The following is a 72,089-nucleotide window of genomic DNA, read 5'->3' on the forward strand; positions in this document are numbered from 1 at the left end:
GAAATGACTATACTACGCAAAGCAATCTACAGATTCAATGCAATCCCTATTAAATTACAAATGGCATTTTTTACAGAAGTAGAACCAAAAAATCTTAAAATTTATATGTAGAGACAAAAGACCCTGAATAGCCAAAGAAATCTTGAGGGAAAAAAATGGAGCTGGAGAAATCAGACTCCCTAAATTTAGACTATACTACAAAGCTACAGTAATCAAGACAATATGTTACTCTGGCACAAAAACAGAAATATAGATCAATGGAACAGGATAGAAAGCCCAGAGATAATCCCATGCACCTATGGTCAACTAATCTATGACAAAGGAGGCAAGGATATACAATGGAGAAAAGACAGCCTCTTCAATAAGTGGTGCTGGGAAAACTGGACAGCTACATGTAAAAGGATGAAATTAGAACACTCCCTAACACCATAAACAAAAATAAACTCAAAATGGATCAAAGACCTAAATGTAAGACCGGACACTATAAAACTCTTAAAGGAAAACATAGGAAGAACACTCTTTGATATAAATCACAGTAAGATCTTTTTTGACCCACCTCCTAGAATAATGGAAATAAAAACAAAAATAAACAAATGGGACCTAACGAAACTTAAAAGCTTTTGCACAGCAAAGGAAACTATAAACAAGATGAAAAGACAATGGGAGAATGGGAGAAAATATTTGAAAATGAATCAACAAACAAAGGATTCATCTCCAAATATATAAACAGCTCATGCAGCTCAATATTAAAAAACAAACAACCCAATCAAAAAATGGGCAGAAGGTACAGATGAACCAGTTTGCAAGGCAGAAATAGAGACACAGATGTAGAGAACAAACGTATGGACACCAAGGGAGGAAGGGGGGGTAGGATGAATTGGAAGGTTGGGATTGACATGTATACATTGATTTGCATAAAATAGATAACTAATAAGAACCTGCTGTATAGCACAGGGAAATCCACTTTGCTGTACAGTAGAAACTAACACAACATTGTAAAACAACTCTATCCCAATTTTAAAAAAAAAAATGGGCAGAAGACCTAAATAGACATTTCTCAGAAGAAGACATGCAGATGGCCAAGAGGCACATGAAAAGCTGCTCAACATCACTAATTACTAGAGAAATGCAAATCAAAACTACAATGAGGTGTCATCTCACCCCAGTTAGAATGGGCATCATCAGAAAATCTGCAAACAACAAATGCTGGAGACGGTGTGGAGAAAAGGGAACCCTCTTGTACTGTTGCTGGGAATGTAAATTAATACAGCCACTATGGAGAACAGTATGGAGGTTCCTTAAAAAGGTAAACATAGAATTACCATATGGCCCAGCAATCCCACTACTGGGCATATACCCAGAGAAAACCGTAATTCAAAATGACACATGCACCCCAGTGTTCCTTGCAGCACTATTTACAATAGCCAGGTCGTAGAAGCAACCTAAATATCCATCGACAGATGAATGGATAAAGAAGATGTGGTACATATATACAATGGAATATTAGTCATAAAAAGGAACGAAATTGGGTCATTTGTAGAGACATGGGTGGACCTAGAGACTGTCATACAGAGTGAAGTAAGTCAGAAAGAGAAAAGCAAATATCACATATTAACGCATATATGTGGAATCTAGAAAAATGGTACAATTGAACCAGTTTGCAAGGCAGAAATAGAGACACAGATGTAGAGAGCAAATGTATGAACGCCAAGGGGGGAAAGCGTGGGGGGGGGGGATGAACTGGGAGATCGGGATTGACATGTATACACTAATATGTATAAAATAGATAACTAATAAGAACCTTCTGTATAAAAAAAAATAAATAAAAAATTTTTTTAATAAAATAAAAAACTTCTGTTGGTTCCCTGTTGATTAAATGATAAAACCCAAACCGAACTTGGCAACAGGGCCCTTCACATGTCCTAGCTGACTTTCTTCTTGAGTTGTACACTCTCACACTGGCTAGGTTGAACTCTCAGACCTTAGTGCCCTTGCACATATTATTCATTGTCTTTATTTCTATGTCCTTCCCCCATCCTCATCTTCACTTGCCCAACTCCATCTCTCCTCCTGAGTTTGAGGGGTTGCTTCCTTGAGAAAGCCATCAGTGACAAACTCCCTACCCAGATAGCTGCCCATCCTCTCTACTCTTACAGCTTTCTTCAGATCTCTGAAATAGCACCTAAATATCTGTCAGTTCCCTCAGATCAGGAACAAGGACCACTTCTGGCTTCCTCTTAACCCCTGTGCAACAGGCATTGGATGACTAAGCAAACATGAAGCTTTCCATACTGCAAATCACTTTCCACTCTGTTCCTAAGAGCATCAGGGCAACTTCCCATATTTTAACTACAAGAGGCCCATCGCCCTCACTCAGGAGGCCTAAGAAATAGGTAATAAGAGTTCTGTAAGCCCATTCCTATAGAATTCCTATAGGAATTTCTATAGAATGAATGGTGTCCTCAGAAAGTATACTCTGGGACACTCCTGGGAGCCACTTGTCAAAAACATTCCTCTTGGATATCTCAAAACAAAATGTTGGGGGGAGGGGACAATAAAAAATATTTCCCTTTCTATTTTATGCAGTGATCCGTGGCCTGTTAGGAACCGGGCCACATAGCAGGCGCTGAGTGGTGGGTGAGCAAGTGAAGCTTCATCTACCGCTCCCATCTCTCCCATTACTGCTTAAATTACCGCCTGAACTATCCCCACCCCCCCTTCCATGGAAAAATTGTCTTCCACGAAACTGGTCCCTGGTGCCAAAAAGGTTGGGGACCGCTGATTTAATGCATCATCACAGAGCATAAAGAGAAGGTGAGAGAAAAACAGAGAGAGCAGGAGAGAGGAAGAGCAGTGCAAGGAAGAGAGAATGAGCTATTCAATGTCAGACTCTGCTGTCTGTCTGCCTATACCTCCTACTACTGCCTTTTCCTTGAGAAATCATCCCAGCCAATGCCTTGCCCCTTTCCCATTGATCCTTCTATCTGGGATTTTCCACTGCTGACCAAAAATAAAAAGGAAAATTTGGGTTGTACCAAAAATCCAAATTGTGTGATTTTACTAGGATATTTACTCTATCTAGATAAATGTCTATCTTATTAATATAAGTGCCTATATTACATTAAGTAGTATTTATTTTGTTCTGGCAAATAAGAATAATGCAGGGTTTCTCTTGTCTCTGTAACCAGCAACATCCAACAAGTCAATTTGGTTTTTCCTCAGATTCTTTGAGAAATACTCTCACAATAAGATGGCTTATCTTTCTAATGTTTTAAATGTAGATTGTCTGAAGCTGCTTTTCCTTTCTTCAGCTGTTTACTCTAATGTTTGGCATCTGTGGATTTTAGTCCCAGAGTTAGATCAGCCTGGAGAGTTTCTAATTTCTTGATCTCTCAGTTCTGGCCTGATTCCTGCCCCCTGGGAAATATAATGCTGCTTCTGGAATCTTTCTAAATCACACAAGAACTGTTGTATAACAACATATCAGTGATCAGAGTTTATGACTCAGAGCTTTTGAAAGTCTAAATTCTAGTATCTGTTCTTACACTGTCTCCTGGTCAGGGTTTAGGCCTCCCAGTTTTTCCCCACTTCACCTTATAGAAACTAGATCCAAGAATTGATGAGACAAACCACATTTGCAAAGATAATGTTAGATTATGATAAGGGCATAATTTAGAGAAGACAAGAATAGACATAAGAGGAGAGAAAGGTTAATGAATATTTGGCAGTCATTTATAAACTAACCCAATATTGAGTATCTACTATATGCCAAGTAATTTCACATATATTCTCCCATTTAATCATTAAAGTAACCCTGTGGCATAGGCATTAGTTGTCTCATTAAAAGAGAAAACTGAAGCTCAGAGGGGTTAGATGCCTTGCCCAAGGGTCCCACTGCTACTGAGTGTCACAGGATTTGAACTTATGTCCTTTGACTCCTGGTACAGAATTATTTTCACTGCACCACTCTGTTGAAAAGACTAGTACCTTCCACAGTTGGCAATTTGTCATCCTTTACCTGTGATTCACTTTTTAATGTAAGCTTTACTAAAATAAATTCATTTTTATTCTAGTACAACCTCAAAAGGTTACCTTGTCTAGAAAAGTGAAACTGAGAGGTTGTCCCTATTCTAAGAATAGTCTAAGCAAGAACTGGGAAAGGTGGAATTTGTAGAGAGTTGATACCATTCCCTGGATCCTTTACAAACAAGAATAAACCCCTATCTAATGCAGACTACTCAATGCTGCCTCCTTTTAGACTAAGTGGGGCTCTTTTACTGAGGAAGCTGCTAATATGGCATCAGGCTATTAATGGGAAAACCATTTACTTTAGATTAAGAACAGTGTAAAGTAGAGCGGGGGCCCTCTATGACTGGCTATTAGGGATGTTAATTAAATATTTATAATGTCTAAATTAGCATAGTGAAAGCTCAATTCATCAATTTGTTCTGGTCTGTAAGGGGGAAAAAAATAACTCCAAATGCCCCTGAAGAAAGATGCTATGTGAGTCAATAGGAAGATGACTGAACAATTTATTATGATTGTGGTAAACTTTTTATTTTGATTTTATTTAAAGGTACTTGTTGCAGCACCTTACCTTAAAGACCATTTACCACAGTCAATATACTGGAGGGCCATGTATTATTCATTGTTATCCAATGAAAAATTTGCTAAGGTGCTTCAATGCTGAATGTCTGATTGATTAATTGATTTCTTGATAGTTACTTCCAAAAAGTAAAGACTAGGTTTAATATTGAGAAGTGGGGCTGGAAGCCAGAAGCCCCAGTTCCTTCCTCTATTACTAACTAGCCTGCTGAAGGACCTAGTTTTCCAAGCCTTGAAATGATATCTTGCTAATAGAGTTGTTTTCAGGCTTCATGGTTAATAATTGAGAGGAATAGTTGGAACTTCTGCTGAAAACTGCTAAGTATGTGGCTGCTTCTCCTGTCTAGTGTAGGGAAGCCAGGAATATTAACACCTAAATGCCCACAGCCTGTGAATGCTTAATGAATGTATTTTACGAATTCCTTTTAAAATTATTTTAACCTCATTTCATTATCAGAAAGTCCCAACCGTCCAATGTATTTTCAACTGTAGATGAGGCTGGCTGCAGTGGAGACTTCGTCACCAATACTTAAAGGAAGTTGTCTGTAGCTGGCTTAAGACTACAGGTTGTCTGTAGTGGCTCATCACCACTCACACATGTTTGGGTAAATACACTTAATTATGGGTGGAGTTTGGAATTTTTTACAAATCCATTCTCCCCACACTGGCCCAGTAGTTCCCTGATCATATTTAATGAATGTACTTCTCCCCCAAAGCTAAAACTTAAAAAATAAAACTATTAAGATCGTACAGGTTTTTTTTGGCTATAATGAACTGTTTTCCTTCTACCTTGTAGGTTTTCTTCTCCAATGAAGAAGTGACCCGAAATACAATCTGACCCCTCTTTATATGGGTGCATCTAAGCGCCCTCTTTCTTTCCTCCATCAGACAAGCTGGCCTTCCCTAGAGGGCGGGCTGGCGTGAAAGGGTTAAAGGTTCTCTGGTCAAAATGACCCAACAGAAGGAGCCCGGCCCAGAGCTGAAATCTAAGTGCTAATGACCGCTGCCCTTCACCCTGCTGCTGTCCACCGGCCGAACCTGAGGCCGGGTGGGGGCCGGGGACTGGGAGAGGGCACAATGTTCTGCATTTAACATTTGAACTTCTCCTATCCAAGGCAGCAGGCCGTTTTGTCCTGAGGTCGCTGACCCTGGCTCCCCCATCAGCTGCCCTGAAACCTTAATTGAATGACAGATGGTCATCTTCTGGGGCGCCAGAAGCTGCGGGCTGCCAGCCGCGCGGGGGCTGCGGCCCCAGGCCCCAGCGGTCCTGCCCCGGCCCTGCCAGCAAGGGGCGGGCCGGCAGAGGCAGCAGGCGGCCCGCTGGCGCGGCGGGGACGGTGGGCTTAGGCCAAACGCGCGGCTCCGCACCCGCTGAGTAACCAAGGGTCTAAGTGGCCGCGCAGGCGATAAACCTCTGGATCCTATAGCGCCCTTCCCTGCCTCCCAGGCAAACCGCCCGACACAGGGCAGGCCCAAGTTAGGCCTTGGGCCTTGGAAAGCGGCCGAAAAGGGTCAAAACTTCTCGCCGTCTGTGCCGGAAGGCCCATATTCCAGCAACCGGGGGCCCAGAGCGTCGAGGTCTGGGATCCGTGCGGCCTGAGACCGATAGGGCAGCGTCCAAGCCCAAGATGCCCACCCACAGGCTTGCCCATCCGCCTGGGCCGGCGATCGGGCCCGGAAAAGGCCGGATTCCACGCCGTATGCCCTGCCGTACGCGTCCTGCCCTGAGCCACCACGAGCGCCTTCGGGCGAGCGCCATTCCCTGCCTGAGGCCACGCGAGCCCTGCTGATGTTCGCACGCTGGGGTCCCGGAACTACCCCATTGCGAGGAGCTTTCAGGGCTCTAGGGTAAAAGATGGGCGCCCCAAAAGGCGCCCGGAGGCACCAAGGTCCAGCATTGCTATCTCAGCCGCCCGCCCGCGCTCTAGTGTCCTATTTCTTTAAAATAAAAGCTGCGAGCCCTACAATTACTGGGATTACAGTGAGCGGGTATTGATCCGCAGCCGGCATTGTAGGATCAAGCAGGCGGGCGGAGGCAGACGTCGCCGCCCCCACCCCTCGCCGCCGCCTAGTCCTGCAAAGCGCTAGAAAACCGTTTCCAAATGTTTGATTTCAAACGCACCATCAACACCTGCTGCAAAAGAACGACCACCCCCCTCCTCCTCTTTGCCCCCACCTCCTCCCCTCCGCCCGTGGGCCTCCCAGGCCCGAGCCAACTACACAGCCACCTTAAGCCCTTTTTCCCCTTCTTTCTTTCTTTCTTTTTCTTTCTTTCTTTCTTTTCTTCCTTCTTTCCTTCCTTCCTTCCTTCCTTCTTTTTTTCTTTCTTTCTTTCTTTTTCTTTCTTTCTGTCTTTCTTCCTCCTTCCTTCCTTCATTCCTTCCTTCCTTTCTCTCTTTTTTCTTTCTTTCTTTCTTCTCTCTTTCTGTCTTCTTTCTTTCTCTCTTTTTTTAAATTACTGAGGGAAATATACACATAAGCAAAAAAAAAAAAAAGAAGCCTCCCCGGCAGGCGCGAGCGGGCGTATTGAGGAGGCCGGCGAAGGCGGTAATGCAATCCTAATGCATAGATAGCTGACATCAACTTCCGTCAGGCAGCTCCTGGAGATCGAACCTTTCGATTGTAACTGGGACAATTTGCATAGTGATTCCCTTTCAGTGCTTTCCCGGGTCCGTAACAAGCCCAGGCAGCTATTCAAATGCAAGATGCAACCCCAAATGCAAGACTGGCCCGACCAAAAAGAGCCATACGGAGCCCGGGAGAAGCGAGACCGTTGCTCTGGATCTCATCCTTCTCTCTTCTTCTTTCTTCTCTCTTTCTCTTCTCGGGTTCCTGATTTAGCTGGGAGCTGTTTATTTATGGCTGCAAATGTGTGCGTGCGAGAGAAAGGGGGAATTGATCTTTGCCTGGACTTAAAGATGGAGCCGAAGACGCTGGAGGGAATTTGGGTTTGTGCGCCTAGCTCAGACCCCGGGCGCCGAAGGGGGCCGTTTGGCACGAAGCCCGAGGTCTCTCATTTCCGCACTCCTCACCTCGCGACCTTGCAGCAATCTGTGGGCCCTGGAGCTGCCTGGTTGACCCACCTGCCCGGGGCCGAGCTGCCGAGAAAGGCTTCATGGAGGGAGCCATCCCGTCCCTGTCTTTAAAATGAGAGCAATAAAAGGTATCACCGGCGACGTGTGCGGATCACTTTTTCTTACTGTGCGTTGGCTGAGGGCGGGGGGAGGGGGGTGGCTGATAGGATACGTGGGAGGGGGAAATTAGGGGACTAGAAATTGGGCTCCCCCGCTTCGTTTCCCGGTTTCTTTCTCATTTGAAATTACGCAGATTGACTCTCGCTTCCCTTCCTCCTAGGGGTCAAATCCTTAAACGCGAACCTGATCACTTGTCACAGAAGCAACTTGCCATGAAATCCGCTAATGCGCAGCGACTCGCCCACCAGGGTAAGCCAGTCTCACAGGCGCGTGCGGGGGTGGGGGTGGGGGGTAGGACGGGGCAGGGGCTCCAGGGTCCCGGCGTCGCTGGTCCTGCTGAGCCTGTAGCCACGCAAACAGGGTGGGAGCCGAGGGAGGAGGGCAGAAGCCGCGTCACGGCCAGCGAGCCGAACGAGGGCGCCCCCCTCCCAGCCTGCCCTCATGGCCTCGGCCGCTAACAAGTCCTCCTGGCAAATTTAAAGCAGCAAATGAGGGCGGGGAGGAGGCCTCCCAAACAGGGTGTAAATAATCCGGGCGTGCCCAGCGTGGTGGCGGGTATGCGAGCGCGCGTCTGCGGTTTGTGCGCGGTTCTCCCGCGAAGCCGCGTGAAGCGGCAGAACCGCACCTGCTGTCGTGCGCGTCGTAGAAGTGCAGCTAGCCAGATTCACTGACCCGAGGAAATCCCCAAATTAGAACTTGTCTACACTTCCCTAGGCCGGTTGCCGCTTTCTAAATCTCCCAGGTTGCTTGGCTGTCTCTCCAAATCCAGCCCAAACCTGCTAAGGATGATCACAGGCCACTGTCCTTGCAGCACTGACCGTTATCTCGATGGCAGAAACAGCTTCTCTGGTCAGACAGCTTAAAGCAGCAGCTAAATTCGTGTCTTTTTTTTTTTTTTTTCCTTTAATGACGAAAAGAAGCACAGATTTCCTAATGTTCTTTGTTTATATCGGCTCGGGTGCTGCAAGCTGTCTGACCATGAGCTTTTTCGTTGTGCCTGTTTCATGCAGAGCAGTCGGGATGTTTTTTAGTCTTGTATCTTAAAATATATAGAGAGAGAGAGAATGCTTTCCCGATCGTCTTGCAATAGGTTTCTTAAGAACCAGACATGTAGGGAAGCTTTGGGGATTGGATGGTGAGAAAAGCAGACTGGAATGTACAAATAAACCCAATGCAAATTGAAAACAAATTGAACAGAGGAAATGATTACGAGAGAAGATGAGGGAATTAACTGGTCTGGCAAGAGCAATTTTAAGGTCTGAATTTTTCAGATTTAATGGCCACACATAACAAATTGAAAGGAATTAAATCTATTCTTTTACCTGTGTATTTTTTATTCACAACCAAAGAACACAGGCACTCCTGGGTTTCTTGGTCAAGTGCACATTCTGAGGCATTTCAAAGGACAAGTCAGCTTTGGGGTGCTTTCCTACTTTTTCCATAAACTACAACCAGTTTAATTCTGATGGAAAACAATTTAAGATTTACTTCCGGTTGTAGAAAGGAAGAAAAAATTTTAAATCCTGACAGTTAAACTATTACCAGATTCTAAGGGGTTAATTTGATGTAAATAACCTACTTGCCTGTGAGCACAGAATCTGGAAGTTAGAGGCTCTGGTGGCAAAAAGACTCTGTCTGGTGGTGACAGAGCTTTGTGCGTCTGAGGGGGTCTGGAGAGGCTCTGAACCTAGCTTTGGGTTTGTTGCATCCCTCTCACTCTCTTAAAACAGTAACTCAAGATGTAAGTAAAAGTGTTTTCATTTTTTATTGATCCCACTAACATCTTTCATTATCCAGCATGTAGCCACAGCAAATTATTGCTCATTTGATACCGAGAATTCTATTGACCATCGCTTTCGTTGGAGAGAGAATTCTAACTACTCTGGCTTCTCTGTAGTCAGAGCTGAGGCTGAGGACATTCCTCGGCTAAAACCCAAGTAAATTGAGCCCTCAGCCTCCAGGAATTGATGGAGATGTGTTCATTACATTGAGCCACATGAACATGCATAGAGATCTGCTTTTTACTCTGCCTGCCTTGCCCCCACTCATGCAAAAGGTCGGCCCCTTTGGAACAGATCTGCCTTCTTAGGAGGCTGGGCATTCGTTTCCCTCTCCTGGACCCCTTCTGGCAACTTCTTTCTAGCTCTGGCCAGGGTTAAGGCAAGGGAAATGACACAATGAAAGCCTGCTCTTGTGATCAATCCTGTGCTCAAAACCACCCCAATGTGGACACCTGCGGAAATCATTACCCCCACCCCCCCACCAAAAAACTCCTAAAATATCCAGATGAGTGACTTTATAGTCTCGATATAATTTTCTAAATTAAGCTGCCATCCCCTTCAAGACCCCATGTCATCAAAGAGGGCTAAGTACGGGAGGAGGGAGCTCTGAGTTCAGCGTCCGTTCTCTCTTTAGTTGGCAATGGGCGTCCAGCCCCGAATGATAGCCCGGGCAACTCACGTACTTGGCCAGTGCCTGAACGAGGATGTGCCCTCTCCCACCCCGGCCTGGTGAAGGCCTGACCTTTGAGCCTAGGGCTAGCAGCTCCAGGGCACTCAAGGCTGAACAGGGACGAAGGTAGGAAAAAGAGGCTGGAGACATGGTCCGGGAGAGGAAACGAGAGGCCAGGTTTCTTCCCCGAGAAGTTAGTGGCTAAATCTGCCTTCACGCCGAATGGAACCCGAAGCTGCCCTACAGCAGGGGCCACTCGACGTCTCAACCCTCGGGCTGCCTTCCGCCTCCCCAGGATGGCTTCCTCGGACCTGCGTGTCTGGACCCATGCGCCTTCGCGGCCTCCCTTTGGGCGTCTCCATGAAAAAAGACTTGAGGGTGCGCTGACCTGACACTACCGGGGGGAAGAGGGAGACGTCGAGCCCGGCAGCAGGTGGGGCTCAACCACCGCTAGCGCACCGTCGGCGCCCAGCCAGGCCTGTCACATTTCCCAGTAATACATAATCCACGGCTGCTACCCCATAAGCCCTCGACCCCAAGAGAAGGCAAGGACGACCTTGGAGAAGCCATGCCCGTGGGGACTCGGTGGAGGAGATGGTTCGGTTGGGTTTCATTTCCACAACCACCAGGAGATAAGTCCCCTCGGTTCCAGAACAAAATGAGAACCAATTACCGACTTTAACAAATGAGTCGGCGTGTGCAACCCACCAAACAGCTCCAACTCCAAAGGTGAAGGCACAATTGGGGCTCTAAGGGATCCGTCTTGGCAGTTATTTTCCTAACGGTGCTAAGTGTGCGTGAAACTGTTTGCACTCTCTCGAGGGCCGCGCTCCATGAACCCTCGCGCGTTTGGGAGCTACTTTGTTCTAGAACAAGGTAGTAACGGGGTGGCAGCATGCTCTGCGCACGCTGGACTCTCACCCAAGAGCAGCGGCCTAGAGATGAGAGTAGATTCTAACTCGGCTTGTGGGGATGGGGGGATAGGGGAGGGGTATTTACGCTGAGATTCACACAGTGGATTTTTAGTTGCTGTTGTTTTTTTTTCTTTTTGTTTTTAACGTAGATAGATAACCCTGGCGTTGGTGTAACCAGCGCGCGCGCGCAATGCAGTCGTGTTCCTCGAATGCGCGCCCCGCCGGCCACACTTGGAGAATCCAGCCCACAGTGGTTTCGGAAACCCCATTTTCCTGATTGCATCCCAGGCTCTGGAACCCCGCGAGCCTTCCGGGGGAGGGAGCCCCATCCGGGCCAAGTAGTGGATCTCACACACACACACACACACACACACACACACACACACACACACACACACGGAGGCAGTGCTTCGTAGGATCGAAGATCCAGGGTGGCTAGATGGGGGTCTGGGAGGCTACGACTGAGGGAGGCCCTGGCGCTGCCAGAGTTGTGCAACCACTAAAGCAGCGCAATCCTGATAATTATTTTGGGAAGAAAGACCTGGGACCTAGGTTTGAGCTAAAGAGGGTAGGGGCAAGTGACAAATGACCGAGCATTTCTTTGGAATGAGGGGGAACTGAGAACTACCCAGCTGGCCCGGAGTTGCCGCAATCTGGACATTAGGAAATATATTCTCCTCGCACACACAGCAGCACACATCTCTGATGGCAAGATCACCCCTGCCCAGGGAGCCTCTGGCTCGGCCACTGCACCTCCCAACTGCTTTTTCAGCCTCCTTCAGGTTTTACCAGGCAAATGAAACAAGAAGAACTCGATAGTAAATTATTTTATTCAGACTTCTGTCTTTTTATGAAAATAAAAGGCAACACTTTGTCATTTTTAATCATATAAGCAGACAATAAACCTAATTTCGATATTGATTTTTTCCAGAATCAAGTGATTTTGTGCAGTGTCTGTTGTATTTCCTTTCCGAGGAAGGGCCATTTGCTGGTAGATTGTGTGGCTCTAAGACTTCACTACATATAGTTGATTGTGGACTTTGAAGCCAGGTAGCTGAGAGAGGGCTCTTCCTGGGTGGCAGGAAGTTTGGTTTTTGTCTAATTATCTAGATAATGGTTTCAACTTGGCCTCGCCTGGTGCCCCAGGACAGATTTAAGGCTCAACTGGTGCTTTTTGGAGTTATGGCCTCAGAAATTCACTTTAATTTTTTTCAAAATCAAAATCAAATAAACAAAAATAAAAACAACAACCCCAAAAATCTTGATAATGTCAAGGGCCCAGACAACACCATGAGGAGCATTAGCAAGGGGAGTGCACTCTCCCAGCAGCCCCAAGTTCAGGAAATGGGCATGACCCCGAGCTGGCCAATCTTGGACTGCTGCAAAGGCCCAGCGGAGAAGTGTCAGGGGATGCCAGTTACTGCCAAAGGGCTCAGAGGCATGGATGATTCCTCCAAATTCTGATGCTCTCTTTCTTTTTCAAAAACAATATTATATTTGATGTTGATGCCAAATGGAGTTGGCACCTCTCTTGTGAAAGTCTCGAGGTGCAGAGAGATCGGCCAGGCCTCCACCTAGCTCTAGAAGGAAGAGAAGGAGGGAGGGAATGAGAGGAGAAAGCTGCAGAGAAGAAAAGAGTGAGGTGGAGAGAGGAAGGAAAGAAGAAATCAAGAAAAGAGGTGGAGAGGAAAGAAAAACGGAAGGAAGAGGGGGAAGATAGAAATAAAAGGGAAAAGGAGAAGTGAAAAGGACGGTGAAGGAGAGGAAGAAAGGAAAAGAAAAAGGAAAAATAGATTTTAAAAGACCTAATAAAAAATAAAAGTACCCCATCCTTAAGAGGGAAACTGTTTGCTCTGTGGACTACCTGGGACTTTTCCCGCAGCTTCGGGTGGTTTCTCCTCCCCACTGGAACACAGAACAAATGACAGTCCCGAGCATAAATTCAAAGACCCTCAACTCCTACTCCAATCCAAAAGGCTGGACTCAGGGCACACGGACTGCTGGGACCCACCTACTAACCCAGCGTCCGCCGATGCCCCCCATACCCCCCGCGGTGAATGGCAAAGGTCACCCTCTCCCCCCTACCCCCCGACCCCTGCCGCTGCTTCCAAGGGCCTAGGACCCTGGCTCGGGGGAGGGGACCTGGCGGTTCTTTGCCTGGCAGAGGGGGATGGAACCTAGGGCCTTCGAGTGACCCTAGGGCTCTGACCTTTTCCGCCGTCCTCCAGGGTCAGTAGTTAACCTTTCGCTCCCCGCCCCCGCCACTCAGTGGCCCTCGGCTAGGGAGAGTGGGTCAATATTTGGGACCAGCATAGGAGCGGGCGGCGCCCAGGCCGAATTGCAAGAGGATGGGGCCCAAACCAGCGTGCTCATTCTGCTCCCCACGCCCAGAAAACCCAGCTTCATGGATCCCTCGGTTGCCCGGCGCTGGATGCCAAGGCCCAGTTAAACCCCGTACCTGGTAAAGAACCCGCTGAGGCACGTAGAAGAGAGTGGACTTCTTTCCCATTTTTCCTGCCCTGTTTAGAGCAGTTTCTCTTCTTTCAAAGCGTCACGCACCCCTCAGACACCAGCCACCCGTTTGCATTTTGGGGATACGAAGAGCTTTGGTCAGGTGGGAGGCAGTGCAGAGTCAGACTTGTGCCCCCCTCAAGCCCGAAGCATTTAACTCCTCTGTGGGAATAGGTGCCAAGAGAACCAGTGAAGAAATCGAGCCAAAGTCCGTGCTGCCGGGCCCAGCTGATTGCCTCACCATCCCTGCCGGGACAGCAGGAACCAGCCTAGCGCCTGCCCCGATCCACTAACTTCCGAAAGCGCCTGCGACCGGCGCCCCAGAGGGCTCTCCCGGCGGGGACCGGGGGAAGGTGGGCGGCAAACCGGAGGCTGCAGAGGCTGGCGGAGCACCCCCCGCCCCCAGCTCCCCGCGGCTTGGGGTTTTCGCGGTCTCCCCAGCTGGAGCCGGGGCCGCCAGGAGCCGAGAGCGTTAGGTTCAAATGCATCAAGGCTCTGAAGTCATTCATCCGGTTTCATAAATAATTTTCTTATTACACTTAAGCCCGATTCCTGCCCCCTTCCCGTTTTTACTGCGGGGTTTCAGCGGCTAAAAAGTTTCTAAGTCGCGTGGGCCGTTGTTTTCCTTTTTCCATCATTAACATCTTTAATATAAGCTATCAATAACCCTGTCGTTCGGAGCCGAGTTTCACGGTATTGATCCACGCGGCTATTCATCTCTGCCATGCAAGACACGGAATAATTTTCGCATTACAGTAGCTTGGATTTGCTTTTAATTCATATTTAAAGCTGCAACCGGCTCGGTGGAGCGCTCTGCGAAAGACTAGAGGCGCCTAATTAATAATAAGTTAGAAACGAAGGAAGGCACCGGCGAATAAATAATTAATACAGACATCTATGTCTCTTTGAATATTGCTCCTTTAAAAATTTAGACTTACCAGGACCATACTGTAAGTCTGCAATTTATATTGCAGGGATGATTTAAGAAAGCTATTTTTTTTCCTTGAAATACAATACTAAATTATTTACAGTGTTTTTGCAAACCTAAGTTCCTTCATTAGCCAGCCCCTCCGGTTTGTTCCTTCCAGGTGGAAAACACTAATTTTAAAAAATAATCATAATAAGAATCATAATAAACTCCCAGGAACCACTGTCTGCAATTAGCGAAGGGTGGCAAGGGTGGGGGCTGATTGGCTGGAAGAGAGGAGTATGGGGTCTTCAGCCCTCCAAGGGGCTGAGAGCTGCCCCGTGGTGGTGGGCGGGGGCGGGGGGTTGTTAGGAAGAGAAAACAACAAAATCCAAAATCATTGGGCAGTGACTTTGGGCATTCGATGGTTGCAGAAGAAACAAAGTTTTAGGTAAACTCAGAGTCCTCAAGGGGACTCCAAGCGGGAGGAGGCTATGATTGGGAGGGTCCCAAGTCCTTCCCCCTACACCCCATGGAGGAAAAAAATAGAATTTTTAGAGAAAAGCTATTCAAAGCCAGGTCTGGATTCCAGGCTATCCAGGAGCTGCCAGTGGGCTAGAAGAGATAACAAAATTCAAGTGGGTCAGAGTGACTGAAGATCTGACGATCGGACGAGGTTTTGTGTGAGAGAGACTAGGATTTGTTTGCCATATTGTTAGCAATATTGATTTTTTTTGTTACTTGGATTAATGTATGTTAAACAGGGAAATGCAGGCATTAGTCAAGTACATTGTAATCATCTATTGTTAAGACCGACCTTTCTCAGGTGAGTGCTGGAGGCTCAGGACTATGAGGCACTTCCAGGGGCTGAAGACCATCCAGGCCCAGGTAAGGGCATCCGGGATCCCCCAGGGTCTGGCAGAGTAGGGAGAAGACAACCTCAACTCCAGCTCGCTCTCCCTCTCCCCTCCTTTTACAATTACATGTTTATTTAACCAACCCACTACCCCGGTATGTCGGGCTCAATCTGTTGCTGGGTTAAATGATGATTAGAGAAATTGAGAGGTGGAGGCATTCTTGACACCCAAAGTTCCTCACTTCTCCCCCACGCATCTTCCCCCACAGCCTCCTAGCCCCGCCTCCAGGTCTATTGGCCCTGGTGACCATCCCATCAACCCCCTTGGGTCTCGACCAAGAGTCCCCAGGGCTGGGGACTCGCACATGCCAGTCAGTGGCCTGAGGCTTGGAGGGGAGCACAGCCCCTGCGCCTACACAAGTACATCAAGTACATGCATAACATGCATCTACAACCTTAGACCTGAAAAAAAGATAAGAGGTGGGGAGGGAGACGCCTGGAGACCCTCCCGGCCTGACTCAGTACCTTGGGTGCTGGCCCGGCCCTGAGAAGCGTGCTCAGAGACAACGCCCCTCCCCCCATATCGGTCCCCAGGGTCGTCTTCCCTCACCCAATCCCAGCCCCCGCCCTCCACCCCCGCAGGCCTTGCCGCCTCACCCTGCCATTGGGGGAGAGGGGTTCTAAGGTCACACACTCTGCTTTTCTTCCCAACCCCCCTCCCGCGCCCTGGGTCACCGCATTTATGGGGCAAGATACCTTCACGCACGAAGGTCCTGCCGCATCAAGGTGAAGGTCTTTTCCGAGCTCCACCGACCCTGAAGGGCTTGCACAGAATCCCTTGGGCCTTGGACGGTTCAGAAGGGGGCAAGAGGGTGAGCTTCAGGGTTAAAGGGCGGGGATGCGGGTAGGGGAGAGACTTCTGGGCGCCTGACGACTCCATAATCCTTCGCCGGAATGGCGCTCGGGCAGGCGCTCGCCCAGAGCCGGAGGGTCCCACAGCCAGAGGCTGCATCTCGTGCCAGCCACGAGGGTGAAGGGATGAGGAGGCCGAGACATGCAAGGCGGACAGGGCCGGATGGGCAAGAAAAGAAGGAAACGTGTGGAAAGTGTGAAGGGGAAAGGAGAGACGAAGGTTGGGAGGGAAAAAGGAGGCTCGGTCTGGAGAAAACACAAGGCCCGGCGCAGCCCGGGAGGGAGGCACAAACAAGGGATGGGGAGCCCAGAACAACGGCGTTTCATTTTTAAATCTTCTAGGTGTCTGCGGGTCAAATAAAGACAAGGGCCGTAACGATTATTCTGTTAAATCTATGGTACTTGACTTCGCAAACACTAATTGATTAGACACCAAAATGATTTGTTTAAAGAGTTTTCCTTCCCAAGGGCAGCTGCTTTCGGGCCCGGGTCGGCGTTATCCTGCGAGGCTGCGGAAGAGATCGGCCAACGCGCCGCGCGCCAGGCCGCGGAGGCCGCAGTCGGCCCGGGGCTGTCGGCGCGTGTCCACGCCCCTTCAGCCTCAGGCTCCCGGCTGGCCCGCACCCCGCTACCTCCGCCCTTCCTGTCCTCCGGGTCCGGAGCTTGCTCCACCTGGGGACCTTCTTGAGCCCACTGTGCCTTCTGCCCGCCCCCTTTGCTCTGAGTTGTCCACACTTTGGGTCGCTTTGATCTGCTCCAGAGAAAGGGCCCCCCTCTCCCTTGCCTCTGGCCTCCCCAGCCTCCAGCCCTGGCATTCTCTACCTCGGCGGCGCGCGGCTAACCCAGAGTAGAGCCCCAGAAGGGAGGCACTGGAAGAGCATTAATCACCTCCCCAAATCTGGTCAATTCTTTGCCCCTACCCTACCCCGCAGCCCGGATAGGTCTCCTTTGTAATATACTTCAACAGTACAAAGATAAGACCAAGAAAGAAAATCCACTGAAGGGTTGGCCAGAGAAGGTCACCTGCCCCGGCATCTAGCTGGCTGCGTCCGCAGCGGGGTCCTGAAGCCAGCGTGTCCCACCTGGGAGCCTTGGACCCCACCCGAAGCCCCACGGCAACAGGACACCCCTTATCCCTTCAGCGCTCTCAGCTGGAGACCTTGAAAAGCCCTCGCCGAAGTGGGCAACCGTTGGAACGAATCTAAGTCCAAGAGAAGCCGCCTCTAGCTTATCGGATGCCCCAAGAATGGAAGTAACCGGAGATGCTCCCAGAGGGGTCTGAGGTCCTAGAAGCGCTGCCCCGACCGCCCTGTGCACCTCCTATAACCTGGAGTCCTCTGGGGTTGGCACCAGCTGTCAAAGAGCTCTTCACCAGAGCGTCTTCTCTGGGATGTGGAGGGTGTGGTTAGGAGATGGAACAAAGGAGAGTGCAAAACACAGAATAAAAAAATATATTGTTATGAGCAAAAACCGTAATTTACATTAAAAAGGAACAAAGGAAACCGAACAGATGAATAAAAAGTATATGAAGGTCAAAGGTTGATGAAGAGGGTTAGAATAATTGATTACTGCTTCCTTTGGCCCCCATAAAGTGGAGAGAAGCCATTGACTAATTTTTTTTAACTGTTGTCAATAAGGAATCATCAGGCCACCCTCTTCTGAATTTTTTGGCGTTCCATTGTAAGCCAATAGCAATTTTCTGGGGGGAAAAACAAAAATCTGCAGAGGTGGGAAGAAGACAGGAGAACCTGGCCAGAAGCACCCAGGACCAAATCCTTCACCCACAGTTATCAAGTGCCCTACTGTGCCAGACACCAAAAAAATGGTTCCTCACGGAGAGTTTAATTCTAGACTTGCTACAGGCATCAGAAATGCTGGTGAGCGGACTTCCCTGGTGGCGCAGTGGTTAAGAATCCGCCTACCAATGCAGGGGACACAGGTTTGAGCCCTGGCCCAGGAAGATCCCACATGCCGCGGAGCAACTAAGCCCGTGCGCCACAGCTACTGAGCCTGTACTCTGAAGCCTGCGAGCCACAACTACTGAGCCCACATGCCACAACTACTGAAGCCTGTGCGCCTAGAGCCCCTGCTCCGCAAGAAGAGAAGCTACTGCAATGAGAAGCCTGCGCACAGCAACGAAGAGTAGCCCCCGCTCGCTGCAACTAGAGAATGTCCATGCGCAGCAACAAAGACCCAATGCAGCCAAAAATTAATTAATTAATTAATTTTTAAAAAAAGAGAGAGCTTTAAAAAAAAGAAAGAAATGCTGGTGAGTTACATTCTGAGGCCCTGGCCAAGGTGTCAGACTCTCCGTGGAGCCCTGGGTGAGGGAATCTTCCCTGACACCCAGGTTTGCTGTTTGTGCGGTCAACAAATGGGAAGTTAGCATTTGATGGCTCAGAGGGGCTAGAACCAGTTTTTTGGAATGGTCCTGAAAACTGGGACTGGGCCATATGTTACATCTCTGTTACTCACAAAAAGCACTAAAGCAGTAACTCTGAAACTCACGGAAGGTTCTCAAAGAACCTTGTGTGGCCAGCATTTGGAGGAAAGACCTTATTCTCATTCTCTTTTCTAAGCCTAGTGGGGTCACCTGGCAAGCTCTAGCCCACCCAGCATAGGAAGGATTGCACCTGTCTCACCACCACCAGCAGCACCCCAACATCTACAAAATAAGTAGTCTAAAATATTTGTTTCCACATTGAAAACATTGCCAGCCACAAGCATCCAGCCCATAGTCTTATTTCCCTTTTTCTTAAATATATACATGTATGAAATGGGGTGGTGACTGACATTATTTTTTTCTTTAAGTTCCCTGCAGCTACTCAAAATCTAACCAGCTGACAATGAGCCCTCCCCTCAGGCTTCTTGGCTGTGATAAAGAACTGTACAGTATCCTGTAATCACATACACTAGACCCACTGAGTAATTTCAAGAGACCCCTCCCTGGCCTCTTTAATCCTCCATAGTGCACCTGATGTTATGCTGGGCAGTGGAAGAGGGAAGGGAAGAGAGGGACAAAATGACAAAAAGCTATCCTAGCCCTCCTGTCCTTCCCCCCCACCCCGCCACACACACACACACACACACACACATATGCACGCATACATGTGCATTCACCCTAACTAGGCCTAAGAGCATCCATCCCACCCATCATACATTCTTAGTATAGGAAAGTTTTCCAAGACATTGAATAAGAATAAAATGTTTCTGAGAAATTACTGCAATTCAGTCAACTACAAGAAAACAAAGGTTAAATGAAAGGAATGAACAGCCAAGAAAGATTAGGGAGATTTGCAAACTCCCCAAGCAAGTCCTGCACTCACGTTAGTCCACCATATACAATACTTATCCAGATTTTTACTTTGGCTACTCCTTTAGGGACCAGCACTGAACCAGACCCCCTTTTCATGGGGGGGTGGGGCTGGGGGGACGGAGGGAGTTAAGCTCACCTGATCCCAGCCCTCTTCAGGTAGACTCCAGGGGCTCAGTCGAGAGCCTCACATGAAGGAGCGTTTCCAGGATCAAGTCCCTAATTAGTTACACAAATAGAAAACCATGAACAATTTGTGCATTTGGTGGTATTTACTTCTTTCTTTTAACAAACTGCCTTTGGGAAAGAGAGTTGTCATAAGGGCAAATCGATCACTTCAGGGGGATTAAAATATGGGGGGGGGCAAACGGTTTAGCTCAAAGTCTGCCTTCTACGTTAACCCATTGTTTGGTCTCATATAAGAGCTACATGCTCTATGTTGTAAGAAATGAGAACAGAAACAATAAGGAGCCAAGAATTCAGCTTCCCACCAACATATTGTGATCCACTAGGCAGAAAATATGTTTTAAGTTTGCGTATATGTACTTATGACTAGAGAGATGTAGATACAAGAGTAACTTTAAATAGAGTAATTTTGTTTTCTGAGTTCCTTTTTGTCACTGTATTTTCCCCAAAGACCTTCTACACTCTGGAGGTTTTAAATTCCTAAATATTCATTGTGCAAGCTGATGCTAAGTCCACTGAGATGGACCCCCATCTCCAGGACCTCCATAGGCATTGTTTGGACAAAACAGGAATGTCCGTGGTGATGAAACCAACCAGGTTAACCGATCTCAGGACATGACCACTTTCAAGGAAGGCAAGTAGAGTAACCCACTGGCCTTGACCTACCTTGATCTTGATGTTGCCCAGGCGGTGGTAGGGACCTGGGCAGAGATTGGCCTGCTCATGCCTTAGCTGGTGAGAAGTTTCCCCCAAGGATAGACTGGCCCAAGCTTTTGCCTAAGGGACTCAGCCACCACTACTACTACCATTCCACCACCCTGACCTCTCCTAGAGTCTGGGAACATTCCCAGCAGAGACACCGGTGGTGGGCTCCGACCCGGTGCCCTAGGAAAGGAACATACAATCTGAGTTTGGCCACACTCACTTTGTTCCATATCCGAACCCATATACCCAGGTTCTGAGAAGCTGTCCCCCATTGTGACCACCACTCGCCCGGGGCTGAGGCTCGGCGCTGACCGGGTCATAACTGCCAAGGGCTGGACAATGGGCACATCTGTCCTTTCTCTGAGGGATGAAAGCACCTAAGCAGACACGCTCTGCCTTTTGTTACGGTTTTTTTCCCCCTTTCTTTTGTAAATGAAAGAAAGCCGCGGCATGTGGCGGCCGGGTATACGTCCCACACTGGGGGCCTCCCCACGCGTCCCCACCAGGCCCAAGGACCAGGTTCGATTCTGGATTGGACCGTGATTGTGGGAAGCGAACAACTACGCCCGAAGCTGAATTGATTTTCAAATCTGGAGGCTTCTCGCAGGGACGCCGGGAAGAGGGCGTCCCTACGGGCCAAGAAGAGACCGGCGCGCCTGGTCCACCCTGCCGGCGTCAGTCCTTCCCGCAAGCAGCGGCCTCTTGGTGTTTTACCAGGAGGGCCATGAAGAAACCGCAGGAACAGCCCGAGCCTCGGCGGCCCCACCAGAACCCACGAGTTAACACACACACACACACACGCGCGCGCACACACACACACACACACACACACACGCCGAGTCATTCACGAAGCGGCGCGCCGCCTTAATTATCAGCTGAGCCGGAGAAGGACCCAGGCGGAGGAGGACAGCGAGGTATGGCCGGGGCTGGGACTCTTGGCACTAAGCTCACCTCTTCGCAGAGCATGGAAGAGTCAGGGTGGGCAGAGAATTATCAGGGAGGACAGAGGTTGTCGGGTCAACAGCCACCAGGTTGACCAAGTCCTTTAAAATATTTGCTCCCCTCCCCCTCAAAAGGCCAAGCACCTGAAGATGGGGAGAGCGTGGACTCCCAGAGGCCCTCCCGGGAAACAAGCCAGGGTGGAAGGAGTGATGACACCAGCTGAGGCTCCCCGGGAAACCTGCACCGGGAGGCATCAACTGGAGAGAGGGACGATGGCTCTCCAGGCATACTGCGCCACCCGGGAGGCGAGCCCAGCAAGTGTGGCCGAGGGCTGGGAAGGGAGCCCACCCGAGCCAGGGAGCCGAGAGGGGCCCAAGTTTCCCAGGGTTGCGGTAGCAGCCCCAGATCGTGCTCTACGTTAGACACTCGCACGTGCGCACCGCTTCCCCGCAGCCCAGCGCCTTACGAGCGGCGCTGGGACCCCCACCTTCACTTGTACGGGGACGTCACCGGCCGCACGCGCGGGGACTGAGGGGGCGGGGCTGATCTGCGCGCCTGCGCGCTGCGCCCGGCGGGCGTGAGGGCGGGCCGCGGCGGCGGCGGCGGCGGAACAGCGGCCACAGAGTCTGCAACAGTAACCGAGCCATGGCTGGAGCTGGCCAGCGGCGCGGGCAGGCAGCAGCCGCGGAAGGCGCAAGGGGTGCGTCAGGGGAGCCGGGGGCCTCACAATTCTAGGAAGGAGAGGGACGTGAGGGGGCCGGGGGCGGGCGGGCTGGGGGCACCGCGCTCGCCCAACGGCGCGGATCCTTTCTGGAAATTAATATTTAAAAAAAAAAAAAAGCCGAGGACGCAGAGGGGAAGGTGGGGGCAAGAGGGAAGGCGAGACACACTGAGAGGGAGACAGAGCCCCACAGTGAGAGGAAGGAAGGAAGGAAGGCAGCAGTCGCCAGCAGCCGATGTGAAGACCGGACTGCGTGCGCCCTTCGCCGCCTCTGCCCGGCCTCATCGATGTTGTGTCCGCCGTCCGCTCGCCCAGATCACGATGAACGCGCAGCTGACCATGGAGGCGATCGGGGAGCTGCACGGCGTGAGCCATGAGCCGGTGCCTGCCCCTGCTGACTTGCTGGGCGGTAGCCCCCACGCGCGAAGCTCCGTGGCGCACCGCGGCAGCCACCTGCCCCCCGCGCACCCGCGCTCGATGGGCATGGCGTCCTTGCTGGACGGCGGCAGCGGCAGCGGCGATTACCACCACCACCACCGGGCCCCCGAGCACAGCCTGGCCGGCCCCCTGCACCCCACCATGACCATGGCCTGCGAGACTCCCCCAGGTATGAGCATGCCCACCACCTACACCACCTTAACCCCTCTGCAGCCGCTGCCGCCCATCTCCACCGTCTCGGACAAGTTCCCCCACCATCACCACCACCACCACCACCACCACCACCCGCACCACCACCAGCGCCTGGCAGGCAATGTGAGCGGTAGCTTCACGCTCATGCGGGACGAGCGCGGGCTGGCCTCCATGAATAACCTCTATACCCCCTATCACAAGGACGTGGCCGGCATGGGCCAGAGCCTCTCTCCCCTCTCCGGCTCCGGTCTGGGCGGCATCCACAACTCCCAGCAAGGGCTCCCCCACTATGCCCACCCGGGCGCCGCCATGCCCACCGACAAGATGCTCACCCCCAATGGCTTCGAAGCCCACCACCCGGCCATGCTCGGCCGTCACGGGGAGCAGCACCTCACGCCCACCTCGGCCGGCATGGTTCCCATCAACGGCCTTCCTCCACACCACCCACACGCCCACCTGAACGCCCAGGGCCACGGGCAACTCCTGGGCACGGCCCGGGAGCCCAACCCTTCGGTAACCGGTGCGCAGGTCAGCAATGGAAGTAATTCAGGGCAGATGGAAGAGATCAATACCAAAGAGGTGGCGCAGCGTATCACCACCGAGCTTAAGCGCTACAGCATACCACAGGCCATCTTCGCGCAGAGGGTGCTCTGTCGCTCCCAAGGGACCCTCTCGGACCTGCTGCGCAACCCCAAACCCTGGAGCAAACTCAAATCCGGCCGGGAGACCTTCCGGAGGATGTGGAAGTGGCTGCAGGAGCCAGAGTTCCAGCGCATGTCTGCGCTCCGCTTAGCAGGTGAGCGGGCCAAGGAGCTGGGCGCGCGGTGAGATAAGGTATTGGGGAAGCTGAAGGGACCCAAGGAGGCAGGGAAGGAGAGAGCTCTGTGCACGCTTCATCCCGTCCTCCTTTCACCGAGAGGGGGGTCCCTAGGCCTGGAAGAGCCAGAGCGTGGCTCCCGGGAGCAGACAGCCTCTTCCAGGACTCAGTGCATTGGGCTGTGGAAGGCTCCGGGAACTGAGCAGCGCGGCCTGGGTGATTGCAGAGGAGCATTTGTGCTGGGAGACAGCGCAGGAAGCTCGCACCACCGTAGGTGGAAAGAAATCCCAGCACCTGGCTGGATACGGTCTGTGCATCGCTTCTGGGTTTGGCACTCCAGGTTTGTGGGGCGAGAGAGGCGACGCGTGCGTGGAACTGCGCGCAGGTGCTGCCAGCCAGTATCCCTGGCACATACCCGGGCGCTGTGCTGGAGCGTGCGGGAGCTGCCCGCCAATGTTTAGCTGAACTCGCTGCGGTGACCCCGCTCCCGCGCTCACTTTAGTGGCGCGGGGTGGGGTGGGGGGCTGGAGGGTGGGGAGCGCACTCTGGGAGTTCCAGCAAAGGTTCCGAAGCCGCGCGGCGGTGGGTGTGGGGCGCAGACGCTCCGTTAAGGTTTAGGACGCACTCTGCGCTTGTGACCGGCTGTAGAGAGGGAGGCAGATCGTGCCAAGGTCCAGGTGAGGGCGGCCGAGCAACAAGGGAGCTTCTAGCCTAGCCCAGAGACCGATTTCGCTGCCGACTCGCTTAGGGCTTCGCATTTTGTTTTATTCCTCTGCATGAATTTTCGTCTGAATCCCATGCAGGGGGTGGGAGTGTGAGGGAAAAAAACAAGTCTTCGAGCAGAGGTCTCCGGGCCCAAACACCCCGAGGGCCTGGTGTTTCCGAGTTGAGCGGGAAGGTCTTGGCGGCGCTGCGTAGACACTGCGCCCAGTTCCCCCAGCCTCTCTAAGCCAAGGTAAGGGGAAGGCTCTGGCCGGCCCACCGGCGGAGGGGACAACTGACCCCAGCCTGAATCACACGGGGGATTTCAAGCAGATTCAGCGACCCCCTAGGGCGGAGGACAAGCGGAGAGGTACAGCCAAGGGCAGCTGAGGGTGGACTCGGTTTGATGAGACCCGGGCTGAGTTGATTGACTCCTGGGGTACATGCTGCCACACCCCCACCCAATCTCAGCCCGGCGACCTAGCCTGAGTCCTGGCGAAGAAAAAGGTAAAAGCCGGAATGAGGGTTTGTTAATTAACTGATCGTTCTCCATTAATTCGTCCCTGGAGAACGAGAGACCGTCAATCCGCGCAGAGCCGTGGGCACTGAGCCGTTTCACAGTCTAAAATCAAAGCAAGAGGCCAGGGCCCCCTCCCCCACATCGTGCGGGCCAATGAGAAGCTAGAGGGAAGCGGGTGCCGGCGTCCCCGCGAGCCTGCGACTCCAGCCGGATGCGACCCAAAGCAGTCCTGGGGTCTGGGTTCTTGTGGCCTCCCTGCTGGAGCTCCGCACCGTCTGAGCCTCTGCCCCGCCAGGTTTTCCAGTCCAACCCCGCGCTCGTTGGCTCCAAAGTCCCCACGAGGACTCTTGCAGCCTGAGCCCAGAAGCCAGGAGAGGCTGGGGTAAGGGGACGGCAGGGGGAAGAAAGAGGTTGACAGGGTACCCTCTGGGGCTCCTGCAATTCCACTCTCTAGCTTTGTGTGCAGCCACCAGATCGCCCCATCCCATGGGTAGACCGAGACCCGAGGGCAGCTGAAGTTCTGGAAGGGACGGCCGAAAACGCTATTCCTCTCCCAGACTGATATGCCTATGCCGGCGTCCAAGGTAGTGCCTTTTCACACGCACACGGCAGCCTCGAGCCCGGCTTCAGGACTTTTTACCGAGGCAGTGCACACATAGGCAGGTTAGCGGGGCTGGGGGAATGGAGGGAGGGGATGCAAATGGAGAGCCGTTCCCCCCCACCCCCAGGGAAGCTCGTTCCAAACACCCCACCTCCTGAAGGCGCTTGCTCAGGACTTAAATGACTCTCCTTCCCCACTGCCTCCTATTGTCCCCCGGAAAGACAGACTGATAAATTAGGTTCAGGGACGACCCCGGAGCCCTGGATACCCGCCTTAGCGCCCTGCCCTGTACGAGCGCCCTCTCACCTCCTCGCATGGGCAGCCCTAGTACTGCTACCTGCACACGGGAAGTGCGGTGGACGTACCCGCCCGGGCTCACGGGACCCAGGAAGTTATCGAAGGGGCCGCTGCCTGGCACCCAGCAGCGCGTAGAAAGTCCTGCCCAGCCTTTGGACGGAGGCGCGTGGCCTTTTCCTCGAGAAAAAAAAAAAAGAAAAGGAAAATCGGAGACCCTGGCGGGACGTGAGTTTGGCGCCAAACCCCCAGCGAACTCGTTATCCTAAGACCCGGATGCGGGGTTGTCTCTCCCATTTTCCTTTCTTTAACTTCATTAAAGGGGTGGGGCGGGCTGGGATGAGCGCGCGTGCGGAGCCAGCCGGGATCAATCCCATTACGCAGCAAGAGCCAAGACTTGTTTTTAAGTCACCGAAGAACGACAAGACCTCCCGTTAACATTTTAATTTGGTGGTGGGGGCGAGGGCGAGCGGAACGAGGCCGTTTCCTGAACCGTTCAAATGATCTCTGGTAGGCCCTGACTGCAGGTGACTAAAAACGGATTGCAGGGCATGTTGGACGCAGCTGTGAGACATTGCCCCCTCCTCCCCACTGCCAGCTCCCGTGCACGGAGGGAGGTGCCACTTGCAGCTCTTGCTCGCCGTTGCACTCAAAGACCCCTTAAACTCGTTTCTACCCCATGCGAGGCAAGGCCCATCGAGGTCGGCTCCTTCGCTGGGTAGCGGGAGAGTGGCTTCTTCATGCCCTCCTGGTACCCCGGGTTCCGTACAGCCTGGTGTGGAGGGTCAAAACCCTCCGCCCGCCCGCGGCAGCGTGTTTGGAGAGGCGCTTTCTCTTCACGAAATTACATCGGCTGGCGGACGACGGGAGACAGGAGGAAATTCTCACCAAATTAACTACCTTTAAAAAATCAATATATGTTCCCTCAATGTAACACTTGCTGCTTCCCCATTAAAGTGCAGCGCAACCAGGCTCACGCTGCGTCTCATCCCAGGTGGGGAAGGGGGGCTGGGCTGTGCCGGTGGGTGGGTGCCCCGCCTCTGACGTGGGCGCCTATTAAGACGCGGGGAGATTAGCTTCCAATTAAAGATTCCAGAAGGCTCCGGCCTCAGTAGGGGAGCTGCCGGCGCAGGAAGAGGCTGCCACTGCACACCCACCAACGGGTGCTGCAGAGACCCAGCAGGCGAGGCCCGGGGTCGGGCAGGGGTGGGTGGTGCGCCGCTTCGACCCTGCGGTACCTGGAGGCGAAGAAACCTCCCAACAGCGGCGCCAGGGAGCCAGACGGGTCTCCAGCACCCGGGACTGCTCCTGTTTCCTGGACGGGATTTGCCCCAGGACCACCCGGGGACCGGGGGGCGTGGGGGGGGGCAGTCTGACCAGGAGGTGGCCATGAGAAAGTCTCGCCCGGACCAACATGGGCCATGTTTGCCATAAGTGGCCTTGCTGCCTGGTTGATTGATAACTAACTGGCTCCCGCGCAAGTCCATTTGCTTTTTGTTAATATTTATACCAACGGGCGACGTTTCAACTGTCCCCTCCCTTCTCTGGGCCATGGGAGCCAAGCAGAAGGAGTTCGATGCTGGGCCCTGGGAACTCCACTTCTCCAGTCCTCGAAGACTCTGGGCCGGGAGAAAAGCCACAACTGGGCGTGTGGAATGCAGGAACTGGAAGGGTTCCTGGGCCCAAGAGTCGGAGGAGAAGGTGCCAAGTGGACTGGTTCCCCGCCACGCCCGGCGTCTCTGCGGGGCGGTTCTCGGGCAGTGCAGCTGCTCTCAGCCCGCTGCGGCCCGAACAAAGGGCCCGCGGGGCGCTGCCGACAGCGTCCGCCTAGCAGCCTGGGGGCCATGGGGGCTGGCTGCCCCGGACGAGAGCCACCTCCGAAGCTTTATGCTAGACTCCTCCCAGCGTGGCCTGGGGGCCAGCCAGTCGTCAGGCAGAGGCCGAGGAGTTCCAGAGTCCCCTCACCAACTCAGGCCTAAGGGTCGCCCGTGCTCCTGGAGAGTTGGCTAGGGACCCCCGCCCACACATACACACACACACACACACGCCAGCCGAACAGATCTGGCTGTTGGGGACAATCCCCAGAAGGCTATGCGTGGGCCTTTCTCACAGCCCATGTCTGACCCCTGGAGGGTGTGGAACAATAGTTCTCTCTTGCGGCCCCCACTGGGGAGCACAAACCTCAGGGAGGAGAGGAAGGGGCGCATGGAGTTAAGAAGTGTGCACGTGGTGAAGGTTGGAGCAGAGAGTTTGACTAGAGTGGAGGAGACCTGCTGCTGTGGCTTGAGGAGGCCTGATGGTTATTTTGTGGTGACCTGGTGTCAGAGCATCGAGCCCGGCTGCCTGAGACAATAAACCCTGCGGCCTGTCCCGAGGGTGGTTGGCTCTCCCGCCAGTGGGTGCAGCCCCAGGCCCTTTGGAAGCACCCAGTGGGCAATCGGGGTCAGTAGAGACCCAGTCCTGCCGTCGCTGTTTTGCAGCTGGCACTTGGGACAGTCTGTGCCAACAATAGCACCGTTGTATTGTAGCAGCAAAGCAACTCAAAGCCCAGGCTGCATCTTTCTTTATCTTCAAGCGCTCAGCGCACCACAGGAAGCTAAGCTCGTGCCCTCACTGATGCCCTCCTTGTGGACTCATCTTCCCCAGTAGCTGCGCATGCCCCCTGCGGGCCGCGAGGCCAGGTACCCAGAGAGCCTCTGTGGTTCAACCCGCTGCGGAGAGGAGAGGCTTTGTTTTTAGAACATTGATGTCTTAGTGATTTTCAAAATGAGAACTATTTTGACAGGTAGAGAGTGTAGTGGAGGGAGAAAAGGATACCTAGCGGATCTGTCTTGCTCCTAAACAATTCCTGGGTATTACCCCACTGATGAGACAAAATTGCCATCCCCCCAAATTATACCCCAACTCTAACCTCTCAAGATGCATGTTTGGAAATTATATCCAAATTATACTTTTGCTGGCATGTTTTAGTTTGAGACTATCAGGGTCACAGTAGAGAAGGTGACCCTGGCAGTCTGAAATGGGAGGTTGGGGCTCGGGGTGTAGTGAAGGGAGGGTGGATTAGCGTTCCCTTTGTTGTTTCCCCTTCCAGCTAACTGATGGGAGTTAGAAGCCTGCCCTGAGGCTTTGAGCTTGAAGGTCTTTGTTTGCTGTCTGGTGGGCTGGGTGAAGTGCTCTGGGAGGCCTAGCGGCCTGGAGCCCTGGTGCGGAGTCAGGACCCTGGACAGGGCCTAGCCAGGCCTGTTGCCAGGGTTTCTCTTGCCCCTGGTGGGTGGCTAGGATGGCTTTGAACAGTTGTGATGAGGAAACAAAAACTAACAGCTAATATTTCGAAGTTTATGAGAAATCGTGAGGCCCCACCAGTAGTACACACGGGCACGGTCAAGTAATGGAAAAGATCAAACCTATCCTCGTCGATCAGGTGGTTGATCTTTTTCCTCCCTCTCCAGCAGCTTTCTGTGTGCGTCTGAGTCCATGGGCACACCTGCTTATACAATCGGAATTCGAGTCCCTATGGGTGTGACAGGGGTTGGATCATTAAGCTAAAACGTTCAATTCAGTCCCTTTGATCCGTGCTGGGGAAAATCTATAGTCATCTCTAATCTACAAGGTCTTTGAGGAGGTTGTTACATGAGCTGTTTTGATGTCATCATTTCCACATTCATGGCAAATTCAGCTAATCAAACAGACGCTGCTACCCAAAGTTCTCAGAAGAAATAGTTCTTACGGTGTATATCGGTAACATTTATTCTTGATTTCCTTGTAAGAAAGAAAATCCTCAAGTCTAATGAAGGTGGGTAATTAAAAAGGAGGTTCTCAGGTGTCTTGCTCCTCAAAATCCATAGTTAGAAGCCTCGCCCTTCAAGTAAGAGTGCTCAGTGTTCTTTGTAAATTCCATATATTGGAATAGTTAAACACCAATTTACTATTTTAAGCCAACCAAGGAGCCTTGACGGATTGGATGAGAAGTGACTAGTCTCATTTCAGTCCCCTTGAAAACAGCAGTTTCCACACTCTTGGCAAAATTGAATGGTCCCCAACCTAAAGTAGCAACAGAAGGAGGGTCCTATTGAAGTCATAGTAGTTAGAGGATAGATTTCCTATAATCTTAGATAAAGGATTCAACAAGTATTCATTAAATACTATTTTCATTTTGTGTGTATTTAAATAAGATGGGTAAGCACCTTTGGGAGAAGAAAGCCACATTATTTTTAAATGAAAAGTGTCAGCCTCACAGAGTTTAGCAAAAAGGAAAAAACTGATTTCTAATGTGAATGAATTTAGTGCATAATCGTAAATTACTGTCTTCTGTCAACAGATTTGCACAGACTTTTATTTTAATACAAGTATGTTAATACTAATGAAACTTAATTTTCTTCTGAAATTGTAGGATTGGCTTAGATGACCAGACCAATCACAGGGCAATCTTATTATTTTGATACAAACATATAAATTTATGTCTTATCACAGGGTCTTGCTATAGAATCATCCCCATTATGTTCCTCCCAAAAGATGTTACATGATCATAAAGTTGGAACAAATTAGCTTCTAGAAATTTTCTTCTCCTTTAGGTGAGACAATTTGATAACAGCTGAACAGAACCAGACCTTGAAGTACAACCCTCACATTTGTCTTGGCAAGTGATAAGGAAGGAGTTTGTGTCCGTTGTGTACATTTTATTAGTCAGGTACTGTGCTAGGCACATAGATGTTCTCATTTAATACTCACTGTCTGTGCTAGTGGCTCCCAAATCTTGCTATGCATTGGAATCATTTAGGGATCTTTAAAAAAAAATGATTCCTGGCTAAAACCTCAAATATCCTGGCATTAGTAGTATAGGGCATGACCTGGGCACTAGGATATTTAAGAGCTCTGAGGTGATTTTAATGTGCAGCAAAGTTTGGGAGCTGCTAGTTTACAGGGCAATTACCATTATTTTTCCTGTTTCTCTGTTCAATGAGGTTGAATAACTTACCTATGGTAACAGAGCTGGAAATCACTGAGACCCTGAACTCAGCTTTCCCAGCTCAAAGCTCAGAACACCCTTACCCTCCACCCTGTGCCTCGATTATGGGTGCAAGTCCACTAGGTCAGTGGACCCAGAATGTGGAAATGTCTGATCCACTGTCATAAACACCAATCTGGAAAGTCTCTGCATAATAAGATCTCGAAATTAGAAAATGTGTGTCTTCCCTCTGGGACTCTCAAAGAGAGTTACTTGTGGAAACTTATTTCTTTTTTACTCAAGACTTATAAGAGAGACTTTTTATTGCTCTCTTTTGAGGAAGCAGCCAGAGGGAATGTGAGGCAGTCACAGACCAAGTCTCTCCATCCATTTGTTCACTTAAACAATTATTCACAGGCAAGACCCATCTCATTAGATGTTTTCTGTGGGTAGGACTGGTCCATTGGGAGCCAGCCTGGAGGAGGGCCCAAAGGCCCAAACCTCCCATTCTTTCAGGCATTGGTGTTCTGATCTGCACTTGCACAGCAGTTATATTTCTTGGCTTCACATCAGTGCCTGTCTTGCTATTCCAAGCTTGCCTGTTACTCATGTTTTAGGACTCTGCACTAAAAAATAATAAATTGACTTAAACTCTGTATATATGTTGGCAATCATCCAGAGGGCAACTTACAATTTCCCTCAAGCACCGCAAGTTTCCAGTTACCCATGCGTTTCTCATCTCCCTTTGCATATGCCATAGGGTACGCAGAATCGACAGTTTCTGAAATCGCTGCTTTCATTTTGCATCTGGCGATGACCTCGTAGTCCCAAAGAGAGGTTATCAAAGGAACATAATAAACTCTATGCTTTTCGCTTTCTTTCCTGATGTCTTCTAAAACAGATCAATGGGGGAAATTAAATAAATAAACGAGCGAAGCGCGCCACCTAGTGACCCGTCTGCTCACTGCAGGTGAAGTGCGTGAGAGGAGTGGCTAACGCGATTCAAGTATTGATGGAGTCACAAAAATCGTTCATTAAGGCAATTTAATCTTTACTATTAAATGTCCTTTCAATTCATTTAGGGTAATTAAGATGCAGTTAAAGTGATTAAATTCTAATTACTTATGCTAGACAAAGACATATTTGTCACACTAATGCGGTTAACTAAGGACTCAGAAAGAAAGTTAACATTTACTTCAAATGATGCAACTGGAAAAATCAGTTCCTCTTTTCGTCATTAATCCAGTGAGCTGGGTGATTATGTAATGGCACTACAAGCTCATTAAATAGGGGAAGTGCTGATTAAAATGACTGCTGGGAGGAAAACCTGAACCAGGAGTACCTCGGTGCAGTTTGGTCAGCATTCCTAGCAAAATTACTTGGTGTCCTTTCCCTCCAAGCCCGCCCCCCGCCCCAAAGCAATAAGCAGCTCCTGAGTCTTATCTTGACATTAAAAGAGGGATGCCGGGCTTCCCTGGTGGTGCAGTGGTTGAGAGCCTGCCTGCTGATGCAGGGGACACAGGTTCGTGCCCCCGTCCGGGAAAATCCCACATGCCGCGGAGCGGCTGGGCCCGTGAGCCATGGCCGCTGAGCCTGCGCGTCCGGAGCCTGTGCTCCGCAACGGGAGAGGCCCACAACAGTGAGAGGCCCGCGTACCGCAAAAAAAAAAAAAAAAAAGGGATGCCTCTTGGAAAGCTTTTATTGCCAGCCTGCCGACATTCTTAAACCAAAGATATTTTCAAATGGTAAATGGATTCTCGGGGTAGAGAGGAGCAAGGCATTTGGACAGGGGAGGTGGAGGGAGGGTTTCCTGTAGGAAACAGCTCCAGGATGAAGATTTCCACTGCAGGCTTTCGAAGCCACTCTCCTCCACACAGACACCCTTCCTATCAGGCAGTCTTCCTCCCCTCCCCAGTTGCATTTTTACTGCTTCGTATGTGGGGACAGATTCCTTTGTACACATCATGCTTCTTATGCACACTCTGAAGAGCACTAAGTACCTCAGCTGCAAACTGGTCTCTTTTCAGAGTTTTCCGACATTCACAAGTAAAGGCATCTAAGATTATATACCATCGGATTACTGAGGCTCTTTTGCCATAATATCCACAAACAGTTCCCAGCCTCCTACGATAGGTTAATTTTGAGTACTCAGAAGAGGAGGATGAATTGAAATTTCACTGCATTTGAAGTTGGCCTTCCTCATAAAATGGCTTCTTAAGCCCACGCCTATCATTTGCCTGGGGGGATGATCCAAGGATGAGGATGATCCGTCAAAAAATTGGGAATTAATTTCCCCAGGGGATCAGTGTCTTTTAATACTGTTAAATTTGCCCATTGAAAACCATTACTATGGAGATTGCATCTTTCCCCTATTTATCCCATTGAAATTCAGTATTACTGTTTACTTCACAAGAAGCTGAAGTTATCAAATTCATCAGTCACGGAAGTCAAATAACTACCTTTTAAAGATAAGTTGGCAGTTATTTGAATATTTACGGAGTCATTTTTAATTTACTAGGTTGTGTTATCTTAAATTACTAAACCAAATAAACACATTTAAAAAAAAAAAACAACCCTAGACTAAGCAATGAGAGCCCCAGAGACAGGTTCTTGTACTAATTAGCTCTGAGACCTTGTCATTTAACCTTTCTGGGTCTCAGTCTCCTTAAATGTAGAATGAAGGATTTGGCCTTAGGGTCCTTCCAGATCCCACATTCTATGAATGATTGCCTTCTATGATGACTGTGTATCCATGACAGTCTCTCTTCTCAATTTAATGCTCTGTCCCAAAGTCAGGATTCAACAAGGTGTAAGTCCCTGGCGCGCCCATCTCTTGGGCAGAGTCTCAGATCAGGCTCTCCTATCAGATGGCCAGTAGGAAAGAGCCTTTCCAGTCAGGAGCACTGCCTTCTGGCACAAAAATATTTCAGCTTGAGGTTACAATACCTGCGTTGGTAAGGATATGGATCATCAGGAATTCATGCACTGCTGGTGGGGATGTAAATTGCCACCGTTGCTTCAAAAGATAATTTGGCTTATAAACCTGAACCCACAGCTGAATGAAGTCTACCCCTTGGTATATACCCTAGATACCCCTTGGTATATACCCTAGATAAGCTCACAGGTGCTCCTGAAGATGAGTACAAGGATGGTCTGTAACAGCGTTGCTTCTAAGAACAAATAACCAGAAACATCCCAAATGCCCACTGACGAGGAATGCAGGAATAAACTGTGCTGTATTCATATAATGCAGGAGTATATTGGAGTGATGAAAATGAATGAGCCACAGCTATACACAACAGCATAGTTGAGTCTTAGGAACAGTGTTGAATTTCTTTTTTTTTTTTTAAAAAAAAAAAAAGAACAAGCTATAGAAAATCACACCAGAACAATACCATTTTTACAAGGCTTAAAAGCAAGAAATGCTAAACAACTTATTGTTTAGAGATACGTAAGTATGTGGAAAAAACAAGTTAATAATAAACTCAAGTTCCTAAGAGTGGTACCTCCAGTAGGGAAAGGCTAGAGATAAAAGGAGAGAACACCCTTGTAGCTTCACAGACAGCAGATGTTCTAGTTCTTTTGTCAGGTGCTGCCTTCACCAGTGTTCATTTAGTTCCTGTGCTTCCTATCTTAAATATACATGTTTTGTAACAGGTAAATATTATTTAATTTTAACTTTGGGGAGGAAAAAGATTGTTTCTGTCTGATTCCCCAACCCGAACAACTTGGACCAAATAAACCCCAGGACATTTCAGTTGTCATTTACACAGTTCTTAGCCCTGTACTAAATGTCAGCTCTCTTAGGAATTATATCTGGCCAACTGTGGACAGGGCATAAGATGTGAAAGAGGAAATTTCATTAGATATGGAAAGAGTGGTTTTTTCTTTATTCATTTGAGTACAGCCATGACAGTGCTGTGCTCAGTACTGGGGATGTACTGAGCACAAACAAATCTTTTGGAGCTCATAGTCTAGGGGGGAAGAGAGACAAATAGCTTGGTTGCTTTTTTGTGCCAAGAAGGAACGGTTTAGGGTGTGATGAAGGAATAGTTTTGAAGCTCTGGAAAAAAAAAAAAACAGGACTTGGTCAGAAATGGGGAAAGAGGTTTTCAGGCAGAGGGAACAATAGCATGTGTGGATGCCGTGGGTAAAACCCCTTTGCAGAAGATTTCTTGGATCAGAATTATTGTATAGCTGGAAGCTTGTTTCTTCCCCAGCACGGCTGAGTGAAACGATGCCTTCCCATCAGTAACAAAAGCTTTCTCCAAGGCTGTAGTTTTTTGTAGTGGGGAGGGGTGGGCGGAGAGTTTCATATTCCTCAAATCAGGTTGGTGGCAGACAGGTGGCAAGAAAATATATGCTGATTAAAAAGCCTCCCAGGTGATTCTACTATAACTCCAAGTTGATAATTAGAATATTGATATTGAGCACTACTATGTATAAAATAAACAACAAGGACCTACTGTATAGCACAGAGAACTGTATTCAATATATTGTAATAACCTATAATGGAAAAGAATCTGAAAAACTATATATATATATATATATATATAACTGAATCACTTTGCTGTACACCGGGAACTAACACAACATTGTAAATCAACTATACTTCTATTAAAAAAAGAATATTGATATTGAGAATTTAAGAGCAAATGACTTATATTTTTGCCCCTTTGTTATTTATTTTACCCTTTTTCTGGAATAACCTATAGTTCCATAGTTTTATGTATATTTTTTAATGATATATACTATATATAAATATTATATCATTATATAATATTTTACTTCTTTTATCTCTTTTGAGGTTAAAAGTTCACTCAAAAGTTCAATATTCCTAATTACTTAGCCATAAAAAGAAACAAAATTGAGTTATTTGTAGTGAGGTGGATGGACCTAGAGACTGTCATACAGAGTGAAGTAAGTCAGAAAGAGAAAAACAAATACCGTATGCTAACACATATATATGGAATCTAAAAAACAAAAATGGTTCTGAAGAACCTAGGGGCAGGACAGGAATAAAGATGCAGATGTAGAGAATGGACTTGAGGACACGGGGAGGGGGAAGGGTAAGCTGGGGTGAGGAGAGTGGCATGGACATATATACATTACCAAATGTAAGATAGATAGCTAGTGGGAAGCAGCCACATAGCACAGGGAGATCAGCTCAGTGCTTTGTGACCACCTAGAAGGGTGGGATAGGGAGGGTGGGAGGGAGACGCAAGAGGGAGGAGATATGGGGATATATGTATATGTGTAGCTGATTCACTTTGTTATACAGCAGAAACTAACACACCATTGTAAAGCAATTATACTCCAATGAAGATGTTAAAAAAATTCAATATTCCTATAAGAATGATTGTATCCATACTCTCCTCCATCTGAAAAACTCTTACTGTTCTCTGGGTCCTTACTACTCAGTGTGGTCCCCAGACCAGCAGCAGAACATTAGGAAATGCAGTCTCTCAGGTTCCACCCCAGACCTACTGAATCTGAACCTGCACCTTGACAAGATCCCTAGGAGATTCATGTGCGCATTCAAGTCACTGAGGGTCATATTACATCATTCAAAAGGTCCATTTTCCTTCATTTGCCCTCAGGCTGATGGAGTACCTCCTATGTGAAGGGTGCTGGGCCAAGTACTGGGGCTCAAAAGAGGCACAACGTGCCGTATCCTGGAGGAGCTCACGGGAGGATGTGTGCGGGGAAACAAATACGTACAATGTCCTTGATAAGTGCTGGGATAGGCAGGAAAACAGTTATGTGGGAGCAGGGAGGAAACTGGAAAGAAGACTGAAAAGAGAGTACATAGAATCTTGTATGCCTGTGCCATCCAAGGGACTTGGGTCTGTAACAGCAGGAGCTGAAGGAAGTTGTGACCTCTAGTAGAGTGAAGTTGTCAGGCTTGTGCTTTTGAAAGGCAGCATAGTGTGAGCCGATAGGAGAAGTAGCAGCAGCAGGGGACTAGCTAGGAGGGTGGCAATAGATGATGAGGGTCGGATTGCCTGCCATTGTCAGCAGAGATGGAGAAAATATATATTCTTTTTCAGATTCTTTTCCATTATAGGTTACTACAAGACACTGAATATAGATCCCCATGCCATACAACAGTTCCTTGCTGTTCATCTATTTTATATTTTGTAGTGTGTATCTGTTAATCCCAAACTCCTAATTTATCTCCCCCTCCCACCCCACTATCCCCTTTGGTAGTCACAAATTTGTTTGCCATGTCTGTGAGTTTATTTCTGTTTTGTAAATAAGTTTATTTGTATCATTTTTTAGATTCCACATATAAGCAATATCACATGATATTGTCTTTCTCTGTCTAACTTACTTCACTTAATATGATAATCTCTAGGTCCATCCATGTCACTGCAAATAGCATTATTTCATTCTTCTTTATGGCTGAGTAATATTCCATTGTATATCTATACCACATTTTCGTGTTTTTTGTGTTTTTTTTTTTTGTGGTACGCGGGCCTCTCTCTGTTGCGGCCTCTCCCGTTGCGGAGCACAGGCTCTGGACATGCAGGCTCGGCGGCCATGGCTCACGGGCCCTGCCGCTCCGCTGCATGTGGGATTCTCCCGGACCGGGGCACGAACCCGCGTCTCCTGCATTGGCAGGCGGACTCCCAACCACTGCGCCACCAGGGGAGCCCCTGCACCACATTTTCTTTATCCATTCATCTGTCAATGGACATTTAGGTTGCTTCCATGTCTTGGCTATTGTAAATAGTGCTGCAATTAACATAGGGGTGCATATATCTTTTCAAATTAGAGTTTTCCCCAGATATATGCCTAGGAGTGGATTGCAGGATTATATGATAACTTTTTTTTTAGTTTTTTAAGGAACCTCCATCTGTTCTCCATAGTGGCTGCACCAATTTACATTCCCACCAACAGTGCAAGAAGTTTCCTTTTCTCCACACCCTCTCCAGCGTTTATTATTTGTAGACTTTTTAATGATGGTCCAGTGCCTTTTAAAAATAACTTCTTTGTAAAATTATTACTACTGATCAAGAAAAAAGGCGACAAGGATCACCCATAACACCCCCAAACAGAGATAACCCCCTTTTTGTGAATATCTTTCCAATCTCTTCTCAATGAGATGATCCATACATACTATATTATAACTTTTTAAATTAAAAATCCCATGTTATTAAATTTATGATAGAATATTTGAAAATACATAAAAGAAAACTGGAGACAATAAAAACCCCTGGTAATGCCACCATTCCTGACCCCCCCCCCCAAATACCTCACCAGTAGCACTTATTCATTTAGCAGATATGTATAGATAAGGTATTTACAGTTTGCAAGACAGCAAAGAGGTCAAAGCCCTCCCTCTGCTCCTGGAGCGCTCTGGATCAAAAAGCTTTCTGCACATTTTATGTTTTACAGCTATGCTATAATTTAATGAATCCCCTATTTTTGGATGCTTAGGTTGGTCCATAAATTGATTGGGCAAACATAAATTTTATGACTATATAATATTTCAGAAGCATCATAATTTATATAACCTCTCCAACAACCTTTCATTGGACATTTCAATGATTTCAAGTTTTTGGTTTTGTTTTGTTTTTGCTATTATCAGTCAATGGCACAGCAGTCAGCAACATATGCAGAACTTTTCTGAATATTTGTTTTCCTCTTTCAAAAATAATTTTTCTCTCATAACTTTGGAAAATATGAAACACTATAAACATATGGCAGGATCAAATCATCCATAATCCCATAACCCAGAGATGGTACCTGTTTATGTGTTGGTTTGTTTCCTTCTAGCTTTTTTAAATTACGTAAATAAGATACATTTTTAATTTTAATTTTTCACAAAATTGAGCTCATAAAGAATTTACAGTCAAACTTATCTCAGTGTCATTAAATATTATTCAAAAGCATGATTTAAGAAAATTTTGTTTGGAAGTTTTTTTCAAATTTTTCAAAAGGTGCAAAAATAAAATAAGAACATAAACCATTTACCCACCAGTTGACCAGTTGTTAATATTTTGACCCATTTGCTTTATCATCTGTGCACACATGCATGCTCTCTCTCTCTCTCTCAATCTCTCTTTCTCACTCTCAAATGCACAGAATTTTTTTTCATGAACCGTTTCAGAGTACGTTACATACATCATGGCCCCTCACCCCTACATACTTCAGAATGTATTTCCACGAGTATGAACCTTCCCTTCTGTAGCCACAGTTCACTTTTGTCCGTTGACCCAGTAATGTCCTTCACAGCACTGTTCTCCAGGAGAGGATCCAGTCTGGGATTAAGTTTTATATCTCTTCTTTTCTTTAATCTTAAACATTTCCACAGCCTTTTTTAACCTTTTATAACATTGAAATGTTTGAAGAATACAGTCCCTACTTTAAAAGAAATATTTCTTATTTTATGTTTATCTGATGTTTCCTCGTGATTAGATTGAGGCGGTGCTTTCTTGCCCAGAAAGCTGCATGGGTGAGGTGTGTCCTTCTCTGGGGATCACATCTGGAGGCCCATGAAGTCTGTCTGTCTCCCACTTAACTGGAGAGTTAATTTTGATCACTTGGTCGAGGTGTTGCCTAATTTCTCCACTGTATAATCACATATTTTTTTCTCTTTCTCTCTTACAGCTAATAAGCAGTCTGTGGGGAGATACTTTAAGATTATGCAGATATCCTACTCTTCATCAGAATTCCCCACAGATTTAGCATCTATCGATTCTTGCCTGACCTGTTTATCACGACGGCTTCAAAATGATTTTCCATCTCCGGCATTCCTGCCTTGTTTGACAGTCAGCTCTCAGCTTTCTTCTGTGAGCAAGAGCCCCTTCTCTCTCGTTTACTTTTCCATTTGTTATTGGATAAGATTCACACATTCCTTTTTTCCCAATGGTTTCTAATTCAGGTCTGTACTTACCTATTTTGGTGCTCAAGCTGTCTCACATTTGACAGTGGGAGCCCCTTTAATCTGGCTCCTCTGTTCTTGTGACTTGTTTCCATCGTTCTTTTCCTCCTCCTTCTCCTCCATTTTTTTTTTTCTTTTACTTTCTGGCATCATAATAAGATGTTCCAAGCTCATCTGTTACCTACCCTGTCCCAGCCCTAGAATCTGCCCTTTCCTTGATGAGCCCTGGTTTTTTCTGGTGGGGAATGGTATGAGAGACCAAGAAGGCCTGGTCACTTGGTGTGCTCATGGCTAGTAGCATGACTTTGTTTTTTGGCCTCCTCAGAAAAATCCAGGAAAAATATGCATGTATATTTACACACACACACACACACACCACAAATATACATATGCACTCATACATATATAATATACACGTGCACATAAACATGCTTACATACATATTTTTAAAATCATGAGTTCGCACAAGTACCTCCACATCTAATTGCAATATATCCCCGTAGGATTTCTTCTTGCCTACCCTCATTCCATAATTGTGTGTCCCTTCCTCTACAGTGAGAACCCTGGCACTCAATAACATATCCAGCCCCCAGCACACACACACACTTACTCATTTGCTCAATCCTAAAATACATCTAAAGTAATTTCAAAATTGCTTCAGCCATACCTGTAAAATAAACAAACCTGCTAAAAAATTTTTCTGTAACATTCATTTTCAATTCTTCCCCCATTCATATGCCCCAACATCACTTGGGAACTTGCTAGAAATCCTGCTGATTCAGAAACTCAGGGGAAGAGCCCAGTAATCTGTCTTCTTACAGGCTCTCTAAATGATTCTAAAGCATACTAAAGTTTGAGAAGCACAGCCTGAAATATGCAGAACAGGTTTGTGCTGTGTGTGTGTGTGTGTGTGTGTGTGTGTGTGCCTTTGTGCCAACATGTTATTATGTAAAATAATACTTTAAAAGATCCTAAATGTAGCAACCATAGAACAGGTGCAGTGCAGACTAATCACAGTCCTTTTGTCAGCATGCGTGTGGAGGTGTGATGTAAAAGAAGATAAGCCCCCAGTTATTTGTTTCTGTTCCGTTGCCAGCCTGGTGGATAATCAGGAGGAAGAGGGAGGCATGGGTGTGAAGTACCCTCATTTGCCAGAGGGGGTGCTCTCCAGCTCCACAGCGGCCGCCCCTCTGCCCCTTGGCATTAGGAAGTTCTATCAGTTAATGACAGAATCTCCTCCAACTTTATTCTAAATTACCTGGGAAACTTGTTTAAAATGTGTGTTTCTGAATCAGAGAATCTAATTCAGTAGGGATAAGATAGGGTTCCGGAATATACGTTTTGAACAAGCCTCCCCGTCATGCTCCCAGGTGATGTTGATGTGTTTGACCCACGCCTTACAATTTCTGCTCTGGACTCTAGACCCTGTTTACTCAGAGTGCCATCCTGGACCAGCAACTGAGCAGTGAGCAACTGGGAGCTTGTTAAATGTGCAGAATCTCAGGCTCTGCCCAAAGCTGCTGGATCAGAATCTTCATCTTAACAAAATGTCCAAATGACTCAAGTTTGTACACTCAAGTTTGAGAAGCACTAATTTAGAATAGTGGTTCTCAGCCTAGCCTATGTGTTAGAATCACCCGGGGACTCTAAAAGGACTGTGTCTCGAATGTCTCCCCATGTTCTCTGGGGCCACATCTGACTTATTTATCCAACAAGGATGCTGAGTATGCCAAAGAAATAATCCATGGTCTACTCTTACAGAATCCATGGATTCCTAGTGAGAGAGATGGGTAGGTAATAACTAATTATCTGGGGAGCTCTATGGGCACAGGAGACCACAATTCACCCCAGATGAGAAGGGATGGAGAAGCCTTAATAGAAAATGAAATGCTTGAGCTGGGCCTTGATTACATAGGGACAAGAAAGAGAAGGAAGGACATTCTGGGTGAGGGGACAGCTTGAGCAAAGGAATAGAGGTGTGAACATTCATAATGTATTTAGGACTGACTTCTGAACAGTGTGGCTCAGTGTGGATGGTGGGTGAGCAGTTGTGGGAAGTGAAGTGGAAAAGGTGATTGGGGTCAGAGGGTCAAGGTCCTTGAATATCTTAATGGAGCGGCCAAGAAGGGCTTTCCTCTCAAGCTTACTAGAGACCCTTGTGAAGCCAATTGTATACTACATGTGTCATTGGGAGAACAGCATTTACAATTGACTCTACAGATGACTTTCCAGAAATGCAAACAAGGAAAACCACTAATTTGAAAGTAACTGTGAAAAACGTCTGATGACTTGGCGAAAAGTCAAAATTGTAGGTTATTTTTTAAGGAGTTCCATTTTATAACTTCCAATTGCTGTGAATATTATAAAGTGTTATATATGGCTATTAATTAAAGAAATGGGATCAATAAGCTAAGACTTACAATTCACAATAGGCCTGCATGAGATAATGCATAATAAGCATGTAATTCATCAGGTCTGCCATTTGTTTTGACTGTTTTGCAGAATCAACATCATAACTAGGGCATCGATATCACATATTTCCAATTATTATTATTATAGCCCAAACTATTGAGGGGCTCTTTAAGATGAGGGAGACTGATGTGATAAAACCCCAATGGATCAGGCATTAACAGAAGTTTAGGAATTTAAAAATCAGAATTCCTGAGCCAACCTTTCATTAAAGAGCCACATTACCTTTTGCTACTGACTGAAGGAGCAGGTGCGAGGCAGCAGCTTTTCTTCCCACCGGTTCTTCTGAAGCTGCAATGCAGGGAAAGAGCTTCGAGGAGGGAAGGGTCTGGTGGTCATGTCTCTTCTGGTGAGTCTCAAAAAGCTTGGGCCTGTGCCCAGGAAAATGTGTGCATGTGACAGTGAATGGCCAGCAAGAGGATGGATGCAGGTATCACAGGGGTATGAAAACGCATTCATTTAACAGGGTTCTCAGTTCACCTTTCTGTTTCATGTTCAGCCTGTACCACAGGGAACACTGAAAAAATGAGAGAAGACAAAGCAGAACTAAGATAGTCTAGAATCACACAAAAAGGGCTGTTTCAGGAGCCATGGAAAGTGAAAGCTGGTGTGATTCTCTGATGTGCCTGAGGAATACCTGAGCCCCAGCTCCTCCACACCATCACCACCTCCACACCATCACCTCCTCCACACCATCACCTCCACACCATCACCACCACCACACCATCGCCTCCTCCACACCATAACTTCCACACCATCACCACCACCACACCATCGCCTCCTCCACACCATCGCCTCCTCCACACCATCACCTCCACACCATCGCCTTCTCCACACCATCACCTCCACACTGTCACTGGACCCTGCCCTGGCACTTTTCTCAGATCCACCATTTACTATTAGGGTGACCTTGGGCCAATCCCTTAACCTCTGAGCCTCAGGCTGTGCATTTGTAAACAAACGTAAACTTTTTTTTTAACCACCACCACGATTTTATTCTTAAATAAATGCTCAGTCTAAAGCCAGGTTAGGCAGACAGGTGGGTGGAGATCAGAAGAAGTGCAGATCGTGGGCACCTGTGAGCAGTGGGGCTGCCCAGGGAAGCAGCCTACAGCTGTAATAGCACCTGCTTCCCACAGTTGTTGAGTGACATCATAAGGTGATACATGTGTGTGGCTTAGCACAGGGGAAGCAGCTGTACATTTCAGCTGATCCTCTTCCATCCCCCCCAGGCCCAGGCAGCCTCTGCCCTCCTTTGATCATAAAGTCCAGTAGCCCTGCCTCTTGGGCTACAGCTGTGGAGCTGTCCCTAGAGAAGAGAGCTTGATGGAAATATGTTATATGCTGTCTCCGGAAGGACTCCAGGCAGCAGATGGGAGGGAAGGCAGGTCTCTGTCCTGGACAGCTCAGTTATAGAAGCAAACAGGGTGGGGTTGTGAGAGCTTCGGGCGACTCTTCCAGCCTGTGTGTGATGCAGCAGACCTCTCTTGGCTTTAGCTGCTCCCCATCTTTCCTTCTCCTTTGGGTCAGCTCAGTTTTCTTTTGCTTCCTCTCAGAGCCGATATCCACACGGAGACAGCGTCTAGTGCTCCTCTGTCCCCCTACTGAAACTAGACTCACTCTGGTCCCCCTCCCAGGCCAGCGTGGGTCTTCCGTGCCCTTCCCGGCCTGAGCTCCCTTCATGCAGCCCGATTTCCTGGATGGGCCAACTGCCATCCTTTCAGCCAGAGCCTTCTGGCTGACAACAGGCCTGCCGCCTGGCCGGCTACCTGCTCCTACCCCACGCACTGTGGCTCTGGGTTCCCGGGCTCCCCTCACCAGCTACTCCTGCCCGTGTAACCATCCTAGGGAAAGTTTTCACGATGTGTCCACCATGCTGGCATCTGCCTCCAGGACACAGTGGAGTTGGAGGTCACCCAATGAGCCAGCCTGCGTGCCCATAGGCGAGTCTCCTGACCTCTTTGACATTGTTTCTTCGCCTACAGAAAAAGACATAATACCCATTTCTACCTCACCTGAGTTTTGTGGGGATCACGTGGGAAGGTTTAATGGAGGTGATTTAAGTACCATAAAGCAAGATACAGGGGTGAGTTATAGTGATCATTCTTGACTAAGAACGTCTGCTCTTTGCATGTTTTTATTAGGTCTTTCACACTCATGCCCAGATGAGTTTCCATAGGTGCTTGAGCTACCCACAAAGTCACAGATACCGGAAAAGCTAGCTTGTGTCCAGCAGGTCGTATCGGCCCCACCTCCCTCTCCTGGGCATCACTGTTTCCAGATAGTCTGTGCAGGAGTTCCCTTCCCATGTAAAGGCTGCCCGTGGCCATATCAGTTAGAACTCACCGGAGTAGCTTTTCAAATTGTACTTTATACTGTGTTCTCCAAATTTGCTGCTTAAGAGCTGACAAAACAACTGGGGGCCTGGCTTATAAAAATATGCACAGGACAGCACAGTAAGTCAAGGCAAAGCAGATAACACTATGACCCAGCACTCCTGGAGTCTGAGCTCTAATCCTGAAGCTGTGGCAGCCCACCCACTGGCTCTGTGATCTTCACAGGATGGGTGCTGGCCTGTAAAATGGGCTTGGGAACCTGCCACGTTCACTTCCATGGTTCCTCCATTCTTGTTTTACTGAAATCTGTTTTATTTGTATGCTTGTTCCTCCACGAACATGTATTGTCTTGTAGAGTTTACTTTGAAAAGCAGTTTCAGCTGTCAAGAGACAGTGTTTGGGGGCTCAGTAGACATGAACAGCAACCCCCCTTGTCCCTGCCCCAGTCCAGAGGAGGTTTCCTCTCGGTGGCAAGTGGGAAGTGAGAGCAGAGGGCTCACCCTGTATGCACGCCCAGCTACTTCTTTCTTAAATAGTTTTACTAAGAAGTAATTTACATACCATACAATTTACCCATTTAAAGAGTATAAGTCAGTGGTTTTTAATATACTCACAGAGCTGTGCAACCGTCACCACAATCAATTTTAGAACCTTTTTATCACCTCCCCCAAAAGAAACCCCATACCCGTTAGCAGTCCCACCCATTTCCCCCCACTACGTACTCAGCCACAGGCAACCACCAACTTCTTTCTGTCCCTACGGATTTGCCTATTCTGGCCCCGCTGCTTTTTTATCCTTTTTCTCTGTCCCCGAAGCCCCAAGCTCCCCAGAGCAGGGTGTGCAGGAATGTTACTACCAAGTCGGTCAGGAATCTGGGTAGAATTTCAGAGTGTGCTTTGTGCCTTCCCAGTGCACCCTACCTTCCCTGGAGGCACTGGAGCAGCAAAGGAGCTGAGGGCCCTAGCAGCTGCCTGGACCCGCCTCCTCCAAATCCAGGCCGGACCTCCCCTGAGTGACTTGGGACATCGCAGGCTTACCTGTTCAAGAGCCCTTGGCCCTGCAGGTTGCAGTTTTCAGCACTGGCACCGGCCTTCAGGGGGAAGACACTGCGTCGCTAGCAGGCCCCTTGAGATGACAGGGCAGTTTCACCATGCCCTGGAATCCCAGCCCTTTCCCTTACTGCTCCCTGGCCCACCTCGCCTCAATCACATTAGGACAGCAGACCCTGGAGCAGTTGTATGGAGGAAGTACACGGCCATAGTGCAAGGACTCTCAGGGTAGAAGCCACATGTGATTGGGGAAGCTGCAGGCATACAGTCTCCTTCCTCAGTCCCTTAGAGTCAGACCACCAAATAAATGTGATTTGAATCACCCAGGCCTGGCTCTGTCTCAGCCCCGCCCGTGCAGGCCTTTCATCCTGCCTCTCTAGGACTCACCATCCAGACCCTGAGGCCCAAACTGTCCTCTCCTCAGGTTAAATTCCCAAATTTCCTATTAGATTCGATGCCTCACAGAGCTGTTGCTAAAATTAAATAATGTCTCTACAGTGACAGACCCATGGCTTACCATTCATCTGGCTGCATCCCCATCTTATTCTAGCAGATACTGTGGCTCCCCGGTCACTTGTCTGTGCATCCACCACACACACACATTTCTCCATATTCCTCTTCAGTATAACTAAGATCAGTGAAATTGTGATTACAGTTTATGAAGTTCAATTTTCGGGTCTTACCTGGTAGTATTGTTTACTAAGCACACAGGTCTTGTTCCCTTTCCTACCTCACCTGCAAGTGTTCCGCCCCAAAAGTCTTCTCTCCCCACTGCCTGCCAGGAGGGAGAAGGAGGTGGTGGCACAGGGATGGCCTTACAAAAGGGGGGAGGGGGCCCGGGAGGGGCCAGCTAGAGTGAACCGTTCAACGCTCACACTTCTCTGAGTGCCCATTTATGACATAGAAATCTGAACTGTACATCTTCCCTCTGGAGTCATGTTGACTTTACATACGTCAAGTCATAGAGCTGCACCTAGAAGGGGTTGTAAGTTATTTAGTCAAGTCCCTTCATTATACAGTTGAGGAAGCTGGACCCAGCCTGGTTAACGGGTTTAACCCAGCCATTCACCTAATTAATGACAGAGCCAGAACCCTAAACTTTTGACAACTAGAGCAGTGTTTTTACAGAACCTTCCTCCCTCATAGACTGGGAATATAACGTACACCCTCATTCTACCTGGACCCTTGGCGTTCCTTCCATAAGGGCATGTTGAAACATACACTACTGCCCCCAGGAAGACAGCCTCTTCTAATCCACAATTCCATCCTATGTGAAGCAGCCAACTCTGGGACAAATATGCCAAGAACCTCAGGAAGCAAGTTAAGCAAATTTTCCTACATTTTTAATGAAAAAGTAGAAACTAGTAAAAATATAGAGTACCTATTGTTTAATGGCTCAGAGTCCTAGGAGTGCAAATGCATAACTGTTCACAGGGTCTGTGGTAGTTGCTGTTGTTATTGTTTTAATCTCTAAAGCTTATGAGGTCGAAACAACTGTGAGGAATGTGAGTTTGTGTTTGATCACCTTCATTCAGGTGAACGTGGATCTGGATTATTTGCAGGACTGGCTGGTGTCCTTGCAGAGCCATTACCTGCTCTTTTTGAGAAGCCATAAGGATGGAGAAGGCAAAATGGAATAGTCAACATAGTGGCTATATATTCTAAAAGACAGAGTAAGGTTACCTTGGAAATTTTTTAACTGAGATAATATTAGACTTTGGAAACCAGGAAAGACACGACAGGGGTGTATTCATTGACTCACAGGGCTTTCAAGCCTGCCGGGGCCTTAGAATACTGCCTGCTCATTGAAAGGATGCAGAAAAACAGATCAAGTCATGTGTCCAAGTTTATACCACAGGCTAGAGACAGAGCAAAGACCTGAGCCTGCTGTGTAAATTCAATGTTTATACTTGCATCTTGACCAAAGAAAAAAGGAAGGATCTGAAAATTAATTTGCAAACATCTAAAACACTTCTTAAGCGTTTATAGTTTTAACAATCACTTCAGCATAGCTTATCTTATTTAACGCTTATTATAATCCTGTGAGGAAGGAAGGCCATTGTCCTCTGTTTTGCAGCTGGGTAAACTCAGGCCCCAGAAGGCGATGGGCTTGCCCAAGATCACACATCTATCAGTGGCCACAGAGCTAGGCCTTGAGCTTGTGTCCTGTGAGCCCAGGTTCATCTAAGAAGTTGTATTGTAAGTCCGTCTGGCTTTATAAATGTCTCCCAGGCCCACATGTCTGTGCCTACTTATTTTTTTTTAATTTGGTACAACAGATCTTTTTTTGGTAATTGTTATTGAACTATAGTTGATGTACAACGTTGTGTTGTTTTCAGGTGTAGAGCAATGTGCCTGCTTGTTCCCAGACAAATTCTTGGCAGACTTTTGCATAGTTCAATCAGCAGTTTAGATGTTGTAATGTGCTTTGTGACGTTAAATCAGGAAAATGAACATAAGTTGATATACAAATGCTTGGCTGACAGCCGATTCTAGGATGTTACTGTATATCATGTTTTATAAAGTGTGTTCTAAGACAGGGCTTCTTAAACAGTGAAGGAGTAGTTGTTTGTTTCCAATTTCCATCTGTTCTGGACCAATAGTTTTGATAATACAATAAAAAATGTATTACTAAAACAATAATCAGAATGTTGGAGCAATGTCAAACTGCCACAAAACTTTCTAATTGCTTATTCTCAATTTTCTGATCTTGCCGCAGGTCAGTAACAGTTTACAGACCAACATAGGTCTGGCAACCACATTTTGAGAGACACTGTTCTAAGCAACACCATTCCTGAGAGAAATTCCCTGAATAAAGAGTTGCTTAATCAAATAAGTTTGGGAGACCCAATACGCTAGAAAGTATCAGTGCACATTAGCATATTAAAGGCTCTGAGAAGTCCTGCATTAAAGAAGCTTGCTTAATCATTAATTAACTCAGCATTTCCCAAACTGCCTGACCTTGAAACTCAATATTCATGGAATGCCTTTCAACATCCTGCAGAATTCATATTTCTTGAAATACCCTTGGCTCTGTCCTGCCAACTATGGGCAAAGCATAGACCCCAGTCATGCCTGAGATGAAAGCTTGTCCTTTGCCCACAGCCTCATGCATTGCTTTTTTAAAAAAAAAAATTCTTTATAATCTTTTATTCTTGTGGTGCACAAAATCATTCTCTGCCTTTTACCGTATTCCACGTCTGCTTCTGTCTCCCATATAGTACTGACTGTAGGTGACCTCATTCCCAGAGAAGATCAAAGTCACCTGAGACAGCCCCACTACACTTTGCCACTGCATCCTGCAAACATCTGCTTGCCCACCTTCATGGAGGTGACTCATGACGGGTCTTCTTCCTCTTCAGTACTACCTTACACGTGCAACAGGAATCTTCTTCCCTTTAATCCAGTTCTATAATAACTATTCTATCTTTAATGAAAACTGTACACCCACACAAAAAAAGTATAACTTACCCATAAAACACATGCAATGCTGTTCCCTAAGCAGCAGTTCCTGTTGTCAGACTTTGCTCCCACTCTCTCTCTCTCTCTCCACTGCACACTTGTGTGGACCAGTTGCTGATTTCCTACCTTATAATGGGTAATCTCTACCTTGAAATGAATTCCATGGGAATGCCAAAGCATTGCTCTCATTTATATTCTCTTAACAGGTCTCACAACTATAATTCTGTAGAAGCTTCTAGAAGCATGATTTTATTTCTGTGGGTTGCTTCTCCTGGGCACCTTGTTGAGGTTACCCACTGACTGTCAACAAGCTTTAGTCCACTCTCCATTCTACAGATATCTCTGCTTCCTTATTCAGCCACTCCAACTTCTGCACAAAGTTCTTTCCAGGTAAAACCACACACATTTAGTCACAGACACCACCCCATCCAGCACCCATATGGGTACTGAGCTTCCCTTATAGCCAGGCACTATGCCAGCCTGCCCTGGAGAGACAGGCTCCTTGCTCCAGGAGAATCCCACTTTCCAGGTTCTAACATTGAGAGCTCGGGTCAGGAACTTCCAAACTGCATCTCCACAACATTAGTATTATATGAGACACTGATAGACAGTCTCTACCAAACAAGGTTCTGGAATTAAATAAATTTGGGAAACAAAATTATATTTGTTAAACACATATTACACTTTTCTTTTTTTTTTTTTTTTTTTTTTGCGGTATGCGGGCCGCTCACTGCTGTGGCCTCTCCCGTTGCGGAGCACAGGCTCCGGACTCGCAGGCTCAGTGGCCATGGCTCACGGGCCCAGCCGCTCTGCGGTATGTGGGATCTTCCCGGACCGGGGCGCGAACCCGCGTACCCTGCATCGGCAGGCGGACTCTCAACCACTGCGCCACCAGGGAAGCCCACGTATTACGCGTTTTGAGGAAGAGGCTATATAGTAGGTTTTTCTAAATGTACTTGGCCTGCAAACCGTCTTTTCAAGTAACTCCTATTTGAGGCAATATCATGCCTCTGATGCCGTTTGGGAAAGGGTGGCTCTGGAGTAGCTTCAGCCCACTCAGTCCTGCCAAATGCTAAGGACCACACTGAAGTCATTCAGATACCCTAGTTATGTAGAAAGTAGATATCTCTTTGTGATTTCCCTTAGTTCTGCCTTTTTTTTAAAGATTTATTTTGATGTGGACAATTTTTAAAGTCTTTGTTGAATTTGTTACAATATTGCTTCTGTTTTATGTTTTGGCTTTTTGGCTGTGAGGCATATGGGATCTTAGCCCCCCGATCAGGGATCGAACCCTCACCCCTTGCATTGGAAAGCAAAGTCTTAACTGGACCACCAGGGAAGTTCCTGTTCTGCCTTTTGAATGATAAATAAGTTGAGTCTGCACCCGATGCTCAGTTATTTATTTTTCCATAGGTATGTGTTCTGTGCAATTTTCCATCTAGGTCCCTAATGACTTCCCAGTCTGTATTCCTAACCCAGATCTCTTCCCTGAGCTCCAGGCCCCATATATCCTGCCGTCTGCTGGACAACCCCCTACTGGAGATCTTTAATAGGATGTCCAACACGCATTTCAAATGGATTTGTCCCACATAGAAGTGATTACTGCTCTCATAAAACTCATTTCTCCATCTGCATTCCCTAATGGCCTTATTACTACCATCCAATCAGAAACCTGGGAGATGTTCCGAACTCCAGCCTCCCAGCCAGGTTGTTATTACTGATTCCTCTTGATTCTACCTTCCAAGAAGCTCTTACATTTGCTTCCTATTTTCCATCTTCAACTGCCATTGTCTATCTTGGGGTCCTCGTTACACTGATTTTCTAGTTGGCTTCTGTCTTAGGTCAGGTTTTCTGAGAAACAGACTCTGAGGCTTGCATTCAGGAACGTTATCGAAGAGGGCTATGGAGATTAACCCCTGTAGGGGGAGTGGAGGAAGTAAGACCAGGCAGATGGATTTGAACTTTGATGTAGCTGCAAAAATAGCCTCAACCAATCCTACAGGGTGCTCTGGAACTAGATAACCCTTCAGAGTTGTCCCCACTTGATGCAAGGGTTTGGGGTGGGGGAGCCTTAAACCAACACATCCCTACTTTCTTCAGCCTCCACCATCCATACTCCCATCCCCTACTCCCCCCATCCCCCACTGGGTGTGGCTAGTCCCCCAACTGCACCCCAGGGTGGCATAACCTTTGGCCAAGGGCAATTCCCAGTATGGACCTCAGCTGAGAGCCACCAGCCTCTTCCAGCAGGTACAAGAATGAGTGAGTGCCTTAGTCCTGAAGGGGGTCAGAATGGCATACACAGCGTACTGGTCCTGAATCTTCATGCTTTCCAATTCATCCCCCACACCACCACCAGAGGGGTTTTTCTAACCCCACATTTAATCACACGACACTCTTACTCAAAACCTTACCTACAAGATAGTTCAAATTTGATCTCTGTCTACCTGTGAAGTATGTATGTGCTTGCGTGTACTCTTGCCCCACTACCAATCTACTACTACTTATCAGTCCTTCACGAATGCTGTTCCCCCTGCTGGGAATGAGTTTTTCCCACTTTTCTCACTAGCAAGCTCCTATTCATCCTTTAGGGCCTAGTGTAAGCACCCCTCTTGTGTGATGCCTTCCTTAATATCCTGAAGCAGAGATAATATCCCATATACTCTTTTCATGCTTTTGCAATTATTTGCTTACATAACCACTAGACTGACCTCCTTAACAGAAAGGCTTGTGTTATATTCATCTTTGAATCTAAGTGAATGAATCAACCAGCCATGTGTATCAGTATTATATAAAGCTGTGTCTACATGGGCTGACTCAAATTAACTAGGCTTGACTTCAGCCTAGTCAGCTTTTATTTTCAGGGACTTAATCTAGTTGCCCAGTGAAGGCTATGGGTTCCTGGTGGGGAGGGACTGTATTTGGGGACTCTCACCTAGTTTAGTATATATAGCTCAATGCTCTGAGGGAGCTGGGTGTTTAATAAATCTTTCCCATTATGTTGATGCTTTCCATCATGGTGGGCAAAGGGCATAGCCAATGATCTATGGAATGTGTTATAAAGGAGACCTGACTAGCCTAAAAATCTCTCTTTTATGACTGAGGTCTCCCCTCATGTCCATTCTGAAATTCTTATTCTTATATTTCCTGATATATTGGACCTGTGGTCTCTGGAGTTAGGCAAATGCACTCTGGGGCCTGGGCAAGCTGATGCACCTGTAGAAGAGAATTTCTATATCTATTTATGTTATTTTACCCCTTTAAAATTTTCTATATTTTGTGTATGCTTTTTAATTATACTACTGTATAATAATACAGTAGTATAGTAACACATGCATATCATTTATAAAGAAATAATGTAAGGCAATGTAATACTCAAAACATTTTTTACTAAATAGCACATGATTAAAAAAACCTGGAGGGCTTCCCTGGTGGCGCAGTGGTTGAGGGTCCGCCTACCGATTCAGGGGACGCGGGTTCATGCCCCGGTCCGGGAGTATCCCACATGCCGCGGAGCGGCTGGGCCCGTGGGCCATGGCCGCTGGGCCTGCGCGTCTGGAGCCTGTGCTCCGCGGCGAGAGAGGCCGCAGCGGTGAGAGGCACGCGTACGGCAAAAAAAAAACAAAAAAACAAAACCTGGAGACTCCTAGATTGAACTCCAAAGACTGGAGGCTTCTTCAACCTTTACCCCTTAGCTTTTTAGCTGCTCCGATTGCCTAGCTAATTTGTGCTAACGGGCACCTAAGGCCTTAGGGGAATCCACGATGTGGAGCAACTGGGAATGAAAGGTAGGGGCAGGCTGAAGAGCAGGGCTACCTGGGGAGAGTACAGAGGCTGAATCTAGCCAGAGCTGGTGAACCATCTAAGGAGGAATTGAGAACCTGGGATACAAAAGGACGGGGTGGGGGGTGGGGGCGGAGCAGGAGAGAGCAGTAGGCAGGGCAGCCAGCTGGAGGCGACATGAAAGAGCGACAGTCCCTACCTCCGCCAGGAAGACGCCCTGCCCTGTTTGCCTTTCGCTGTGGTTGGAGCGCACATCAGAGTGTAGCCAGCCGGGTGTGACGGTAGCCACGGCTGCTCCAGAACCCCTACACAGGGGAGCTGCGGGACAGGAAGCTGATTGGAGTTAGGGCGTAGTAGCTAACCAGAGCACTGTTCTTACTTGAGTTGCATGGTTATTTGGGGATGACTGGCAGGGATCCATTGATGGTGGAGATTGGGGACGGGGAGTGGGAGGGAGTCATTAGCAATTCAGTGCCCCTTTGGCAGGTGGAAGCTAGTGATCTACATTAGGCGAGAAAGAGGAGTACAGCACCTGAGGTGAGGAGACCCTGATCCGGCACCAAACCCTGCGGACGTGAGGACCACACTGAGATGATGCACCAGAATAGCTCTAGCAGCCTAGAGGCAGCTTCATGATACAGGACCAAAAGGCATGCGTAGGGAATGGGCCTTCTCAGTGGAGATGAGGTGAGGGAAGAGGGGGACTCCAAGAGTAAGACTCTCGTGAAGAACAAAAGAGAGGCACACGGAGACCCCAAAGGTTAATGAGGCTAATGTCACAGGTTTTGCCTCAGTGTCGAGGAAGTGGGTTTCACCACAGCTCCCCAAGTCCTGGTTCCACTGAAGAATCAGTGGAAAACTGTTTGATGGGCATGGTAGGACACTCTGTACAGAGTTTTCTTACATACAGTTTCTTAGGAAACACAAAAAATCAGAAAGGGAGCAAATGCAATTCCTTTTTATTTGGTTTTTACACCCTCACGTAAGCTCTTAGTATTCCACTAGCAGCAGACCGTAAATCCTTTGAGGGCTACAACCACGTCTAGGTGATAAAACTTTGCATTTGTAAAGCACTTTAGTTAACATTATCTTTTACATATTATTTCATATATGCTTAGCACACCCAGCAAGGTAGATGTTCTTATATCCACTTTACAGATAGTGATATAAAAATTCAAACAATAAGTTCATTTGTCTAAAACCCAACATTCTGCAGATGAGAAATCAAGGCCCAGGTGTCGGTTAATTGATTTACCACCAACAAAATACAGATACTCATCAAAGCCAGGACCCATGCCCAGGACTCACAGAACTCCACCTTCTTCTCACTCTCCATGCTTTTGGTACACTTCCCTCGCAGACCACGATGGTGCTAAAGTCAGAGGTCAGCAGATGTTATGGGCTGTGCCTTTCTACTCTCGATTCTCCCAGGCAGTCTCTTCTAACACCCTCTGTGCTTCTTTGCAGCATGCAAAAGGAAAGAGCAAGAACACGGGAAAGATAGAGGCAACACACCCAAAAAGCCCAGGTTGGTCTTCACAGATGTCCAGCGTCGAACTCTACATGCAATATTCAAGGAAAATAAGCGTCCATCCAAAGAATTGCAAATCACCATTTCCCAGCAGCTGGGGTTGGAGCTGAGCACCGTCAGCAACTTCTTCATGAACGCAAGGAGGAGGAGTCTGGACAAGTGGCAGGACGAGGGCAGCTCCAATTCGGGCAACTCATCTTCTTCATCAAGCACTTGTACCAAAGCATGAAGGAATAACCACAAACTGAAACCTCGGTGGAAAAGCTTTAAATGAAAAAAAAAAAAAATTTTTAAAGACCAGGACCTCAAGATAGCAGGTTTATACTTAGAAATATTTGAAGAAAAAAAAAAGTGTTATTTATAGTCCAAAGAAACCAAAGACTTAGCTCACCTGCATTCGGACATTGTTTGGAGACACACACTTCAGCCAGGTGATGACTTGGCAAGAAAAATTACTAGCGGGAAGACACCACTGGATCTTACAGCTTTAGTCCATGATCATCCTCGCTGTGCTTGGCTGTTTCGTGGTGTGGAGCATAGTGATTTTGAGCCATTGAGTGGACATCTTTAAGATCAGACTTTCTCATCCACTCCACTGCGCCACGACGGTGTATGGTGTCTCAGTACTGTGTGTGGGTATGTGCATGAATATACACACATATACACACACACCACCACCACCTCCACCACCACCACCATCACCACCACCACCTCCACCACCACCAGTGGTTAGGGACTTAGGCAGGGCTGGTCTTCAGGAAGGGTTGTGCTGTAGGGGTGCAACCAACATAGTGTGGGGTTGTCTGAGTTCATTGGCTTAGGAGTGTGATTTTGCTCGTCTAGCCTAGCGTTTGAACCTGCAGGCCCGCGACCTAAATGCAGATTCAAACTCAGCAAAGAAATTTGAATGACACCTAAACCAGTGCATTCTCTTTGTTTGTTAAGGACTGTTCAGATATTTTTTAAGAAATGAAACAAGAGTCCATCCATTAAAAAACAAAATCACCTAGGTACCAAAGAACACAATATTATAGTGCAGGTATTTTATTGCAATGATTTTAATAACCAAAGCTATTTTTACACAAGATACTATGTAAAGTTATACGTATGAACTGATCTAGCTGTAATACACATACCACGTAGAATCATGACTATTATTTATGACTCCTGAAGCATTTGAAATATTACTTTGCAGAACTGGCAAGAAAGAATGTAGCTTCAGGGAAGCAATGTCATAACACAGAGGTCAATGCAGTATACATATACATCCAGATGGCTCCCTCCCTTTCGGGATCCATAAATGTCACTTAAGTAAACATATAGACATGATTCCATGGTCTGTTCATAGCTGAGAAAACCTAGGGATTCTTCTGAAGTAGGACTGATTTGTAAACTCAGAAAACTAAGTTTAACAGGACAGGTAGCTAAATTAGAAAATTTGTTCAAAGTAATGCTCTTTAGTAAAAGGCCACTGAATAAAGGACCCCATACTTAGGTTAATTCGACTGAAGTTTGCTTTATGCATTTGACACCAAATACCTATTTGAAATACTTTACAAACACACAAAGTAAGCAGACCAACATTATTGTTAAAATGAACTATGCAGTTCATTATATCCTGAAAATATAATCAACTGATTTTATTGCCAACCCCAGACATTTTGTGACTTGGACACCAATAAAAATAGCAAGTGCAACAGAGAAATGGTGGAACTGAAGCAAGAGTTCTAGTGGAAGACAAGACCTTGGGTTCCATAGGTATTAAGCTATTTATTTCACTAAGCATAGCCTCTAAAGAATACTACATTCTTTCTTGCTACTACATTAAGCTGGAAATTTTATAACATAGATTCCACTTTCTAACAGGGACAGATTAAAAACTAGACCTGAACTTACAAATAGAAAATTTTAAATTTCTATTTTTCCAAATCACTTAACCAGGGCTATAGAAATCAAGGCAAAAATAATAATAATAATAATAATAGTAGTACAGTTGTTCTGGTAGTACCCAAGTGAATTGCTTGATTCCCAGGAAAATTCTCTCTGGATTCAGTTGAACTGTAACTCACGTAAGTAGATGCCTTTTGTACTAATAGGTAAAGAATTGGGTACTCTTAATCACCACACCTAACTAGAAATATAAAATTAAATATTATCTCAACAGTAAGCTGTTTATTGAGATTTTTTAAAATGCTAAAGAAAAAATTAAACTATTTTGACACAAAACCTAACTCCTTAGGATCAAATCTCAGCATCTTGTCCAGGTCTAGAAGCAGCAGGCACCTGGAGAGATGAGGCTAAACCCACAGGCCATCTGTGTCTCCTTCATGTCTGCTGTGGGATGAGAAAAGGAAACCAAGACATACTTCTCCTTTGATGAAATAGTGCATTTGCCTTGACACGTTTTGTCTTAGTATTATTTTTAATCTCGCCCCAAATTCCATCTTTAAATTTTCCCTTCTAAATATGGCACAATTATAGTTCAGCTATTAAAAGAGATCATTTAAATGGCCACCCTTCGAGATTTGCTAAAAATGTAATCTTGTCAATGACATAAATGAAAAAGAAAAAAACTGATGAACTTTTTCTCTCTCTCCAGGAAAGGAAGGGGCCAGGGTACAGCTGTATAATGTATTTATCTTGTAGGAGGGAGGAAAGCCTTATTTATTTAAAACATGAGCGTTTTAAATGCAGGGAAATTCAAGTTGTGTCTACACACAATCTTACCAAATTCAATACCCCAGGAAAAACAAAAGTTGAATTCAGACAACCATGTCTTTTGCTTTGTTTTTCCTATATAACCCCCTCAGATTAATCTGTGATTTACATTTTCAACCAATTATTTTGGTACTGTGTAGACACAGTCTCAAAGAATATTGCTACATTTTTAATATTCCCACCATAATGTGTTTTTTTTTTTTGGCTCCGCCTCCCAGAATTCAGGATCTTAGTTCCCCAACCAGGGATCAAACCCGTGCCCCCCGCAGTGGAAGCATGGAGTCCCAACCACTGGACCACCAGGGAAGTCCCCATAATGTTTTTCTTTCTTTTTGAAAAATAACCAGTGATCCTACTTGCTAACACCAAAGATAATTTTCATACCAGCATTGAATTTGCACCCATTATGCAACTTCAGGGCCTAGAGATATATTTTCTCATAAACAGATGCACAAATCAGAGCCTGAAAAGCAGTTTTTTTTACTTGACTGTTTAAGCATACCCACAACCTTTGCTTTTTAGAAATCCTAGTGGACAAACTCAGCTTCTCACAAGCAATACATGTATTACATCATGTATGAGTGACTCTTTATTGCTTCTGACTTGGCACATAGAAAATGCTTCTATTCTTGTTTAGTCTAGCGTTAATTTATGACTCAGGTTTCTTCACCTACCACACTCTACAGAGCAGATCCCGTGCCATTTGTTCATGCATCGTTTCTCAATCCTTTAGCAAAATTCACCTAAAAAGATATCTCACTCTTTTCTTTGTATGCCTGTTTATTCCAAAACTGCACTCCAAATAACACATTTTGGGTTTTTTTGGTAGAATGGAAGTTAGACTGGTTTGGGCCATAAATCATTCAGGTCCTCTCATGACCGGAAGCTTCCCTGAAAAGGGGCCAAGAGAAAGAGTGGGAGGTGTGATGTCTGGACATTCCAAAAGCCCAGACATCAGTGAATGTTCAGGTAAAAGGATTCTGCATGTCAGACACTGAGTATTCCTGTTCCTGGGTGCAGCTGGAACAGACCCCCAAACCCAAAGGAAATGTGTGGGGAAATTTAGAAGTTCTAACTGAACATGTCACTCACTCTGCCCCTCAAAAGCATAATTTTCCAGGAAAAAAAGTAAAATCTCTGTGCTGTTTTTGGATTCATGCCACTCCCATTGCTACCCCAGGTGAACGACCGGTCTTTGCAGGTTAAATGCAAACTTTGCTATACCAAAGAGTCCTAGGACATTTTCACATGAGCTATAAAGGCATTTTCCCTAAGAAAGGTTCTCCCTTCTTTGTACATAAAGGATGAAAACTATGCATTTAGCAAACAAAGAGAAAGCACTTCTCCCTTTCCTATCTAGTTGTTTAGGGTGCGTTCAAACACCAGAGGCCGTTTTGAGATGCGACTGGCCTTCTGGATTATTCTTGTGGTGTGGTTAGCTTTACAGTACATTTGGTAACTATTTCCTGAATAGTTAAGGACAAAGAAGCAGAAGGTAAGAAATAGCTACTTCCATGTGTATTAAAAAAAAAAAAAAAAAAAGTGTAAAGATCTACTATTTATAGTGTGAACCAAAGACGCTACCTCACTCGATTTCCATTGGTGATTTTAATCACATTGATGATACCAAAGAATACCAAAGATATTTTCATGCACGGCCTTGGTCTGCAGAGGGAACTCCGCCCCTTCTCCTCCCCCGCCTCTTCTCCCCGCCTCACTCTTCACTCAGTGTGTAATCTTGTCTTCATTCTTAATAATAATAATACGATAATGATAACAACAACGTTAGGAGCTACTACTCTTATTACTGGTAGCTCTACTTGTAAATCTCTAGGCAAACATGTTGCAACCTTTGTAAACTCCTAGGACGAGTGCCTTGCTTGAACCAAAGTGTTAAACCGCTGTTGACCTCTCTCACCTTATACTCTTTGAATACCTCAGCCTCTTAGAAAGGCCACTAATGAAAAAAAAAAAAGGAATAATTATTCACCGTGGTGCTTTTTCCGTGCAACCATGCAATGAAACTTTCTTTGATACCAAAGGATGACTTTTTTTCCCCCCAATTTCTTGCTGATAGACCAAAGCTCCTCCTCCTTGCTCCCTCTCAGAGTTCCCCCCACTTCACCGAGTCCCTTCGCCAGGCAGGCCGTGCATCACTTTTACCAATTCCTCCAAATACCTCATAGTAAGAAAGTTTTAGGGTTATGTTGTATAGAGAGTCTATGTGATAAGGCAGAACTCACTAGTTTGATAACTGTTAAGGTTACTTTTAAAAAAACTTTATAATTCTTATTTATTTTGTAGTTTGTATGTTGGGGATGTCCCCCGCCCCCCACTTCGGTTTGGGGTTTATTTTCTCAGAAGAACTGCTCTGTTGCTCAAGGAAGACTTAATTTCTGGAAATGTTCCCCAGGTGGGTTAAGGGTTGTGTAAAAATGCAAGAATGGAATAAGAAATGATTTTCATTTTTATGGTTACTTATGAAGTTTTGTGTTTCGTAGTAAATTTGTTTCCACAGGGTAAAAAAAGTATGTATAATCTCTTTTTTGTGAAACTGGTTCCTATTTTTCTCTATAATGTGCTGTGATTTTTTTTAATTTAAATTACACTTTATATGAGCTTATTTAATCACTGTATTAATTTATGACTGTGTTGTTTTTAAAATGTATATAGTAGAATGGAAATGGCCAAAGCTTTACGTTACAATCTTTTTGTTCTCGATGCTAAGATAAGCTGAAGGCAAGAGCTTCTCTTAACTGCAGGGTGTATCTTTAGCTCTTCTTAGCAGGCACTTCAATGTGTGTTGTGAACACTGCCAGGCCCCCCCCTCAAAAAATTTGTACATGCCAAAATGGGTGTTTCGAGGTAGTCTTTTTTTTTTGTCACTTAGAAGAAAGGCATTATTCTTGTTCTTCCTTTAATTTATTAAGTTTTTTTTTTTTTTTTAAGAAAAGATTACTTTGCAGGTTAGACCTGAAATTCCAAAGAATTTAAGACTTGTTTAACGTTTCAAAGCACCGGCATTTGTGAGAAGCTTTGCTACTTTTTTTTTTTTTTTTTTAACCATTCCCCCGGGTGTGAGAAGTAAAAAGTGTAAAAACCCAAAGAGACAAGCTAACTTGAATTTGGAAATCCTCTTAAGTTTCACCAAGTTTCTGAACTGCTTCAAGGCAGGGGACAGGGCATGGAGACACAGTTCCTTTCACAGAGCTAAGAGAGTATCACGGTTCCGTACCATACAGAGAAAGTCAAGCGTAAGGGGCAGCTGACCTGGCCCCTGCCTGTCTAGCCAACCCACGGAAGAAACAAAACACGATTGCTGAGCCCCAATGAGCAATCAAGTTTAAGAAAGATGTTTCAAAGCTATGTATTCCTCCCCACGTTTTTTTCTTGGAATCTACTACCCACAATTACTCCCTTCTCACCCCAAACCACCTCCCCACAACCAGAATTAGAAGAATTCTCAAATGTCAGAGTCCCAGGGGTGAATGAACTTCAGACTTATTTCAGTTCTCACTCTTCATCTTCCCACTAGTTTTCTTGTCCACACTAAAGATGGTCCCTGCCCCAGGCCCCCTTAATTGAGGCTGTTCAGATACTTGGCCCTGCTTCAGATCAGCACACATGAAGAATTCTCAGCTGACTAGGGCATCCTCAGAACACCCGGTGCCCACTATTTCGTTTTGTTTTGCTAAAATAAGTTGCTTCAAGTACATGGCATAAATCCATAGATGTAAATACTTTTTCTCCCAATACAAGAATTTTACCTTATTTTCTTTTGCAAGGGTGTTTGGGGTGGGGAAGGAAAGGGAGGGTTTAGACTTTGGGTCAAATGTTACATTTTCTTAGAAACATTTTTATACTCGTTATGTATTTTAATAGGGCAATAAATCTGCTCTGAGTTGCAGGATCATTCAGTGCTCTGTTGGTAAGCATTGATTAATTACTTGTTTTTAATACAAATGCTGTGCAGTGAATTATAGAAAGCCCAGGAAAATGGTTGAGGGAGTAGACTTTTACCATCAGCAATGAAACGCTGAACAGAGTTATATTCACAAGGTCGTATTTTCTGTTTCTGTGTGAGTCTCGATTTTTTCGTGGTATGTTCTGCATTTATTACATAATCATTGTGGGTTCATTTTACATTTGCCATCTAAACCAAATGACAAGTATTTTTTAACAAAATAAACTTTAAAACATTGTCTTCCACTTGCTTCGGTAGTTGTCTTCATATCTCCCTGTGTTTCCTGTCTCTTCTGAAGTCAGCCCATCTGTCACTCACTTAGACCTGTCCTTTCCCCCTCTTCTATTTTCAGTACCTTTGACCTTAGCTATTGTTTGAGTGTGACTCAGTTTCCCTGTTCAAGTTAGCTTGATGGTTTATTATGTAAGGAGGGTGCCTAAGACAATCATCAGGTAAAAAAAAAAAAAAAAAATTAAATTAAAAAAAAGATCAGTAGAGTAGAAAATCTTCCAAGAGCAGAGGGAGTTCTTCCTTAGCAATGAAAAAAAGAAAAAAAAAGGTAAATACATAATTAAATAATAATTTTAAAACCTAACCATGAGGGGCTTAGAAGATTTTTGATAAAAGACAAATGTTGCTGTCATTTTCTTTGTCAATTAGAAAGCAGTGGTAGTTTCTACGTTGCATCTACATTTCAGACTAAATGATTATTGTACCCAGTTATGGTTGTTTGCTGATATTTTGTCTCTCTTTCTCTCTGTCCAATGCTTCTTCTGTATTTTTGTGTGTAGCAACAAAAAGTGTAATGAATTAGGCGTTATTCTGGTTTATGAGTATCTCCTGTACCGCATTAAGGTTTCTTTCATTTGTTTTAAGCTTCGCTACTGTTCTCACTTTATGCCGTGCAATATCAGCTGTGTTTGCTAAGCAAAAAAGAAAAAAAGAAAAAAAAGCAAGTGATGATGCCATCATGCTTTTCAGTGTTAAAATGTTTCAGCATTTATGTAGTCACCAAAATGTAGTAAATAAAATGTTGGATTTTCCAGCACTTTAAATTTAGACAATTCTTGCCTTCTTTTGTTTTTATTCTCTCTGCAATCCTCAGTGAGTGGCTTGTGGGTTTTCTTTGGAGGAAGGGTGAAGTTAAGAGGACAACAGGCTTGAGAACTCAAACCAGTGCCATGATTTAAAGAAAGATTAATTAAGGGGGAAAAACAGAAAAAAGTGTTCTCTAGTGGAGCTGGAGGACGTTTTTAAATGGAAGCGGGACGTTCTATTTATAGATGTTAGCCATTTATATTAACCTGATTGACCCTCGGAAGAAATGAAAATTATTATTAGAGAGGATGGCCTTTAAAATCCTGGCCAATAAAATAACTTGTGCATGTGTGTGTTGTATGTGTGTGGAGCTAGGAGAGGGCTGAGAAATTAGGACCCTCTTGTATTTTAATAGAGTATATACTGACTGAGTAAGAGGCCTGGCTCAGGGAAAAGAGAAACTGGGTTTGGAATTCCTGCTATACTGATTACTAGCTATGTGGCTTTGGGCAAATAATTTAATTATTTAACATCCCTAAATCTCAGTTTCCTCATCTGTAAAATGGGGATAAATATCTATATTACAGGGATGCTGTGAGAATTAGAAATTTGAAGTGAGTTAAGGTTAGCACAGTGTCTGGCATATGACAAATCTTCAATAAATCTTAGCTATTTGTATTATTTTTGGTAAATATCTTAAAATGCAGATTTTTTCCAATTTAAGAAAAACACTACTTTCTAAGTCAGGTTTTTTCATTTTTTAAATATAAGAGCAGGGCTACTTGATTGACATAATCCCAGTAATTCCATCATATTCTCCAAACGTAGGTGGGGAAAGCTGTAGAATGAAATTGTGAATGTGGCCCCTCTCAAGTGGTCCAGTGGGTTGACCCTGAAGAGGTCTCCATCTTAATGTCTATGTACCAGGACACTAGAAAGGAAAAAAGAATTACCTGTTGGGTGGACGTTTTTGAAGGGCAGGTGACTTTGAGCCTTACAAAGGAGGGGGAGACTTCTGTAGGCATCCCAAACACCATCCCCTAAAGGCCTCAGCTGTAGAGTCCATAAGAGAGTGGAGTTAATTTGGGTAGATTTAGGAAGCTCCACAGGGAGGACCTAGGGGGATTAAAAGTCCCTGAAGAAGGGTTATAAATAAAGCCCAGGGGAGGGAAGCCAGAAGAAACATGGAAGTCTCCAGATGGGGTCAGTATTTCTCTTCGGTTTCACTGAAGTGCTGAAAATAGTGTGTGTACATACTGCTTGCAGATGGCAAACAACTATTTATAAATTTTAATTTATTTAATTTATTTCAATTCCTTCCAAAGCAGTTTTTCCTCTTTCTCCCCTCCTGGGCAGGGTCCTCACTTCCAGTGATTACACTTGTCAAGAGTATGATGCACTCAGTAAATGGGTTCACAGGCGTGAAGGAGGTGATGGGAGAGAATGTGCCTTGTTCTTTTCTCAGGTGTTTAAACTTTACCCAACCTCCAACCCTCTGACATGTTACTGAATCCGTGGGTAATCTTTAGTCAAATCGTTTCACCTGCCTTCACTAATCAAGGTCATTTCAATTGTTGCTACAAAAGACTTTCGTGTCCTCTAGGGGCCGGTAGCCTAAAAGGTAAGATGTTTGCCTGAGTTGTTTTCCAGCTGTGTCTAGTTCAAGCTGAGCTGGTGAAGACTGGATAGGACCACCGACCCTCCAACTGGGTATGCAAGGGCGTCCACTCACTGACCTTTTGACATCAGAGAGCCGAAAACTCCACCTTCAGATCATGCCAAGCACCTCCATTCGTGAAGGTGCCGAGCCCTGTAGTTTAGTTAACGCCTATGCAGAACCACAATTCCCACACCTTTTTCCAATCACCTCTTCCCATGCTACCCAAGCCTCAGACCGCCCTGCTTCTTCATTCTTTATCCCATAAATACCACAAGCCCCCTGCTTTCAGGGAAGTGGGTCTGAAATTTGCTTTCCGGTCTCCTAGCTTGGCTGTCTTGTGAGTAAAACCCTCTCTTTGCTGCAAACTTTGGCATCTCAGCCCATCAGGCAAACCAAACTTGGTTCAGCAACAGAGCCACAAGAAGTTTCCACTACCAGGTGGAAACTTTGCTCCACTTGAATTTTAGTCAAGTTGCTGTGGTCAGGACCACAGTGTTTATTACATCAGCCAGTTCCTTAGAAAATGTTAAGCGGGAGTATTTTTGCCGTTGGTGTCTTCTTTAAGGTGTTTTGATTTGGAGTTGGGGGAAGGGATTAGGTCTCAAAAGCCACCTCAAAAAAAAAAAAAAGAAGAGGGGATTCCCAGGTGGTGCAGTGGTTGAGAGTCTGCCTACCGAGGTAGGGAACACGGGTTCGTGCCCCGGTCCGGGAAGATCCCACATGCCACGGAGCGGCTGGGCCCGTGAGCCATGGCTGCTGAGCCTGCGCGTTCGGAGCCTGTAAAAAGAAAAAAAGCTATCTTTCCAAGACAGCAAGAATTTTGGTCATAGGATATGGCATCTTTTTTTAACCAGCAGCCTAAGAAAACAGCTTTTGAAACCAACACCTGGGGAGTGACATCAGCAAGATGCCCAAATAAGAAGTTCCTCACTCATATCCCCTCTTCAACAATAACAATTTGGCATCCATCCATGGAAAAAAGTGCCTTTGTGGGAGCTGTGGGATCCAGCACCATACACCAAGGAACCTGGGTGGAGTCTCGCCCACCTGTGCATTGGGTAATAGACATACAGACTTCAGTTGCAGCCGCGGACCCTCAATGGACTGTGAGCTGGCTGCACCCCCTCTTGGCTGTGGTCTAGGAGCCCCTGGAGAACACTGTCTTAGGCAGTTACCCATGGACAAGAGAGCTTTTGCTGAAGTCCAGGAGTCCAGCAGAGAAGTTCCAGCACAACATTAGAGCAAAAATAAATGAGATTGGATGCATTGGGGAAGGTAAGAGGTACCGTTTGACTTTAGTGCATCACCCAAAGCAGCAAAGCTCAGGGCCAAGAGATACCTTCTTGGCCTGTGATTTCTTCCACAGGGGAAAATGAGAGTATGTGAGTGAGCACCCATTTTCCCCAGCTGTGCAGGATGCTGCCAAAGAGGTCCATTTCTCTCTCACTCCATCCAGAGTACAGAATTGTGAGCTCACAACTGGGGTAAGAAGTGGCAGGAAGAGTGGCAGATAGGACTCTCAGTGGGCATTAAAATGATGCAGACTCTACTAACTACATCACAGACTCCATCAAGAAGCTCACCCATGATCTACTGGGGATGTCTTGCAGACAGATGGATCCCCTCCAACTGGCCATGGGCACCCCCAGCTTATTAAGGAAAAAATGGCTAAAAACTTACCAAACCTGGGGAGAGATTTAGACATCCCAAGTTCATGGAGCTCATAAGTCCCCAAACAAACTCAAAGAGCTCTTCTCTAGGACACATTATAATAAAACTGTCAAAAATCAAAGACAAATAGAGCATCTTAAAATAGCCAGAGAAAAGCTTGTAACTTACAAGGGAACCACCAGAAGGCTATCAGCGGATTTCTCCACAGAAACCTTACAGGTCAGGAGAGAATAGAATGATACATTCAAAGTGCTGAAAGAAAAAAATATATCAATCAAGAATACACTATCCAGCCAAGTCATCCTTCATAAATGAAGCAGCGATAAAGACTTTTCCGGACAAACAAAAACTAAGGGAGTTCATTACCACTAGACGTGCCTTATAAGAAATGCTGAAAGGCATTCTTCAAGCTGAAATGAAAGGATGCTATTTAGTAATGCGAAAACATATGAAAATATACAACACACCAATAAAGGTAAGTATATATTCAAATTCAGAATACTATAATATATAATATTGTGGTGGGTTAACCAATTACCTCTAGTATAAAGGTTAAAGGATGAAAGTATTAGAAATAACTTACCTATAATAATTTATTAATGAATACACAATATAAAAAGAGGTAAATTGTGACATCAGAAACATAAAAGAGGGGAAGTAAAAAGATAGAGTTTTTGTATGCACTCAAAGTTAAGTTGTTATCAGCTTAAAATAGACCATTGTGTTGATAAAATGTTTTATGTAAGCCTCAGGGTAGCCACAAAGCAAAAACCAACAGTAGATACACAAAAGATAAAGACAAGGGAATCAAAGCATACCACTATAGAAAATCATCAATTCACAAAGGAAGGAAGGGACTTCCCTAGTGGCACAGTGGTTAAGAATCCGCCTGCCAATGCAGGGGACACGCGTTCGAGCCCTGGTCCAGGAAGATCCCACATGCTGCGGAGCAACTAAGCCCATGCGCCACAACTACTAAATCTGTGCTCTAGCCCGCATGCCACAACTACTGAAGCCCACATGCCTAGAGCCCGTGCTCCACAACAAGAGAAGCCAATTCAATGAGAAGCCCACGCACTGGAATGAAGAGTAGCACCTGCTTGCCACAACTAGAGAAAGTCCGTGCACAGCAATGAAGACCCAACACAACCAAAAATTAAAATTAAAAAAAAAGTTAAATAAGTAAATTTAAAAAAAAACAAAGGAAGGGAGAAGAGGAGGAAAGGAACAGGGAACTACAAAATAGCCAGAAAAAATTAGATGGCATTTGTAAGTCCTTACTTTCAATAATTACTCTAATGTAAATGGATTAAATTCTCAAATCATAAGGCACAGAGTGGCTGAACGGATTTAAAAAAAAAAAAAAGACCTAACTATATGCTGCCTACAAAAGATTCATTCCAGCTTTAAGGAAACACATAGGCTCAAATTGAAGAAATGGAAAAAGATATCTCCACACAAGTTGGAACCAAAAGAGAGCAGGGCTACACTTATATCAGAGAAAATAGACTTTAACTCAAAAGCTGTAACACGAGACAAAGAAAGTCATTGTATGATAAAGGGTCAACTCATTAAGAGGATATAATCATAAATATACATGCACTCAACATCAGAGCACCTAAATATATTAATCCAATACTAACACATCTGAAGGGAGAATTAGAAATCAATATAATAATTGCTGGGAACTTCAATACCTCACCGTCAAGAATTTGATAAACTCTGTGAAACAGTCCGGCTGGTTATGTAAAACCTTCTGTTATTTTGTGGCCCAATCAATTGTCCTAATCAAGGTTTATCTTCTCCCCAAAACACATGGCTCTCCATTGTAGTTAGGATAAAATTCATATTCTTAACATTCATGTTGTTCACCATAGCCTATAAGTAAGGTAACCATAAAATTTATCATCTAAACCCTATGCCAGGCAAACCAGGACACACAGTCACTTAAGATCCTGTGTGAGTGGGCCCCTTACTGACCTACTAAACATCATGCCATCTTCCCCAGGCTTTCCCTCCCAGCCCCAGCCTGCTTAGACTTTGAAGGTAATTCCTTTTGTCTGCAATGCTGTCCCTCCCTTTATCATGCAGAATTGCTCACTGATCTTCACAGCCCGGATCCTCTTCCTTTAAGTCTCTTAAACATTTTTTCCTCGTGACCAACTAGCTGAAATAGTTGGTTCCCTCCTTCTCATTCTCTAGCACAGCCTCTTGCCCCTTATCTCCATCACTCTTTTCTTAATTTTTTTTTTTTTTTTTTGCGGTACGCGGGCTTCTCACTGCTGTGGCCTCTCCTGTTGCGGAGCACAGGCTCCGGACGCGCAGGCTCAGCAGCCATGGCTCACGGGCCCAGCTGCCCTGCAGCATGTGGGATCCTCCCGGACCCGGGCACGAACCCGTGTCCCCTGCATCGGCAGGCGGACTCTCAACCACTGCGCCACTAGGGAAGCCCTCTTTTCTTAATTTTTATCCATGTATCTATTTGCCTGCTTTTGTCTGCTCCCTCTTCCAGCACACACACACACACACACACAACAAATACACACACATAAATACACAATAGGCAGGAGTCAGGAGATATGGGTCCCACTTTTGGCTTTTTTGTGTCTACGATCTTCAACAAGTTTCTCAGCTTGGTGCTTCTCAGACTAACGTGCACACACATCACCTGAGGTTCTTGTTAAAATGCATATTCTGATTCAACCTCTGAAGTGGGATCTGAGATTTAACATTTCCAGCTCCCGGGTGATACACACATTTGATTGTCTCCTCGGCCTATGCCTGACTCAAGGATTGCCCCATCTGTCCTCAGTTCCATAGCATCTATGGCTGCCATATACAGCTGTGCCCACGGGAAGGAGGGGCTGGGAAGTCTTTTTCTTCATATAAAGTCTACTTCTACCAGGCCAAGGCATTGGCTACATACTCTTAGATTTCCTCCTTACATAAATGTTCACTATAAAAAGAATAGAAAGATAATTTAGTCCTTCCTCCAGCAGTGATTTTCAACCAGGCATGATTTTGCTCTCCACGGCAACACCAGCAAGCCAAATTCAGCAACCTATAAAAAGGATGATACACCATGATTGAGGGGGATTTCTCCTGAAAATGCAAGATTAATTTAACATCTGAGTATCAATTCTTAATACAGTAAGGAACAAAATCCACATGATCACCTTAATGGAATGCAGAAAAGGCATTTGACAAAATTCAACACCTTCTCATGATGAAAACTCTCAACAAAGTAGAAGTAGAAGGGAACTTCCTCAACCTGGTAAAACACATCTATGAAAAACTCACGACTAACATCATACTTAATGGCAAAAGACTGAATGCTTTCCTCCTAAGATCAAGAACAAAACAAGAATGTATAGGATCATCACTTCTATTCAAAATTGTACTGGAGTTTCTAGCTAGGGCAATTAGGCAAGAAAAAGAAAAAGGCATCTAGACTGGAAAGGAAGAGGTAAAACTATCTCTGTTCACAGATGACATGGTCTTGTATTTAGAAAATCCTAAGGGATCTACAAAAAAATTAATAGAACTAATAAGTAAATTCAGCAAGCTTGCAGGATACAAGATCATTATACAAAAATCAACTGTATTTGTATACACTGGCAATGAGCAATCTAAAAATGAAGTTAAGAAAAGAGTTCTATTTACATGAACAACAAAAAGAATAAACTACTTAGCAATAAATTTGATGAAAGTACAAGACTTGTACACTGAAAACTGCAACACATAATTGAAAGAAAAATATGATCTAAGTAAATTAAAATATGATAAATGGCAGGGAAGATGAGCACAGGAAAAGATGCTCAGCATCATTAGTCATAAGGAAAATGCAAATCCAACCCACACGGAAATATTACTTCATGCCTACTAGACTGGCTATATTAAAAAAGATAATAAGTGTTGGCAAAAGATGAGAGAAATTGGAACCCTCCTGCGTTACCAGTGGGGATGTAAGGTACAGCCACTTCAGAAAATGAATTGTCAGTTCCTCGAACTGTAAGTCTTAGAGTTACCATTTGATCCAGCAATTCTACTAGTAGGTATATAACCAGAACAACGGAAAACATATGTTCACACAAAAACCTGTACACAAATGCTCGTAGCAGCATTAATCGTAACAGCTAAAAAGTGGGAACAACCCAAATGTTCATTAACTGGATAGATGGATAAACAATGTGTGGTATGTCCATGTATTGAACCGTTATTCAGCTATAAAAAGAATTGATACATGCTACAACATGGATGGACTTCAAAAATGTTATGCTAAGTGAAAGAAGTCAAACACAAAAGGCCAAATATTGTATGATTCCATTTATATGAAATGTCCAGAATAGGCAAGTCCATAGAAAAAGAAAGTGGATTAGTGGTTGCCAGGGCCTGAGAAAAAGGGGAAATGGGGAGTGACTGCTAATGGGTACGGGGTTTCTTGGGGGGGTGATTAGAATGTTCTAGAATTAGACAGTGGTGATGGTTGCACAATATTTTGAATATACGAAAAACCACTGAATTGTACACTATAAAAGGGTAAATTTTATGTGAATTATATCTTAATAATTCTGTTATTTCTAAAATAATGAGGCATGTCGAAGGGCACAGGAGCAGACTTCAGAAGAGCTCCCAAAGGCTTCAGTTTGAACAATCTGAACTACAAAATAAATAATGAGAGTACTGGATTATAACCCATACAATAAAATAAATATCCATGAGTTTATACTAATATAAATACATAACTGAATAAATAAATTAATGGGAGGAAGGGACAGCCTTTCTCTACAGTAGAATTCCAATTAAAAAAATGTAGGAGAGACTGAAATAGATAATCACCACTAGCCAAACTCCACCCCACCGTAATAAGTGCTGCAGACAACAACAATTGATGAATGCTAAAATCAATAGGTAAAAGTATGATGAGAAATTGGATACATGCAAAACCTCGAAGTATCTTCCCAGAAGATGCTTACTAATTACAAAGGGGAAAATAGTAACTTTACAGCAGAGAAACCTGACAGCTCCTTAACCAAGAGATCAAAGTTAGCATCACTATTTATAAATAAGGCATATCAACATCAGTACCCCACCCAAAATATATTTCTTCAATCTAATCATGAGAAAGTATCAGACAAACAGAGGAACATTGTACAAAATTAACTGGCCAGTACTCTTCAAAAGTGCCAAGGTCGGGACTTCACTGGTGGCGCACTGGTTAAGAATCCGCCTGCCAGTGCAGGGAGCATGGGTTCGAGCTCTGGTCCGGGAAGATCCCACATGCCACAGAGCATCTAAGCCCATGTGCCACAACTACTGAGCCTGCGCTCTAGAGCCCGGGAGCCACAACTACTGAGCCTGCGAGCCACAACTACTGAAGCCTGCGTGCCTAGAGCCCATGCTCCGCAACAAGAGAAGCCACGGCAATGAGAAGCCCACACCCCGCAACAAAGAGTAGCCCCCGCTCTCTGCAACTAGAGAAAGCCCGCACGTAGCAATGAAGACCCAACGCAGCCATAAATAAATAAACTTTTTTTTTGTTTTTTAAAGTGTTAAGGTCAAGAAAGACTGAGGAATTGTCACTATTGGAGAAGACTCAGAAGACTTGACAATGAGAGCTCCTGGACTGGATTCTGGACAAGAAAAAGGGTATTAGTAGGAAAACAGTCAAAATTCAAATTAGGTCTTTAGAGTAGCTAAAAGTATTGTGTCTATGTTAGTTTCCTGGCTTCAGTAATTGCACCATGGTTATGTAAAATGTGACTATTAGACGTAGCTGAATAAAGGGTAGACAGAACTCCCTGTACTATTTGTGCAACGTTTCTGTAAGTCTCAAATTATTTCAACATAAAAGGTTTAAAAACTTTGCTTTAAACAACTTTGCCCAAATTCATTTTTCTCTGAAAGTGCAGTTGTGGACCCCTTCTTTGCTTTATAGGTTGCTAACAGAGTAACGTGAATAGCAGCAGCCCTGTCACTTACAACAAAGCACCTTGTCTTGGAAACCCTAGGTCTTAACGTTTTCCGGGACACAGCTCCTTAGTTATATACATTTTGGCCAGTAGGTGGCAGCACTTGACCAGTTTCTCATCGGCCAAACCCAGGAAGAACAAGCGATGAGATTGAAGAGAGGGAGGTGAAACAATGAGACGTCCTGGACACAGGAGGTAAAGGTGACATTGTCATTATTTGATGTACAGTCACTCTAGGGTGATCCATTTTTATGGGCACTGAAATGATGAGGCATGGAGGAAAGAACTTGTAAACAGTGATGTAAGGCTTGGAGGCAAAATCATCCACTCCACCCTATCCCTACTGTCTCCCACCCCAGCCTGGAGCATCAGGAAGAAGCCCTCCACACTGCCTCCACCAGGTGCTAATGCCACACTATTGAAAGGACAACAACGGGTGACTTTGCGAGACTTTTAAAGAATGAATTACAAAGAAACTATAAATCATTAATAGTATAAAAGTTTAATAATTTTAAAATAAGACTGTTTACCAAATTTCTTTTTGGTTTTTCTGAGAATGGTGGGCCTGGAAGGAACTCCACTCATTCTCTTTCTTCTCTCTGCCGACTTCTCTCCCAAACCCCAGAACTGCTCCCATCAGAGTCTAACACCTGACTTCAGTGTCTCAGCCATCTTTTGGTAGTCGCCGAACTCCAGGCGGTCAGGAGAGACCACAGTCAGCAAGTGCCAGAACTAGGACTTCAAGCCAAGACTTTGATGAGTCCACTTCTCCTTCCATGCGGTGGAAACTCATCCTAAGGCCCTGCCTTTCATGTGTGAA

General features: G+C 46.0%; 1 protein-coding gene and 1 long non-coding RNA gene across 3 annotated transcripts; both read left to right on the forward strand.

Annotated features, from left to right (window-relative positions):
* Positions 1 to 7,192: 7,192 nt before the first annotated feature.
* On the forward strand, positions 7,193 to 12,085 carry LOC132596755 (uncharacterized). The gene is made up of 3 exons (XR_009562764.1): positions 7,193 to 7,768; positions 7,960 to 8,048; positions 11,314 to 12,085. It is a non-coding gene; the product is annotated as an uncharacterized lncRNA (long non-coding RNA).
* A 10,000-nt stretch (positions 12,086 to 22,085) lies between these two features.
* ONECUT1 (one cut homeobox 1) lies at positions 22,086 to 59,944 on the forward strand. 2 transcript variants are annotated; one of them, XM_030879007.2, is made up of 2 exons: positions 22,086 to 23,643; positions 54,183 to 59,944. In XM_030879007.2, the coding sequence occupies exons 1-2, from the start codon at positions 22,539 to 22,541 to the stop codon at positions 54,473 to 54,475; spliced, it is 1,398 nt and encodes a 465-aa protein (XP_030734867.1). In that variant the 5' UTR covers positions 22,086 to 22,538; the 3' UTR covers positions 54,476 to 59,944. The 2 variants fall into 2 exon arrangements, with proteins under 2 accessions (XP_030734867.1, XP_060150220.1); XM_060294237.1 differs by lacking the exon at positions 54,183 to 59,944 and adding an exon at positions 39,343 to 40,226.
* Positions 59,945 to 72,089: the final 12,145 nt, after the last annotated feature.

Source organism: Globicephala melas, chromosome 2, assembly GCF_963455315.2.
Source record: "Globicephala melas chromosome 2, mGloMel1.2, whole genome shotgun sequence".
In the NCBI taxonomy this organism is placed as follows: domain Eukaryota; kingdom Metazoa; phylum Chordata; class Mammalia; order Artiodactyla; family Delphinidae; genus Globicephala; species Globicephala melas.

What these genes read in the sequence shown, in the direction of transcription:
- ONECUT1 (XM_030879007.2), top strand. Translation starts at nt 22,539, where the DNA reads ATGAACGCGCAGCTGACCATGGAGGCGATCGGGGAGCTGCACGGCGTG. An exon ending in GTCTGCGCTCCGCTTAGCAG is followed by an intron (nt 23,644 to 54,182) that starts GTGAGCGGGCCA and finishes GCTTCTTTGCAG; the next exon opens with CATGCAAAAGGAAAGAGCAA.